The sequence below is a fragment of the Ictidomys tridecemlineatus genome, chromosome 3, assembly GCF_052094955.1.
Source record: "Ictidomys tridecemlineatus isolate mIctTri1 chromosome 3, mIctTri1.hap1, whole genome shotgun sequence".
NCBI classification, from domain to species: Eukaryota; Metazoa; Chordata; class Mammalia; order Rodentia; family Sciuridae; genus Ictidomys; species Ictidomys tridecemlineatus.
This window is the reverse complement of record NC_135479.1, coordinates 98287883-98359971: the sequence shown is the minus strand read 5'-3', so window position 1 is coordinate 98359971 and position 72089 is coordinate 98287883. Positions and strand designations below refer to the sequence as shown.

The 72089-nt window shown below is 42.6% G+C and overlaps 1 long non-coding RNA gene across 1 annotated transcript; it reads left to right on the top strand.

Annotated features, from left to right (window-relative positions):
• The first annotated feature begins 48486 nt into the window (after window positions 1–48486).
• LOC144376297 (uncharacterized) lies at window positions 48487–69495 on the top strand. Its single transcript, XR_013436596.1, has 3 exons — window positions 48487–48635; window positions 53259–53425; window positions 63176–69495. It is a non-coding gene; the product is annotated as an uncharacterized LOC144376297 (long non-coding RNA).
• The last annotated feature ends 2594 nt before the right edge of the window (window positions 69496–72089 follow it).

Sequence of the window (72089 nt, the reverse complement as noted above, 5' to 3'; positions counted from 1 at the left end):
CTCCTTACAGATGACCCAGCTTAAGATGTTTTTATAGGAGCCTAAGGGTCTGAGACAACAATTTTGAAAATTAGTAGTGTAATAAATGAGACAATGTAGATGGGGGGCGGGGGGAATCCTGCCCAAATTGGGAACTTTAAATTCTTTTTCACTTTTGCCATCAAGCCATGTTATCTTCTCTGGAGAGCAACAGAGCTGAGCCCTTTCTCACCCAGGTCTAAGGAACAAAAAACAACTCTACTTTCTTTGAGTGCCGGGCTGGTAACAGCAAAAGCTAGTGCAAGTTCTCAGGAGGAAATGCTAAGTTGACCCCTCTCCATAAAACGTTGACACTTGACAGCTCCGTGTTTTTAGAAGCTGATGCTGAGGGTGTTATCAGGGTGAAGAAGGGTTTTTTTGAGCTAAAAACTGGGCTAGGAGTTCTTTGATGAGAGCCAACATGGGCTCTGGGAACTGGAAATGTTTACTGGGCTGTGTAGGATTTGGAGCACCATGACAATACTTTTTTTTTTTTTTTTTTGCCCATAACCTTCACAGTCTTTGCTTCTGGGCCTAAAATAACAGTTCTTTCCTCTTTTGCTCCCAAAGTTGAAGTATTGGGGAAACTGTGTATTTATGGAAAATATGTCAAGAAAGATTCAGAGTAGGCTGTCGCCAAGTCTGCCACTGCAGGGTAGGGAGAGCACAGGGAGATGGTGTCCTGAACCCAAGCCACAACTCTGTCAGGACTTTCTATTTTGTGTAGACTCCTGAGATTTAAAAGCAGTAACAAAGACCAAGGTTCCCGGAGGAAGGTTCACATACTTTGGGACAGGCTGTCGTGTGGAGAGAGTCAGGGCTGAGGCTTTGCCATTTAGGACAGATGAAACCCAAGGAACAAATAGTTGAATAACAGATTGCATTCAGATTGTCCCTTTTTGGCTACCAGCTGTGAAATGCATGTAACCTGTGATTTTGTGGTTCTTCATTTGTAAAATAAAGAGATAATAGTAATTTCCAAATGGGGCTTTCCTGAGGTCAAATGGAATAATACATGTGGACACACCTTGCCCACTGTCGGGCACTGCTCAACCATGGTGGTGCCGATGGTGCTGGTGACAATACATCAGAACAGCCGAAGTCACTGTAGAGGCAAAGGTGTCTTCACACACAGGGCAAGAATTCCATCTGTGCCCAAATCAAGTTCCTCTAGAGAAGCTCTGGAATCTTCCTGGAGAATCTCTATTGCTGAGTGCGCTCCTTCCGAAGCTGGGGTTCTCTTCTCCCTTCTGCCTTTTCTTTGTATGTTTCTCACACCGTCTAGTTGAGGTCTCTAAGAGCAAGGGCAGGAAGCGAGCTGTGGGTGGGGGAATATGGAGCCACTGGCAGGGTCTCCAGGACTACGGACCAGGAAATCCGCCTCTTCCCCGAAGGAGGGGAGACAGCACCGGGACCAGCATGGCCCACAGCTTCACAGCTGTCTTCTGACTCCACTCCATGTGGCACCTTGAAGTGCCACCATGGACGTCTCTCAGGCAGGTGGCCACAGCAAGACTGCTGGGTTTAAACCCAAGGTGGGGGACAGCCAGATAACTTCCACTTATTTCCAGGTGTAGTAACAGAGTCTAGTACCCCTCTGTCTCCAGGAACCCTTCCATGACCTTGAAAGCTGCCCAGAAGTCATCCATCAGCTGTCCCAGGCTTCCACTGTACATGTAAATAGCCTCCTCCTCACATTTTTTCTCCCTTAGGATCTAAAGCCTCCTCTCTTGTTCCCCTTATAACTCTGCAAGTTCTATGAAAATTTACAAGCACTACACTGATTTTTATGGGGCCCAATAGTCTAAAAAAAAAAAAAAAAGAGCTGGAGGTGCTAAGTGGTAGGAGCATTTGCTTAGCACAGCAGAGGCCCTGGGTTCTGTTCCCAGCACAGAAAGGAAGAGGTTCACATGAATTATGAAGAACTCTTCTAATTCTTTTATTTATTCTGTTTACAATTACTACAATTCAAAAGTCTAAAAATTTAGTTAACCAGCCTGTTGGTATTTCAACAATCACAAAACAAGCATTCCAGGACACAGAGCATTAGGGGTAAATGAGGGCGCATATTAAAAACAGGAGGCCTCGCCTGCAGACATTTTGGAACTCCCTGGAGGAGCTAAAATAAAATTCCCACTGGATACAAATTTTGAAAGGGCAAATTATAAAACTTTGGGGTTATCTGTGTCAACTCTTTAAACTATTTTTTTTCACCCAAATTATAAATTGATAAGCTAAAGGCAGAAAAGTAGCAGCTAAATAGAGCCAAAGGGGACAACTGCAGTCTTATCACCAAGTTCACTGATCAAATAAACTCTTTCTCTCCTTCTGTGTGTATTATTGTTCAGAATTCAGCATCCATTACATATGCAAGTTTGTTATCTTTTTTTCCATTTGTTAAGTAATAAGCATTTCTCATCTATGAGACAATTACTGTAAAATATTTTGATAACTATCCATTAAATAAATAATAAATTATTATATATTAGTAAACAAAATAACAGACCCTCATCACAAGTATATTTGTGGAAATTCTCAAATCATATATAATTAATATATAATTTCATAGAATATTGACAGGACATTACTATATTTACATCTGGGTGAAATTTACATCTAGAGGTGACTTTTGCTCTTCTAAATAGTTCATTTAATGAATATTTCTGTGCCTACCTCGGCATTTTGGATTAGTTCCTTAGTCTCTCTTTCCCAAATGGAAATATTACACCAAATCATTATGTTTTGTTTTTCTGTTTGTTTTTGGCAGAGCAGCAAGTGCTATATCCAAAGCATAAAGTAGACCGATGTTATAATTCCTTACTATCAAGGTCTACATTCCATTTCTATGGAAAAATGAACAACAACATCTCCAAGCCACTTCCAACTGAAAGAGGGCAAAGTCATGGGAAGTAACCCAAAGTTCTTGTTCTCTATCATGTGGAACATGGTCAGTTAAGGACATTCAGCTTCAGAGCAGTCCAAAGGTTCACAGTGGCAGATGACAGGTGACTGGACAAGGCATATATAGAGCAGAAATCATGCTAAGACAACAATAAAAAATGTGGCAAAGCATTACTTTTTTGTAAAGAATTAGCACAAAAGCAAGTAGTATTTTAGCCAGTCTCTGAAAACTAGGAAGACAGTAACTCATAATCATATCACTGAAAATTGATGAAGTTTATCAATATAGGAGATTAGGAAGATCTGTAGATCTATGAGATCAAGCTCCAATTAACTCAGGACAAACTTGTGACTCTAGAGTCCTTTGTGATCATTATTATGAGGCACTCCCACACAAGAACCTTCCTTCATAACCTCTAGCTTTACTTACTTTTGGTAGGGCTGGCACAAATGTACATCTGGACTATGCTTAGGCTATACTCTCCTGCCAGGTGCTTAAGACCAAGTTGGTCAAAACTGACCTTGCTCCTATTTAAAGAGTTAGCTGAAATTCTTCAGATATCATTCTTGAGGATGTGTGCAAAACCTCTTGGCTCCTTTAGCTTTTCTCTATCAGTGGTGCCATCTGCCAGGATGGGTCAGAGTCTTACTGATCTTTATGTGGTTTCTCTTGGAAGCATAAGGAAGGTTTCCATCTCCAATGACCCTCATCTTTGCAGAATGTGCACTAGTTGGCTTCCTGTTCTCTAGAGTCCTCTGGATCTCCTTGATGATCAGCAGATAGTGTGACTCACCAGAATTGCAGGGCCCAGAGAGGGATCCTGTTGTTCTCTGGGTCCTGGCTGACCTTAGAGAACAAGGGCCAAAATGTTGGCTAGAAGTTATTTTTTTTTTGTATTATAATCATCTTGGGATCTTGATACATGGGACAAAATAGCAAAATTGAAATCCTAGTCCAGTTTCAAATCAACTTTTTTTGAGAACATCAAAAAATGAGAATTACTTCTGATGGTAGAGAATATTATGGAGACTTTCATTTGTGCTCTTCTAAACCCATTATGCAGTGTCTTCCTCCATCCTCCTCATAGCCATGACATGTAGGTACAATTATGAACCCCACTAAGCAGAAAGGAGACTGAGGCCCCAAGAGCTAAGAGAGGTGGTCTGCTGTCCAGAGAGAGACAGTGGGGTTTGAATCTCGCCACCTGATTCCCCCACTTGGTTCCTACCCCTGTTCTTCAATGACATAGAAATTCTTCAGCTTATAAGACAGGAAAGAGCCAGACTTCTCTCCACAGAATGTTGACTTTTATCATCTGCTTCCTTCCGTTACAGAGAATAATCTCCCTTGGAGGCCAACAGAGTGAAATTAAAGCAATTACCAGAGCCACTGGCCAGAAAGACCAAAGAGGACGTTGCTAGAAGGAGATGATGTTCATGAGGGGAATTTCAGGTGGACACCCGTTTCACAGGGATTCCTGTAGCAGAAACTGCACTTGAAATTTTCAAACTTAACTCCTAGCTATGTCTCTGGGCTTAACTAGGGGTAACTGAGCACAGAGATAAGGATGAGGGAGATTTGCTTTGGAGGATGTGTGAGAGGCAAGGAACGCAAAGGGTTCCACGTTAGGTTACTCACCTCTAAGTGCCCCTAGGAAAGTGGATCTGTCTCCTGTAACTATACCCTCTTCCCTGAACCAGGCGCCTAAAGTAGAGAAAGCCTGAAACAAATGATTGTGGAACCAAAATCCTCTATGCTACTTCCAGAGAGCCTCCAAGACCGACTCTCTGGTGGAGAGAGTGAAACCTTCCTATGGGGACAAGAACTATAAGAGAGTCAAGAAAGGGCTCATAGGAAGATACCTGAAGGAAGAGCAAGCAGATGCTTGATGGAGTGCCCTGACAGAAAGGAACAAGGGCCTGCCAAAGCAGGTGCTTTCCTTTTTAGAAACATAAGGAAGAATGTGCTGGAATGCGTTATGTATGTGAAAAGTAAAGGCTAACAGAATCGGCTACCTTGCACTTGAATCCAATATGTTCACAAAGAAACTATTTTGATTCTGTATGTGCATTCAGACATTTTAATTAGAACTATACCAACATTTAGAATTTTTTGGTAATATGTTGAAGTAACTTTTGTTAAAGTATAAAGGAAGAGTGACAGACAGTGAGTAGAAAGGTCAAGGCAAGAGAAAGGCAGAACTTAAGGACGCTTGGCCCAGGCAGGCCCCGGATCCTACAGCAGTTACCTGTGTTCACTTAACCTGTCAGATTGTGTGTAGGGCCTTCAGCTTTATCACTTGAAAGTCTGTATCCGCTCAAGTCGGTGCCACGGCTGCTGCGCTGTCCTTACCCACAGCTCTTCCTCCATAGGAACCATGTATTTCTACAGTTTAAATGATGCTGAAAGTGACAGTCATGATAATGAAGAACTTTTTCCAAATGCACTTATGTTTTTTCCCATCAGTTCAAGGTGAACTCAGAGACATTTCACAGTATGATTTTAGACACCTGCTCTTCTCAAAGTTTAAATAAACATGCAGGAATCTGAGGGGCACTGTTCATTGGTGGTTGAAATGTCGTCTTTAAGCTCTGGGCTCCTGCCCCAGCTCAGGCGGTGGCTGGCTGTGTGATCACGGAGCTTCAAAGTGCTTCTTAGGCAGTGGGGTCTAATGGTCTCTGCGCAACAGGGTTGTCACAAGAATCTGACGGCATGGCAGATGGAGTTGAGCACAGTGCCTGGGACTCAGCAGACAACAAGAGTGGCTCTGCTGACCCCGATTCAACCCTGCAGAGTGGACAACCGTGGCAAGAACCGGATTCCTCCTGAGACTCCATAACTTCCTGAGCACGGGTAGGCCAGAAATTCCCTGGGAATTGTTGAAATGTTTTCTTCCAGATCTGATGAATTCCAGGGCTTACGAAAAATGCAGAACTGAAACTCATTAACCAGCATCTGCAAAAATCATCATATACGAGCGGGTGAAATTTGGGGTTGGTTCTCATTCTGTCCCAGCCGTGTCGTTTCCACATTTATTTTGTACTTTTGCTTCGGGTTTTGTTTGTGTCTTCTGTTAACATCAGATTCCCCCGTGGCCTCATGGACAAACTTACTCTTCTGTGCCGAACTCGGAGTGTAAGATGGTCTCAATTAGAAAACACTTATTTGACCTTACAATTGGAAGAAAGGGTGACTGTGTCGTGAATTTCTCTTTTTCTAATTGGTCTATGGAAGACTGAAGAGAACCCTCTATATTTCCTCTCTTGATCCCACATACTATTCCTTCAGCTTCAAAATAAACAAATGAAAATAAAATTCATGTACATAAAACAGGTTCATGCCAGCCTTCCATGCGGGGTAGTTCAAGCACACACAGCCACTGAGCCGAGCTCATGAGAAAATTTCTCTACTAGTAACAAAAAGCAAGGCCTAAATTTACACATGTGATCATCTGAAGTCTAAGAATAAGTAGAACACTTTCTTTTTAAAGAAAAGCTCATAGTAAAGCTATAAGCTTAAGAATAAGTAGAATACTTTCTAACGGGAAGCTTGTAGTTTTACTATTGAATTAACTTTTTTTTTTTTTTTTTTGGCCAATTTAAACAGGCAAGAGTTGGCTGAGTTGAAGGGCCAGGAGAAAATAGGTAAAAGCCACCACCTCTCTTGTTTAACTTCATAGCACAGACTGTGATTCCTGCTCTGATGAGTTTTCTAAATAAAGTAAGCTGAAAAAAGATGTTCACACATAAAAAGGGAAATGAGAAATTGGAATACAAATACAAAATGAAGACAAAGTTTCAAAAGAAAATTAAATAGACTTCATAAATAGAAAAAAACATTGTATAAATGAATAAGAAAAGACAACATAGGTTTTGAATGATTAAACTAGAGGCTAAGACATTTAAATAAAATTGATAGCATTGTTATAACATAATCAAGAATTTAAAAGAGTAGGAATTAGGAAAATCTAAATCAATAGAAGTGTGTGTGGGTGTGTGTGTGTGTGTGTGTGTGTATGCTGTTTGCTGTTAAGATGATGATGCAGATTCAAAAACCTTGTAGTCATGTGAAACCAATCATAGTTTCCAAAACAAAAAGCATGGAGCTTGGGGTCTATTCCTTTCTTCAATCTGTGCATGGCACTGCTTTTTGGGTCTTGGGAAGTGAGGGCTGGGTGACTGGCAGCAAGCTCTGGGCCTCCCACCAGCATTTTCTGTCACTGACCCAGCCAATGACGGGCAGCTGTAGCAGAAAAAATACCCTCCTCAGAGACTCTGTGACCAGAATCCACTGCTCCAGCCCACCCAGCCCGGAGAGTCCATTACACAAGATTCAGTTCAGACAGCAACATGGAATTTCCTTATTCAGATTCCCCTTCGGATTTGAACAAGCAACATGTTCTGCCTTTTCATGGTCAAAGCTTTATTTTCTCCCAAACGACCTGGTTGCAACACCTTTGGAAATTGGTAGGCGAACACCTACTGATAAGACTTTAAATGTTGAAAGAAAGTTAGATACTACTTTAAGTAAAATTTAAAGTGGAAATCAGCATCAAAATAGCTCAAATTTTTAATTAATAAAAGGATATGAAGATTGTCACCGATAATAGCAGTTTTAAGCTATACTCTCAAATTGTGATAATTTTAGCTTTATCGTAAAGTCAGCTACATTTTCACATTTTTCATCTTGAAAATGTCTCCTTACATTATAACTCTAATCCTAGATTATTGTTTTGATTTAATCTCTTTGTTCTTTTATCATTTTGAATGTTTCTCATTTCTAACAAAATGAGCATAAGGAGATGCATTAATTTTTGAAGCTTTAATTGCATGTCACTATTTTAATGTGTTTCCTTTATCAAAGGCTGCAGCATTCCATTCCTGCCTGAAATCTCTCACCTCAAGCTGCCTGTCTAGATAGCGCTCCATCTTCTAGTCTCAGGAGGGTAATCAGGCAGTAAGGAGGAGGCCTCCCTACCCTTTTATTTTCTTCTGGAAATTGCAATCTTACTAAATCTCTCTTTCAAAATAATGAGAAAGTGGTATCATTTTTGCTATTACTGAGGAAGTTTGTCAGTAATACTTCCTCAGTATTAGCAAAAATGATACCACTTTTTTTGGTATATCTGTGATATCCCTCCTGCTTATTCCGTACCTTGGCAGTGACATGCCCTGCAAAACAGGTCATGGAATTGAACTCTCCCCAACCATTCCTTGCCAGCAGCCTATTTTGCCCTGGAAGCTACTCCCTTGAGTCTGTCCTTAGTTCAAAACCTACTTTTACTTTTACAAAGTCAGAGAATGCACAGAAAACATTTTTTTTCCATGCAAATGTCCTTAAAGGTGTTCACGGGCATAACAGAGACATTTAAGGGTCTCACTGAGACCCTAACAGGATAATGTGCCATAACAGCATGAATGTGTAGAAGTCACTGGAGCACAGTGCTCAAGACAGCGACAGCCAGTCTGCCAGCCCTGCCCTGAGCTACGTGCTGAGTGCATGCGGAGCAAGGGGAGGGAGATGCCAGCAGCCTGGGAGGCACGGCTGGGAACGTGGCTTCTCTGCATGGAGTTGGATTTCTATAACTTGAATGTTCCTTCCCAAGTTTACAGGAGAAAAAAACTGCTTAAGATATTTAAAGAGTCTCCAGCAATTCCTGAGTTTGGAATATTCTAAAATATTCTAGTTTCATGGAAGCCACACTTTCTTAACAAAACTATGTTCTTTTAACTCAGTGTTAAAAGACACATGGAATGATCATATAAGATGTAGGTTACAAGAAAGAGGAAGAGCTCTAAGTCCACTAAGAAAAATTAAATTAAATTTAAAGGACAATAACAAATATTTGATTAGATTTACTATAATCATCCTTCTTAGCACCTCACATATCTTCATGTGTTTTGTTTAATCCTCCCAAGAAACTCATAAGCTGGGTCTTCCTGTGAGTCTTGCTTTTTATATGTGGGAAGCCAAACATAGGAATCAGCTTAGTTATTAAAAACAAAGCTTCAAACCCAGGGAGCATGGCCACAGGGGTCTGCTCACAAGCAGTATATCACAGTCTCCTAATGCCTCCTACGGTGTTTCTACATGTTCACAAACACACTATTCTGGCCCAAGAGCTGCAAGTATAACTAGGATGAACCATTTCTTGAATCAACACCCATTTACTAGGTATATCGATGAGAACGTGAGCAGGCCTGGGACGACAGCAAGACAGAAAGCATTTCAGTTCAGAATACAACTCAAAAAATATTATTGAGGACCAAACAAAATGTTAAAATGTGATTCTTAGGGGCAAAATATTAGCAAAGGAAATGTGACTGTAGCTTTCTTATGAAGACCTTGGAAGTCAGAGTCATTATAATGCATGGAAAAAATTAATAAAGATGCCAACCAGTGTGTTTGTTGGAAGAAAAATGTGACCTTGGTCCACAGCACATCGACTCAGTATCAGGCAGTAATTGCAAAGATTCATCTGTCCTAGCAAAGGACTCATTTTCCAGCAGGTAAAGTACATTTTACCAGATAAGCTTTATCACGTTAAATTAGCACTGATGCCATGGTCACAATTCAGACATTTACCCAGTGCCTCCCTAAGCTAAAACCAGCACTGTGCATTTCAAGACCAGAGCTTGTAGTAATAATGCTTTGTTCACATAACATGAGGTGTTCTAGCAGGCACTGCCTTAATCTAAATGTATAAGGAATATAAAAACTGACACATGAAGAAGCTATTTCATGGTATCTATGCAGATTAACCCTCCTGTGATCAATGCAAAGGGCACTGGCTTGAACTTGCAAATCAAGCTCCTAGAAAAATGCTTGGCACACACTGTAGGTGCTCAGCAGTATTTCTCACACGGATGAACAAACACACCTGGCTGGAAAGCAAAGAGCAGGTAGCACATGGGGCACTCTACTTACTAGAGTAAAGGAAATGTACAAGCAGGGAAGGCTTGGTTTCTGGTCTGGCATGTGAGGAGCTTAGAATTCACCACTCTGTCCTAAAAAGCAAGCTTAAAAACAAATGCTAAATGAACTAAAAATGCACAATTTCTTAGATCTATCAGAGAGAGGAGGTCATGGCCAAACCACTGCTCTCAAATTAGACAGGGAAACTCAAGAATTACAATTCCTAAATCAGAAATCACAAGCAAAAGCCTCCTCAGGAACCAGCACCACACTGAGGCCACAGCAGATAAATGGCTGAGGCCTTGGTGTGGACAAGGCAAAGAAGTCAATCCACAGGGACGCCCATCACTGGGGTCCCGTGTGCTGCCGGGCACTTCACCTGCAGCAGTCCCACCAGCCAATACAGCGAACGTTGGGGAAATCTCTTCCTCTTTCTAGCAGGGAAAGAAAAGGTAACCATTTTGAAATACCCCAGAATATTCTGCATTCTGTTGGTTGAAAGGAGGCCAGCCCTCAGGAGAAGCATCTCAACAGAGCCCAGCTCGCTAGGATGTCACTGCAGCTGAATGCCACTGGGGCAAGAGAATACAGCACTCCTTCCCTGGAGGGGGAACTACTCAGCCCCAGGCCCCTCTACCCATCCTGCTCCACCTAGGTGTGGAGAGGCAGAGGCACCTGCAAAGCTCCCTGGGGTATGGCGCCCTCAAAGATGGATACCTGGTCACTAGACTATCCCACTCCTCTCCACAATGTCACCAAAGGATTACTTACCACACTTTCCTTTAACTGGTAAGTGATGTCTGCCTCACCCAAAATTACAAGGCACACTGAAAGACCAAAAGAAAAAAGAATTCATATATAGAGAAAGCTGAATTATATATGTATAATTCATATATGTGATATATATGTATATATGGAGAGAGAGAAAGAGAGAGAGGAGAGACTGAATAAGCACAGAACTAGAGTCATATATCAGCAGGAATGTTAGAATTGTAAAGCCAGGAATTCTTAAAACTAATATACTAAGGACTTTAATGAAAAAAAGTAGATAGAATGTGAAAAGAAAGGAATAATGTAAGTAGAAAGATGAAAATTCTAAGAAAGAATGAAAAGTACTGCTAGACCTCAACAACATTGGGAGAAAACGAATGCTGTTCGCGGAGTCATTAGTAGATTAGATAAGGCTGAAGAAAGACTCGTAGAGGTTGAAGATGTATCAATAGAGAAGTCGACATATGGAAAGTAAAGAAGAAAAGACAGAAAAAGAGCAGGATATCCAAGCACTGTGACACAATCTCCAAAGATGTAGCTTATGCATTAATGAATACCAGAAAAAAAAAGAGAAACATCAGAAAAATTTGAAACTAATGACTATGAACATCATTAAAACAATGTCAAACTGCAAATCATAGGTAAAGGACATTCAGACAAGATAAATGTTGAACAGCAACCACAAGAGCAAGGCATATCACATTCAAACTTCACAAAATCAAAGATAAAAAGAAATTCCTGAAACAAACCAGAGACAAAAATCACCTTCCATTGTGTGAAGAACAACATAATTTCATAGAATCTTTTCTCGGGAACCATGCAAATAAGGAGAGAAGTGAAATATTTAAAGTTTTTGAGAGAGAAAAACAACCAATACAGAAATACAGAATTCTGCACTTTGTGAAATTATCTTTTCAAGGAGAAGGAGATACAAGGACTTTTTCAGTCTAACAAAATTGAGGTGATCAGTTGCCAGAACTGCATTTCAATGAATAATGAAGAAACTCATCAGAGAAAAGGAAAATGATCTTGATCAGAAACTTGAAACTACATTAAGAACCTCAGAGAATGAGAAACTGAAGAGTCACTAAAACTTACATTTTTCTAATTTTTTTTTTTGGTACTGAGGACTGAAACCAGGGTACTTAGCCTTTTTAATATTTTACTTAGAGACAGGGTCTCACTGAGTTGCTAAATCCTTTCTAAATTGCTGAGGCTGCCTTTGAACTCACAATCCTTCAGTCTCAGCCTCCCAAACTGCTGGGATTACAGGCATGTGCCACCATGCCCAGCCATTTTTCTAATTCTTAATTGACCTAACATATAACATTTCATACAAAATAATAATAGCAACAATGTATTTTATTATGCTTACGCATCCACACTCACAAACATGTATAAGTCATGTAAATGACAGTAATGACAAAAGGCATGAGAGGAAGAAATTAGGGTTATTTTATTATAAACTAATAACACTAAATGAAGAAGTGTTAATTAAAAATGGACTTGGGTGAATTGTAAATAAGTATTACTAATTCTAGAGTAACAAGTAAAAATGTAAACAAACATAATTGATATGCTAAGGAATGATGAAAAAATGGAAACCTAAAATGCTTTAGAAGGACAAGAGGCAGAAAATGTGTGACAGACATAAGTGAATAAAATAAGAAAGTCAAATATAAAATAAGGGCAAATATGGCAAGCAATCAACCAACTATGTGGAGAATCATGTTAAAGGTCAATGGTCTAAATGCACCTATTAAAAGACAGAGATTGTCAGAGTGGATCAAAACCCAATGCCTCTACCAGGTGTACTATAGTAGCACATATCTATAATCCTGGGATGCAGGAGGCCAGAACAGGGGATTTACAAGTTCAAGACCAGCCTAAACTCTACATAGTCTATAAGACACTGACTTTAAATATAAAAACACCTACCGATTAAAAGTAAGTGGAACTCCAAGAGCAGGATGATGGTAACTACCTGACCCTTGGCACTCCTCAAGCCCCACCAAAAAGCACAAAAACAAGGGATAAAGAACTGAATTTTGACTAGTGTCTAGAGGAGAGGGCAGGAGTTTAGGGAGGAGGCAGAAACCCTGAAGAGCATAGGATGGCCACATGGAGAAGGGAATGAACCCCCTGCCCAGCTGTTTGCAACACCTTAAGACCAGAGCCACCTTAGAGTGCATTCTGCTCTGGAGCTCAGTAGTCACTGTGTTCCTCCACTCCTGAGGTTCTGCCATCAGTGTCCCAGGCTTATACGTGCCTATGCACCACTCTCCTGCTGAACTGCTGCAGCTCCTTGACCCTAGGGACAAACTACCTTGGAAATACTCCATGTTCCCCATCAAGTGGCTGGTGTGCCCCACTTTCAGCTATTTATAACTTAAGTCCAGCAAGCAGAATAGTTGTGATCTCTAGCATGTGAGCCCATAAAGCACCCTGTTTGCCAAGGAATAGCTGGTCTGGCCCAGTGGAAGGCTGAGCCTTATGCAGCAGAACAACCAAACACGTACCCCCTACCTATGTTCAAAGAAGCACCCAACACCTCACCCTCAGGGAAGCTGTACCTGAGCTAGCACAGCAGCCAACCCTCCTTGGCATACAAACCAGCCCAATATCCCAACTTCAAGGCACTGGAGCTTTGGCTCAGGGGAACATCCCTGATGCTCAACCTCCATATCAAACCCAATATCAAGAAGGACAGCCTTAGCTAAGACTCTCTACTGTGAAGAAAGATGAGAAGAATTCCTAAATCCTTTGCCATTGAGAATTCTGATGGTTTCCCTTGTCTCCTCTGCCACCCAAACTCCTGCAGTGTAGCCCATTGAAGCACTGAGAGACATTGCTGCTGTTCACTTCAGCTGAGGAAGATGCAGAGGGGCTACTTTACTGTGGTCACCCAGAACCAGAGCCACTGCACTCTGTTCAACCCACACCCAGAACTCATCTGTAGGTGAGACTCTTTCCCTACAAAAGCTACTCTATAAAACTGTGAAGGTGACTGTTCCACCAGATTCCCAGATACCAATATAGGAATGAACAGGATAAAGCAAGGAGAAATAGTATCACCAAAGAAGCAAGTAAATCCCCAGTGAGAGATACTAAGCAAATGGAAATTTATGAATTGGTAGAAAAGAAATTCAAAATAATGATCTTAAGGAAATCCAATGGGATCCAAGAGAATACAGATAATTCAATAAAACCAGGAAAAGAGTAATGATTCAAATTTAAAATTCAATAAAGAGGAAGATATCATAAAAAAAGAACCAAACAGAAATCTTGGACCTAAAAAATTAAATTAATAAAATGAAAAAAAAAAAAACAACTATTGATAACTTTAAAAGCATGCCAGATCAAGTAGAAGAAAGAATTTTTGAACTTGAAGACAGGTTTTTCAATATAACCCAGCTGCAGGGGCATTTAAAAGAGTGAAGAAACTCTAGGAGACTTATAGGACACTATTAAACAAACAAATGTTTGCATTATGGGTATGCTAGTGGGAGAAGAGACACAGAAAAGCACAGAAAGCTCATTTAGAAAAATAATCGCTGAAAAATTCTTACATTTTGGGAGATATGGACATGAGATCTATGGCATTCTAAAGTCCCCAAAGAGGTCTTCTCCTCAATATGTTTGTAATTAAATTGTCAAAAGTCAAAGACAGAAAACTCTAAATGCAGCATGAGAAAATAGTATGGATACCCCATTAGGATATCAGTAGGTTTCTTAGAAGAAACCTTGTAGGTCAGTAGAGAAAAGAAAGACATTTTCAAAATCCTGAAAGAAAGTTAAAATACCAGTCAAGAATACTATACCCAGTAAAGCTATCCTTCAGAAACAAAGGAGAAGTGAAGTCTTTCCCAATCAAAAGCAGAAGGAACTTAACCACTACTATACAAACCTTATAAAAATGTTTAAAGAAGTACTTCAACTGGAAGTGAAGGAAAAATTGCCATCAAAACATATGAAAGTGTAAAATTCACTGGTAGCGATAAATTCACAAATAAATTCAGAACAATCTATTACTGTAATTTCAAATGTCTGAAAGTCAAACTAGTCAAAAATAGCTATATCTACAACAAATTGTTAAGGAATATACAACATATAAAGATATAAATTTAGTAACAAAAATATAAATTGTGATGGAGGATCAAAGTGTAGAGTTTTTGTATGTGGTCAAAGTTAAATTATTTCCAGCTTAACATAATCTATTAAAACTATCAGATTTTTTTTTCTCGTAAGCCTCAAGGTAACCACAAGTGGAAAATTAGGACAGATAAAGAAAATGAGAATGAAAAATGAATCAAAACTTAGCAATACAGAAAACCACCAAACCACAGAGGTAAACAACAAGAAAAGAGAGGAAGAAAGAATTTACAAAATCACCAGAAAACAATTGATGGAAGGGCAATGTTGTCAATAATTTATCTCACAATATTAACCTTGACTGTCAACAGATTCTACTCTTTGACAACAGAACATGGAGTGGCTGAATGGATTTTAAAACCCAAGATCAAAATATTTGCTGCCTAATAGAGACTCCCTTTTTACCTCTAAGGACACATATTAGCTGAAAATGAAAGGATGGAAGAAAATATTCCATGAAAATAGCAGGGCTGGGGATGTGGCTCAATGGGCTAGGGATGTGGCTCAAGCGGTAGCGCGCTCGCCTGGCATGTGTGCAGCCCAGGTTCGATCCTCAGCACCACATACAAACAAAGATATTGTGTCTGCCGAAAACTAAAAAATAAACATTAAAAATTCTCTCTCTCTCTCTCTCTCTCTCTCTCTCTCTCTCTCTCTCTCTCTCTCTCTCTCAAAAGAAAAGAAAATAGCAACCAACCAAAAGAGAGCAGGGGTGGTTTCAAGTCAAAAACCCAAAGATAGTCTATGTTCTCAACATTAGAGCATCAAAATTTATAAAGCAAATATAATGCACATGCAGGGAGAAATAGGTGGCAATATAATAATAATAGGGTACTTCAGTACCTTACTCTCAATAATGGATAGATGGGAACTATGGACTTGAACTGCTGTTGAAAACAGACCTGACATACATAATTAGAACTTTCCATACAACACAGCAGTACTTAATACTTTTCTAGTGCACATGTTACACTCTCCAGGAATAGCATATGTTAGGCCACAAAACAAGTCTCAACAAATTCAAGAAGACTGAAACCATACCTAGCTCTGTTTCCAACCATGTCAGTATGCAACTAGAAATCAATAACAGGAAGAATATTGAAAGATTAAAAAATATATAGAAATTGAGCAACATGCTCCTGAAAAGCCAATAAGTCAAAGAAATAAAGAGATAAATTAATAGATATATTGAAACAATAATAATGGAAACCCAACACACCCACACCTATGGGATGCAGGAAAGGCAGTTCCAAGAGGGAAATAGATTGCAATCAATATCTCCATTGCAAAGGGAGAAAGATTTCAAAAAATAGAGCCCAAGATCATGCGTCAATCAGGTAGAAAAAGAAGACCAAACTAAACCACTGCTAGCAAAAGGAAGGAAATAATAAAGATCAGAGCAGAAACAAACCAGAGAGAACAGAAATGCCACAGGAAAACCAACAAGAGTTAATTCATAAAAAACAGAAACAAAATCAACAACTAGACTAAGAAAAAGAAAAATGCAAATAATTAAAACCAGAAATGAAAGTGGGGTATTATGGCAGATGCTTCAGAAATTAAAAAAAAAAATCCTAAAGTACTATTATGAGCAATTATATGCCAACAAACTGAATAACTCAGAGGAAATGGATACATTCTTAGAAACATGGAGTTAATTAGAATAACTAAGACAAAGATATCTGAAAAATTCCAAATATTTAGAAATTAATACACTACCAAAACAAGAGTAAAAGAGGAGTTTTAAAAATCAGAAAATATATTGAACTGAATAAAAATGTGAAATGCATTTAAAGTAGCGCCTAATGAAAAAATTATTGTAGCAATGACTATATAGAAAAGAAAAAAGGCCTTAAATTAGTAACCTCAGTGTTTACATTAAGAAATTAGGGGCAAAAGCAACTTAAATTCAAATTTAGCAAAAGTGAGTTATGAGCATCTTTATGCCAGTAAATTTCACTCACATGAAAGGGAGAATGATCATTGAGTGTTTTGGTAAACCCTCACTCAAAAAGTAGATAACAGGAATAACTCAGTATCTGTTTTAAAATTAATGCATAACAGAAAAGGCTGCCCACAAATAACTAAGTCCAAATAACTTCTTTGGGGAATTCTGCCAAACATCCAAGGAAGGAAGCTGACCAATTCTAAACAAGTCTTGGAGAACACTGAAGAAGAAGGAATACTTTGCAGACCTTCTAAGATGCAACCTGCTCTGATTAACCCAGACCTGACAAATTGCAAGAAGACTGCAGATCACAGACCCCTGCATAGACATGCAGAATTGCCATGTAGCCTCGAGTCCTCGCCTGGTGCTTGCAGAGTTGGAGAGTGGTTGTACCTTATGTTCTCCTTTTCGACACAATCTGTTTAAACACCAATTAGCCTTACTTATGTTTTCAGAACCTGTGCAGAATACCTTTTCGGGGTTTGAGGGTATTTTCTGTTAGCCTTTTAGTGAAGTTTAATAAACAGAGAACAATGCCCATCCCCAAAACACAGCAGGGTGAACTTGCATGCACCAAACACACCCACACAATCAGACTCCAGGCAAGAAAGCACAATAGCATCAAAAGCTCTGGCAGCTCTCAATCCCCACCTACCCCTGTTAATAAAACTGCCATTCTCACTTCTAACACCAAAGAGTAGTTGGTTTTAGACAGTCAATTTTCTTAAAGAGTATACTATGCTTGACAGTCATTTAAAATTAGCACCCAGGGCTGGGGATGTGGTTCAAGTAGCAGTGCCCTCACGGGGTGCTGGGTTCGATCCTCAACAATTTTATTTATAAAAATAATATACAAAGATATTGTGTCCACCTAAAACTAAAAAAAAAATAATAGATATTAAAAATAAAATAAAATTAGCATCCAAACATTTTTTTAATATAACATATCATTTATTTACACAAATAGCAGCTAAAACATCACCAACTATTATTTTCTAGTAAAATGCATACCTATGGCATGGTTCATCATTAATGTCAATCTATTTTCAAATATATTTCCTGCTAATTAAATAATGAATTTCTTATCTAGTTGAATTTTTCCTTGCAATGTAGTTACAAAACATCTTGATGTTTGGGCTTAATATTAACATAATCTCAATTTTAATATTCTGTTATGAGAATCATTTTGGACCACCGTCCATGTTGTAAGATTGATTTTACTTAAAACCGATTAATATATTCTGCAAGCTTATTAGCTAAACTCACCCAAATTGGAATTCATCCCATTTTCCTGAGAGGCAGCCAGTGAATGACAGGCCTGCTCTCGAGTCCACCATGGGTATGTATCAGTCAGGGTCTCCAGGGAAATTGAACCAACAACACAGGGGAGGGCAGAGAGAAAAGGGGACACAGGTATTTTACGGGATGAGCTCACACAAGTGCAGAAACCAGATAAATCTGAACTTGCAAGGTGGGTCAGCAGGCAGGAGCTGGGTGAGAGCCTATGCTTGAGTCCAAGGCAGTCTGCTGGGGCAACATGTCTTGCTCTGAAGGAGGCCATTTGTTTTTCTCTCCAGACCTTCAACTGGTTGGGTGAGGCCCACCTGCTTTGTGAAAGGTACTCTGCTTTACTCCAAGTCTATTGATTTAAATTCATCCAAAACTCACCTTCACAGAAACACTGGGATCAAGTGTCTGGCACCTTCGCCCACTGAATATGAAATTAACTATCACAGGGTCTAGAGTCTCCTGGCAGGAATGCACCTGTCTCAGGCATATAGAGGAAATGAGGTCTCCAGGGCCAATCCAGATTTCAAAAAGTAACAAAGAATAATTTGTTTTATTTTTTTTTTAGATTTAAACATGACCTATATTAGTAAATGAACACGATAATGAAAATATTTTAAAATGCAAAGAAAAGTCGAAACACGGTCTTCCAACCACGATGAATTTTCTTTTCATGTCCAAAGGAATTTTTTCCCATCCAACGCTGCAATATTTAAAAAGCAGTATTGATATAAGTGAGTACAATGTATTTTAAGCAATTTGGTAAAAACAAAACCTGTGATACTGGTGCGTATTCTCATTCCAAATATTGCTTTTCTATTCAATTATTTTATTCATCTTTGCTTGGCTTTTCCCTACAGTTCACTTTGAAATTTCTTGGAACCCAGCCGTTTAATCAAACAATGATCTGGAAGGACATTCAGCTCATGGGAAATTAAAATACAGCCTTTTATGACACACGAGGCACCCTGTGCTGAGCATTCTGTGCACTGTATTTCCTGAACTAAGTTGTCTGGAGGAGACCAAGACTCATTTCTGTTTGGTCGATGGACATCTTCGGGCTCTGTCTTTCAGGGAGCCCAAGCCTCCTGTTTAAACCCTCCAAGAGGAAGTGCGTCTTTGGAGACAAGCCAGTTTTGACTCACCCAGCTTCATTTTCAGTCAAATTTCATTCTCAAAAGTCACTGATGTCATACCCGCCATGGCGATTCAATTTCATCTTCGTGCCTACAGCAGTGGAGAGATGCTGTCCCCTGGACCACTGCTCGGCTGACATTTGATCTAGAGTTTCATTGTAATCATTTTGCTTGGCATCGAAAATCCATGTGAGTCCCAGTGTATATCCCCTGGACTGAGTAATTACTAGTCACGTGTCCCTGGACCCTGCAGCAAGCTTTCCTCTGGGGGCGCTGGGAAGCGTTTCTCTCCTGGTCCTGCTGTTTGCCAAGGGCATCTATTTCAAAGGCTTGTGGGGCTCGGACTGGGCTCCATACTCTCTAGCTGGCTCTGCTCTCACCGAAGACTGTGGCCAGCCCAGTTGGCTTTTTGACGTAATTCAGAGTTGGTGGTTTCCTCCATAGTGTGTTTTCACGATCTGGAAAGCTTTAGGGGTTACTTTTTTCCTAATCAACTATGAGAGCTTCTAAAACCCAGAAGTGTAGCCAAAATAACTTATTTGTTGAGAAGAACGGCATTTGTTCAAAGCTCTGCCTTTGGAGTCGTGGCCAAACATGTGGGTTTGAGACCTGGCCCCACCACTTTCTAACCCTTCCTTGTTCCCTTGTCATATAAGAGGGGAAACTAAGGGGGCTCAGGTTGTGGCTCAGAGGTAGAGTGCTTACTTAGCATGGGTGAGGCACTGGGTTCAATACTCAGCACCACATAAAAATAATATAAAGATATTGTGTCTACCTACAATGAAAAAAATGAATATTTTTTAAAAAAGGTGGGGGGAACTAATAGGAACCCGACTGAAAAGCTGCTGGTCATACTGACTGTGCTCATAGTAGGGAATGCTTGCTATGGAGTCCCAGGTACGCTCTGCCTTTGGAACAGTTGAACAAGTGAAGGAAGTTGCATAACTGAACTCTGTGGTGGGTTAGTTGACTTAGTCAATGGGATATATAACAAACCCATGTAGACAGATACTCCCTTCAAATTCAATGGATTTAAATTTAGGTGAATTAAGTAAGCGTAGTGCTTCTCCTAGGCATAAATATTGATCAAGAAACTAGGTGTTTCTCAATTACTCAGGAAAAAGGGGGATGTGACTGTCCTTGAAAGTCACTAATTCCAAATTACTATACTTCAAGGCACTTTTTCTTCACATGCTCACGTCTCTGATATTAGGGTACATTTTACAATCTGCAACTACGATCACGGTGAGTCAAGCCTTCCCAGAGCAATGTCAAGCTGGGTCATAGTTGGCTATTCTCACCACTTCTATTGAATTAAATGTCTGTTTGAAAGATGACAGCATGACCAAGCATAACTGAGCATAAAACAATAAGCTGCTTTCTGCAGGAAAGTAGAGGACAAAGAGTTGGTACTCCCTGATAACCAGAGGAGCCGGTGATTGAGAACAGAGCCTCAACTTCACGCTGTCTTGCAAAGCCACAGTCAGTTGCTCTGTGGGACTCAAGAAAGGGTGATACTAACAGGCCCAGCTTCACCATGTGGTCTGTTTCTGAGATGCAGGTAACTTTCTATTAAGGTCAGTAACTTACAACAAGCCCCCTACAGATCATGTTGCAGATGTCCACATCCTTAACTTTTTCATGATACAGAGGATAATACTGTGTAGAAAACACACATCACAATTATAAGTTGAAGAGTGGAACAGAAACATGAGATACCGATATAAATAAGTTTAAGAAGTACCCTCACCAATTTATTGCATTAGTATTTTTCATTTTATAATTTATTTGTGAAATTACTCTGTTATTCACATTTACTCTTACTTATATAACATTTTCTTTATATGAGTGATATATGATTTAATAAAATCATGTTCAATGTCTAAAAGTGTTTTTCAAAAATATATATTTTTTTAAATTAAGTGGTGTATAATTGCTACAATTTTTTTCTTCTTTCATAACATAAAATAATAGTCATATTTACTTGCTGGAGCCAGAGTCGATGAAGCATAAGCATATTTGGTTTTGGTTTTAGGTGCTCAAGACTGAACCCAGGGGTACTTTATTGCTGAGACACATCCCCAGCATTTGTTATTTTAATTTTTATTTTGTGACAGGTTCTTACTAAGTTGCTGAGGCTGGCCTTGAACTTGCAATGCTCCTGCCTCAGCCTCCCGAGTTGCTGGGATTACAGGAGTGGGCCACTGCTCCTGGGGCACAAGCACATTTGAATAAGCATAAGTAACAATATAAATCTATCTGTGTTAAAGAGCCCTGTTGTTTTAATTTTTAATCTATCACAGAGATTTAGCAAAACACAGGAGATATGAAACTTAAAGAACATAAAGACGTAAGCTAAGTTTTAAAATGTTAGATACAGCAAATGTAAAACTACTCTGAGAAATTGCTCTAAGTTTCTCACACTCTCTCTCTCAATTTCTGTACTTGATACCCTAGACCTGCAACAGGTGGTGGACTGGCAGGGCTGTGACCCACACTTGGTTGGCTGCTGTTGAAGTGACCTAATCCTTGAACTGTCTGGTGAAGTTCAGAAAACTCTTAGGTTTTCTTTTCTTATATATCGACATGCTCTCTCATAATTGTATAGGACTTTACAGTTTGTAGATACATGTCCTCATAGAACTTTCCAGTCCAGTGGACTGCAGAGCTCAGACTGCCATGCATATTCTCTGCCCCAAACACTTCTAAAGGTTGGCTTTGGTCATGGCTTTAGAGAGCCCAGAAAGGCAAGTTCAGCATTTTAACTGGACAGAAAAACAAAGAGCTGAAACAAAGCTAAAAGTCGACTCCAGCAGCCAGACTTGGAGCCCTTGGTGGGCAGAGACCAGATAATGCTCTGCGCTTGGAACTGACAGGAATACCAAAGCCAGAGGCTGGGGTGAGGCTCTTGCCCTCACGACAGGAAGTGGAGAAAGATAGCTTCTGACTCATCTCTGAGAGCCATGCGTGTGCTGAGGCAAGTGTGCACAGAGGCCTGTGTGGACCCAGCCACTCCTGCCGGCAGTTACTGCCTGGCACACCAGCAACCTCAGCTGTCAGAGTGCGGCTCAGTGGTCCTCTCAACTGCCCTAAAGAGAAACTCCTGTTTTGCAACTGGGAAAGCTCATATTTTACAAGGAGCTAACCTAGGATCATGCAACATTCAATCAAATACAGAACATGGACCAAGCCTCCTAGCCGGGCACCACCGCCCAGGGAAATGGACTCACAGAAGCCTAATCTCAGCTGTGTCCTGCAGCTGCAGTAGCGCATGTAATCCCAGGGGCTCAGGAGACTGAGGCAGGAGGATCTTGAGTTCAAAGCCAGCCTCAGCAAATTAGTGAGACCCTGTCTCTAAATAAAATACAAAATAGGGCTGGGGTTGTGTCTCAGTGGTTAAGTGCCCCTGAGTTCAATCTCTGGTACCAAAACAACAACAACAACAACAACAAAAAAAAAAAAAAAAACACAGAACCGCTAGTAGAAAGCATATTCTTTCCTTGCAAGTTTAGATTAATTTTTAATTAAATTATCTAGAATTAAAATTTGTGACTCCTACAATAATTTATATTCTTATGCCAAAGAATGTCAATTTTTTATGATGAAGATTCAATAATGAGGAAGTGGATAAATTTTTGCTCTTATAATTCAGTATACTAGTTTCCATCTGGTATAATCAAACCCTGATGTACCAACAGTTCTTCCATGAGGAAGAAAGAGAGGGTTTTCATGTTTTATTAGGTGGGGAAAAGCCACTGACAACCTAATATAAAGCTTGCACAGGAATTTTCAAAAGGTGGAGAAAATAATTGAAAAAATATGCACTGGTTTGCATTCTGGAATTTTCAAAACAGTCCCAATTTCATATAACTTTATTTTTCTTTTCTAACTGTATTTTCTTATCAGATTATGAATAAATGCGATTTAATTCCAAGGCTTTTGTAAGATGTGCTATGTAAACCAAGGGACAAAGCAGAAAAAGAAAAGCAATGCAATTTTGCCAGATTATTCAATCTAATTTTTTTAAAAGCCAAAAGGTCTAGGCTGAATCTTAAGAAGAGCCCCTGAAACCCAAATACTATTGGCTGGTATAGATCAGTCTTGGAGAAATAGAGAACCAGGTGCAGGAACCACATTGCAATAATGAGCATAGCAATCTTGTAAACTAAAGCCACCCTTACCTTGCCCCAGTTCTTCAAAAAAAAAAAAAATTCCCTCTGAACTGACCTTGATTCTGCATCTGTCCACTTGTCTGTTGACAACTGATAAAATGTTGGTCCTCTGCTCTCCACTCTGTACCCCAACAATGGCCTTTTCCATCTAAGGAAGACCATTCAGTGAAGGGTGTGTTAGAATACTCCATATTCTTTGAGGTTAAGTGTGGGAATTTGATGAAACTTATAGAAAATATAGCTATGTTTTTTAATTTAAAAAGCAAACATAAATATTTTTCTTTATTATTTTCCAGTGTTAGTTGGTTCTCATTCTGACGGGACCATAAGAGCAATATAGAACCATTACACACTAGGTATGCTTATATGCACACATTTCTTGCATATATGCACTGCTTTGCATGGCTTACCAATCACAAGACATATAATTCGCATTTCACACTTTGAGGATAAGGAAAGCTATGGAATTATTTCATTAGGAAATAAACTCAGCTTGAAATAAACTCATTTCATCATCTTCAAAAGCAGTCTGGAGCTTGCCCATTAACTCTGAAGCCCACCAGGGAAAGGATTCCACAGGTACTAATTCCCTTACAAGAGTTCCAACTTTGGGACAATCTGTGTCTTTCAAGCTTATAAGGCTAGATAAACAACAAGGAGACTTTTGAAATGCTGAGTTCATATCTTAGCAATTAAGAGTATTCAAAAACAAATCATGAAATGCTCATGAGTTCCATGTTCAACCAACCACTTCTAAATTGAGTTTTCTATGGTATTTAATTTCTACTTAATATCCAAAATGGGAAATTCCCATCACATTTCAAAGGTGAAAAATGCTTCCCCTTTTCTCTTACTGTGTAGCTTTGTAGTGTCTTGGTGTGTCCAATTGTATTTGACAATTGCCCTTATAGACAACTGATTCTTTTTAAAAAGATTGAGTCATGTCACAAATTTACAGCTAAAATAGTAGCTGAAAAAAATGTATTTCTAACTATTGAAGCACAGAGTGGTGCTTAAAATCCCTCTCACAAGAGAAACTTGCCAGCGCATGCTCAAGTTGGTCCTTTCCTGATTGACAAGGTTGCCTCCATGTTCGCAGAGCTGATCCAACCCAAATAAGCTGTTAATTGAAGTGTGCAGAAACTTGTTTATGGTTTGCTATTCCACACAGGTGTCTGGATGCAGGACTCCTACAGCTTTGGAAAATACTAAGCAGTGTCTGTCAACAGACATTTATAAATATGTCATTATCTATTACTTCATAGAGAAACTCAAAGCCTTATGTCATACGTCTTACCTGATTTATGTTTTTGTTCAAAAGCACTTGGCTCCATTTGAGAGACAGCTCCTGAATCAGGAATAGGAGTTAATGAACTGAGGCATTTGTTTGATAAGTGCTTACTGAATACCTTGTGTTCTGTGCACTGTTTTGGGTGCTTGTGATAAGACTAATAAGGCCAAAACTGAAACCCTCAAAGAGGATATGCTGTTGAAAGGAAGAGAAGGCCACATGCACAAACAAGTAGAAGCTTCATAGATATGGACACTATAGCAGAAAGAAGTGCAGACTGTGATGGGTGCATAAGGAAGGGGTGGTGGGTGTGGCCACATGGAGTCAGGATGCTGGTCAGTGGAGAAGGGCAGTCTTGAATTTAGCCTGCAGAACATGCTGGGGTTCGCCAGAAAGTACAGCAGGCCTGGGTCCATGACAGAAAGGTGCAGAATCAAGGCCCCTGGGCAGTGGGGGGAGGGAGTGGGCTGTGTGGCACCCTTTGAGTCCTCTGGGGATTCCTTGTAATGTGAGCATACAACCCAAGAGCAGGATTTGATGAACTAGGAAACTGACGCCCAAGCCAGAGCCAGTAGCTCTGTGTTCCAGCTCAGAAATTCAAGCAAACTCCTGTCAATAAAGGGCGCCTTTTGATAAGTTCCAAAAGGGTAGGGATGCTTTCAGATTTGCATCTCAGAGCTGAAAGTCTGGAGGAAGCTTGAGAACAAAGTGGAGGGGTGTAGATAAAGGAAGGGACCACATAGCAAGAGTCTAAGTGAAAGATGGTTGGAGTCCAAATCCGGGCAGTGATGGTTGGAGTGGAAGACACAAAAGAGATATAAAGAAGGGTGACTCCAGATAGCCTGGTCACCCATTGGATGGTTGGATGGATGGATGGATGGATGGATGGATGGATGGATGGATGGATGATTGGATGGATGGATGGATGGATGGATGACTGGGTGGATGGATGGATGAGTAGTGGATAGATAAGTTATAGATGGATGGGTGTAAGGATGAGTGATGGATAGATGGATGAGTGATGAATGGATGGTAGAGTGAATGGATGGATGGGTGGATAGATGAGTGTTGGATGGAGTATGGGTGGATGGATAGATGGGTGGATCAGTTTTTCTGATCCATTATCTAAGACCTATTATTATCAGTGAAATCAATTTGCAAACTATCTGAGTTTGAAAATGAATTGCTTTTAGAGAAGAGTAACATTTCTAACACTTAATCACCTATTTAACAGCCCAGGCACTCATTGCTTTTATCATTGAGCCTGGGGCAGGAGTACCCTGTAGATGTCAGATCATTGGGCTGTCCAAAGGGTTGAGGGGTGGGGTGGGGAGTTGTGGTGAAGTGAATGGGGATTCAGGGCAGTGGATGCTTAGAGCGAGCAGGAGGCACTGGGCATATTAGAGGATGGTGTAGCTGAATATTAGCTCTGGCTGTGGAGGAGAAAAGAAATAGCCCTAAGACAAACAGACTCCATTTCTAAGCAACCCAATAGCCTGTAAGTTCACAGAGCTTCTCTTCTGTGCCTCACCAAACACCACCTGCTAGCTCAAGTCTAGGTATGGTGAAAGGAAAAGGTTGCAGCTGAGTGATCCACTGCATTCTGGCTCTGCCCTTTGATATTGTATGACCTCAGGCAAATATTTAACATTTCTGAACTTGGTTATTTTCCTTTGCAAAACAGAACTAATAGCATTTACCCTACCGCTTTGCAGGGATGAAGTGTGACTCAGTAATATAATACACACAGAGGAGCTTTGTAATTTGTGACGCTGTCAAAGTTGGTTATTGCTATAATGTTAATGCTGTCACCCAGGTTCCCTGTGCCTCCTCAGGCTGTGAGAGGTTTAATGACAAAGGGATGACACTCATTTAAGTTGCAACCTGCTTGCTGGGCATCTCAGACCACAGTGTTTTCCTGAGGACTCCAGCATCTACCCTCACCTTGCAGGCTCTGCTGGGCCACCCACCCCAGAGGGCAGGGCCATGGCTTCTGATTCCAGGGGCGCTTTCTGTGGCTCAGGGGTCATCTCCAACTGGACAGGCCGGTGCTTCCACTCTGCTCTCCCAGCCGGTGTGTCGTCCTCCCAGCACAGCCGTCCTCCCCTACTTCCTGCCCAGATCTTCCACGGGAGCCCACATGGGCCTGAACAGGGATTCCCAACCACAATTGCGCAGTAGCCCCCAAGAGGGTTCTGAAGTGTCAGCGCCAAGCCCTTCTTCCACCTGAGAAGCTAAACCCCAGTCTCCAGGTGAGAGCCCCGCATTAGGGGTTTTAAAGAGGCACAGGTGAATTTGATGTGAGCTGAGAGCAGAGGCCATCCAGAGGGTTGGGAAGGTGTCCATCTCTCCCCCATCCATTTGGCCTACTCAAGAGGCTACAGAAACCACACTGCCATGGCTCTGGGCTTAGAAATGCTCCAGAACCTTGAAAAGTACACAATATAAAAGAAATGACAACATGAAACTTTTTTTCATTTTTTTTTCACTTGTGGTGATTTTATATTCTCCTTTATGGGAAAGTTCTATTTCATTCTTTTACTTTTTAATGTTATTTTATGTGGCACATGAATTCATGGGTATGCATGTATTGTGAACACTCAAAATGTTTACTTATTAGAGGGTCAGATCACAGTGTTATGGAACATGATTGTTTCCCTTATGGCATTGGTGATATCCTATGATTTCTTACTAGAAAAGGTCTTTTTTTTTAAAGAGAGAGAGAGAATATTTTTAATATTTATTTTTTAGTTCTTGGCGGACACAACATCTTTGTTTTTTTTTTGTTTGTTTGTTTGTTTGGGTTTTTTTTTGTGTGTGTGTGTGTGTGTGGTGCTAAGGATCAAACCCAGCAAGTGGGCTACCACTTGAGCCACATCCCCAGTCCATCAATCTTTTGATTAAAAAAAAAAAAAAGGCCACAACTCATTCACTAAATAGTCTCATATATAGGCTGTTAAAAACAACAAAGTTTTGAAATTTCTAATACTAAAAATACTACTAACACACACAAGCTTTAAAGGACTTTTTTTTTTAAATCAAACTGGTCTTCTGATTTCAAGAATATCTTAAAATCAAACACTTAAATATAAATAAATATCAGTGCACATCCATAAAAATAAAGAAAATTTTGCATGTGCATTAAAGATAATAACTTTCAAATCATGAAAGAGATGTTCTCATATGATTCCAATCTGATAGTGAAATACCAATCTGTATTTTAGCCAAGGAGAAGCCCTCAACCATAATACTCCTTTCCTTTTAGGATAATTTTGTAAACAGCATGCTCCTTAATTAAGCAACATCAAAATACACATCTAAGTGACTCATTACTCCTGCATTTCTCAGGAATTGAAAAGGGTTGTAATTACCAACAGGAGCTCCCTGCAAACAGTTCTACACACACACACACACAAAAAAAAAAAAAAAAAAACCACATACATACACACACCTTTTTTGTTCGCACTGTGACCGGTTTACTCCATTCTGCAAGATATATTATTAAAGCAAAGCAGTTATAAAATGCCTGAATGGTCATATTATAAAAACTTCAAATTTCATTGGAAGGTGGAAAAAACATTTCCTGTGATTCTCCACTCAAAACTCCCCAGGGCCCCATTCCAGGGCCTTTCAAAATCAGGCCCGGGCATCCAGAAAGGAATCTGCCCATAGCTCTGCTCTGTGTAGGAAGTGAAGGCTTCAGTTTAATTCGCTGGATCCCCTGCCCGGAAAGGCTGCGCCCGCTGGGGTCCAGTTTGAGTTTCCTTAATAAACTTGGTGTGTTTTAGTTCAAAGATGTGGAGACTTGTTGGCAACTTTCTGGAAACATTTAGCATACTACATTAAAGCTTGCTCCAAGACACTTCATTTATAACCTGTAAAAATTCCAGCTGTTTCCCCTTGAGTCTATTTTTTTTTCTAGAGAATACTTTTTTTCCATTATATTCTATATTACAGGGAAAATAATTTTCTACATAAAGCACTAATTAACTTCCTTTTATCTCATTATCCACTCAAAAAAGTAGTTGTCTAAACTCTTCAAGGAGCCACTTCTATTAGAATGTCAGGTTCCTTTCTAGACTTAGCTAATGGGCCAGAAATGCAGCCTTGATTTGGGCTGCCATAAATTATTCATTGTAATATATTTTTCAATCACATTATTTAATTCTAAGCTGCTTTTTTTCTTCTCAGTCTATTTTCCCTGGTCATCTTAGGAGCTGGATCAGCTCACTAAATAGATCACTGGACATATTTCCCCAAATTTTAAACATGTATGCAATAACATGAAGCCATGTGACCCTCCTGGAAAACAGGCTGCAGAAATGGGGTCAAACAAATGTTGAAAAGAACTAATAGATATCCCAACATTAAATAAGCTGCAGTGGTTATTAACTATGACAAAAGTGCCCACCACCAGGACAAGATGAGAAACAGGAGAGGAAGAAAAGCAGCTGGCAACATTTTAGCCTGAGGTGTGGAGGAAAAAACCAAATGACAAGATTCACATCTTATTATTAGGATCTTATTATTCCCTGGATTCGTTGTGTGCTCAGAAAAGTACCTGAAGCGGTGGTTTCTTATTTTCACCTCCCTTTCTTTCATATCAAGAACAAATGTATTCATGGCACACTAATGTCCTAACGTGGACATTTGTGGAAGCCAGGAACTTCTAAAAAGATCATTCACAAAGACAAAAGTCACCAACACACAGATAAAGCCATTTTGGAAGATACACTGAATCCCAGTAACTAAGGGAATTAGGTAGCTCACTGACACCCAATAGTGTGTTCATCAAACTGTGGCTTAGGTATTTGAAACGGTTATTTCACTTATGAAAATGAAAGGAGAATTTAGCAAGTATAAAATAAAGGAGAAAATAAATCACGTATTGTTTCACTACATGAATGAATGCAGAGAAAAGACACAATTAGTACTGATTAGGGCCTCAAAGAAAAAAAAATCCAAAGCAAGCTAATGGATTTGAAGAATGATGGAAATAAAGTACTTTTAATCTGTGTTGTAAACATTCGGTCTGTTCTGTTGGATTTGGCTTTAAAGAAAAATAGAAAGCAGAGGGAATCTTTGTTGAGCAACTACTACGCTTTGCTCTCTCAATTCCATGCCAATTTCCTAAGCCCGGCTTGTTATCCACACTTAACACTCTAGAAACCAGGCTTAGCTGGGCTGAGGACTTCTGCAAGCCTACTAACCGTGAAGGAAATATTTAAAGCTGGGTCTATCTGACTCCAGCTGTGCTTGGTGAAGCTCTGCATAAGGTCAAAGTTGCAAAGGGCAGGCTCAGAAAAGTACCTGATACAGCTGAGGTTTTGGCTCACTGTACCTCTTTAATCAAAATGGTTGCACCTGTTACTTCTTTTGTCTAGCGATCTGCTGGAGATTTCAGTAAAAACAAACACACAAATCTCTGCTAATCAGCCTTAGGAAACAGTGTGCTATGGACGTGTCTCCCAGGAGAACAGCAGAGCTTTCCAGCGTCTGAGCCAGAGATTGCAGGCAACATGGGAGCTTCCAGTTGAGACCCTTTCCCTGGAGAGAGAAGCCAGCGGAGGACAGCTGTGTTCTGAGAATGGAGGACATCCCCTTTTCTTCCTCAAAGTGCAAGGACACACTGATCTTTTCTACAGTCAGATGACAAATACAGAGCAGCCAAGACCTCAGTGGCCAGGGCTGTCACCACTGGGCCATGCTGCACTTTAGACCTTTCAGCAGAGACCCTCATCCCTTACTCCACATCCCCAGCAACCCACCAGAGACACACCAGCGCTCATTGTATTTACACCCCATCCTTTTCCAGAAAAACAGAAACACAGAAATCATAAAGGAAAGAATAACACATCCCAAAGAAATGTACTTTTCCTCAGAAGTATTTTGTGAAAACGGTTTCAATTTTCAATTTTCCATATGGAAAATACCTCCGTGAACCCCTAGGCCAGCTCCTGAACTGCAGACCCTTCCTTGACCTGCTCCTCCGTGCATATCCACAACCCAAGACCTGACCGATGCCCCTTTCACTGGTCTCTGATGGGCTCTGCTAAATGGGAAGAATAGAAGAAATAGCCTTTTCTGAGGCTTACGCCAATTCGAAGACACACAAGCCCTCCAGAATCACAAAACCTACAGGCCATCACACTCCAGATTCTAAGTGCAATCAGAGCTGAGTTCACTAATTCTAGGAACTTTTTTTTTTTTTTTAACATAAGGACATGATTAATGCTAGAAGTGAGTGTTTCAGGGAAAGCAGCCTCTGGCCCTCCCCACGCCTGTCTGCATTTCACTTACACCTTCTCCAGAATGAGGACAGGTCGAACGGACAGCAAGATGGAACTAACAGCAATTCCTGTTAAGAGCCAACTTAGAAATGTAAAGAAGGAGAAGAAGTGTGCGTTCAACCTGGGCATCAGCAAAGGTGACAACTATTTTCTCCCCTTCTGCTGCAGGAAGATATAAAACAGGCTGGGATGTCGGGAACTTGATAGGTGAAGGGAAAAGACTTCAAAAGCTAAGCAGAAATCTGGAGGGTGGTGAGGCAGATGTTTTCCATTCTACATTTTAGGTCTGGAGCTTGGGTGATGGGGAATTTGTCTAAGATGTTCTCTTGCTTTCAAGAGAATGTCTAAGCCTAGGGAGATAGGTGAGAAGGAGGCAGGATGGTTGTGTATGTGCCAAAAAAAAAAAAAAAAAAAAAAACCAGACTGCAAGAAGGGACACTATGGGCAGAGTCAGTGGGGACCTTGAGATTTTCTACTTACTTGTCCAACATGGTACGCCCTTAGGAGAAAAGGTAAGGACCAGGAGGATGACTCTGCAGGAAGAGGGAGTTATCAGACTGGAGGAGCCATGCTGTACTGCACTACCACATCTGACTGGCTTAAGCCAACAACTCGTTGTTCCGCATTCACTTGGGGGTCATAATAGTCTTTCAAGAAACAAGCAGCATCTCAAATGTTAATTTGAGAGAATTCTAAGTCTCCCATCAACTATTAAATGACACAAAAGGTGCTATTTCTGCTCAAAATGTGCTATCCAGCACCAATCACATCGCCCCACTTGGCCACAGTGAGGGGGAGTATGAACTGTATGCCTGGAATGGGAGATGGGGGACTCTGGGAGCCCAACACAAAGGACTTCAGAAAGAGGGCATCCTCATGCCGACCAGGAGCCCTAGCAGGTCTGGTGAAGTCTCCTAGTCTAAGGAAGAAAATTCATAGCATTGATTCTGCTTGTATGTGTGAGTACAAAACAGAATCAGCATATAACATCATGCCTCACTTCAGGCATATACTGAGGAAGTTTATAAGGACTAGGCTCCTAGAAAGCTTTATATATATATTTATAAATATATATTATGTATTACATATTATATTATTACATATTTGTATAAAATTATAATACATATTGTTATATATTATATTACATATTCTATATGTTATATTATATATACGTATGTATACATATACACATATACATACAAATACACACACACAGAATGTAGAAACCCAGAATAAAGGTAAAGAGAAAATCATTTTTTATTCCTCTACAGATAGACATAGCAAAAAAAAATAATAAAATATCATTTATATAGACAGACTAGGGGAAAATCCACAGTGATTTAATCAAAAGTATATACGTATGTATGCATACAGATACATATATTATAAAATATTACACATTAATTCAACTTTATTATTTTAGGATAAGCATAAGAACTAGCTAGTTGAAGTACATGTCATTGGAAAATGATTTCCAAGAAGTTTCCACCAGAAGGAAAAAGAAAGAATGAGGGCTAGGTTCTTGTATTCAAAAGATGAGGGAGTTAGTGTTTGTTCTCTGAAGGGTCTCAGAGAAATTGTCAAACAGAATCATAACAGGTGGGCAAAAGAAAAGCTAGAACCAGATCTTTATTGTGCTGAGAATTTTTAAATTTTTTTCCTAAAACTTTCTACTTCTATCATTCATCACGTCCTTTATCTTTTTGAGCCCTTGAGAAAATGATATTGCCAATATTCCAAAATATGCAAAGGAGAATATTATATACAAGCCAGGTAGATGGCACACAGTCACTGTAATCCAGCAACTTGGGAAGCTGAGACAAGAGGATCACAAGTTGAAGGTCAGGTTAGACAACTTAAAGAGATCTTGTCTCAAAATGAAAAATAAAAAAGAATGGGGATGTAACTCAGTGGTAAAGTACTCTGGGTTTGATCCCATTATCAAAAAGAAAAAAGAAAGAGAAAAATTATGAGATACAGAATACCAAATAACCAGGTTTATTTCATATAAATTGAGTCAGATGATAAAAGGAATGCAATACACTCCAAGCAGCTGCACACAGTAGCCAGCATTTCTAGACCATCAATGCCTCTATGACCAAATTACTGGCTTTGTGATCACCCAACTTTTCTTTAGACCAAAAAGGAATCAGTTAACTTACCATAAAATTTTATAATGAATTCATGTTTGGAATACACTTCAGAGAGAGAGAGAAACTAATTTTAGTATGAGAAATAATGTTTTATCAGTACACCTGAGATCATGAAGGACACATTGGTTATTATTCATTCTTGCTCTACTTGCGTTTTAATTCTTTTCTATTGTGAGAATAATCAGTTAGGTAGGCTGAGATGATAATTAGCGTTGTTTGATGGCAAGTAACAAAAAGATTGCAAATAGCATGAGCAGAAGATAAATATATTGAGAGAATCACAGAAATACAGGTAGAAAAACCTACATCAGGCTTTAAAAAAAACTGCAGAAACTAGAGCATCAGAAAGCAAACGAGGTGCAGGAGCTAATTGGCAACCATAAAGAGGAAGCCCACCCATTTTCCAAAGTCATTTTCCAGAGCTTTGCATCATTCTGCTCAAGAATCAGCATCCTGGACTGGCACAGTGGTGCAAACCTGTAATCTCAGCAACTTGAGAGGCTGAGGTAGGAAGATCCCAAGTTTAAGTTCAGCCTCAGCAACTTAGCCAGGTCCTAAGCAATCTATTAAAACCCTGTCTCCAAATATAAAATAAAAAGGGCTGTAGAGGTGGCTCAATGGTAAAGCGTCCCAGGTTTCAATCTCCAGAACCAAAACAAACAAACAAACAAACAAACAAAAACAGATGCAGATCAGCTACTTGATGCTTCATTTCCACCCCTTAGCTAAGGAGCACAAGATGTCTTGATTGATTGACAATTAATCTTATACACTGTGAAGAGGAAATTCCCCCCAAAGCATGCGGGCCATTTTCACAAAATCAGGGCAAAATTATATAACAAAAGCCCAATAAAGTAACAGATACCTATTGCACTAGGATCTGTTCCTAAGAATTTTAAAATTCAACAAAATGCTCCCTAGAGGTGCTTGCGACTCCCTGGTGAGGCTTGTGGTGGAGCTGAATAATGAGAGACCCTGTGCTCCAGCAGCTGGATTTGGTGGGGAGGTGGCAGGACACCATGGAAGGGTGCTCACATGTGGCATGATAAGGTCGGTTTGTGTTGGTTCAGCCACTGATGGAAACGCACAGGGCAGGGGAGGGAGGAGTTGAAGGAACAGCCAGGGGGAGCCGGAAGCCTAGTGAAGCTCTTGGCAACAACTTAGTCAATGCACAGTTACAGGGACTTGGTCTAGAGGAGGGCAGAGGGGCTAGAAAGAAGGGATTGTGTTCATTAGCCTTTTTCTATGAAAGGGACCACCCAGTGCTTAGAGGTTTAAAGCAACTACCATTTATTCAGACCATCCGTCTTCAGACAGGGGAGGGGAGGGTGCCTTTTGGCAATGTCTCGAGGTATTTTTGGTGATCACAACACTGGAATCAAGGTGCTTCAGACGTGTATGGGTAGAGGCCAGAGGCTCACCATCCTGCAGAGCACAGGACAGCCTTGCAAGAGCCATCAGATCCACAGTGGCCCAAGCACCAAGTAAAGAAACCCTAACTTAGCTTGTGGTTCTGCAGGTCATCAGTGTGGTTTGGACTCAGCTGAGCTGCTGCTGATCTGGGCGAGGCTCAGCTGATTTCAAATATCTGCCCCCCCATAGCTGTGTTGGGCTAGCTGGCAGAGTCATGGATCTGGGCCAGCTCCTCTCTGACCCCTGTGGTTTCCTGTCCCCGGCCAGACAGACCCAGGATTATTTACAAGGTAGAGGCAGGGCTCTGAAGACCTCCAAGAAACATGCAATGCCTCTTAGGCTCAGCTGCATAATGAATATGCTTCCCATCAGCCTGACTCTAAGGGTCACAACATAGACTACTGTTAACACAAGGTCTACAAAGAACTGTGATTGACTGTGTAATCTTGAAGTTGCAAGGATGTAAAATCAAAGTAGTCAGTGGCTTCTGGTGAAAGGGAAGGGGTTAGAATCACACTGACCAAGGTGACTGATGGAATCAACTAAATGCCCCTCCACGGATGAGAGGATAAAGAAAATGTGGCCCTGGATGTACAGTGGAATATTATTCTGCCACAAAAAGAACAGAATTCTGTCACTGTGTCATTTCTAGCAACATGGAAGGAACTGTTAAATAAAATAAGTCAGGCACAGATACCTCATGTTCTTAATGTATGGAAGCAAAAAACGTTGGTCCCGTTGAAGTAAAGAGTAGAGAGGGGATTACAGGAGGCTGAGGAGGGTGGTGGAGAGCGGATGGTTAACAAGCACCGGGGCAGTTCCAAAGGGGGAATGGCTTCTGATGGGCTGTGGCACTGTAGGGTAACTATGGCTGACAACAGTTAATTGCACCTTTCAAAATAGCTGGTACAGGATTCTCAGTGTTTCCAACAAAAAGAAATGATAAACGTATGAGATGATGGATGCCAATTACCCTGCCCCAATCCTTACGTGTATTGAAGTATGACACTGCACCCTATAAATAAGTGAAAATATGTTTCGATTAAAAATACATTTAAAAGATGATATGGAGCAGAGATCCATGGCTAATTAGAATCCCAGTTTTGGCTACCGACTTTTTCAGAGGAAAACGTACAGAAAGAGAACACAGGAAAGTAAAAATGAATCGTTTTATTCATCTCTGCGGATTTTGACTCAAAAACGAATAGAAAGGTCTGGCAAGTCATCTATTTTCAAGAGAAGTTCCTTTTACGAAGCAAATGCAATCTTGAAAATCTACAAGAAAAGCAAAATAGGATATTTTCTCTGCCTAGTCCACCCCAAAATGGAATGCCATTTCCAAAGTGCAGAAGTGCCACCCTGTGGGGAGGGCCTGGGAGAGGATGGGGAGGAGGGAGAGGACGGCGGGGGGGTAGGGAGCAGGGGAGCAGGCAGGAGAGAGGCACAGGCACGGGTCAACTGGGAGCCTCCAGTGCCCTTGGAGAAAAGGGCGCGTCCTCCAAGACCCCTCCCAGGGGCGTTTCAGCCCTCCCACCCTCAGGAGACAGCCTGGGTACAGTGCTCCTGAGCCTGCTCCGTCTGGCTGTGCCCCCTGGAGGAAGTGCACAGAGGGCTGCTCCTGGAGCTCCCTTCCTCTGGGAGTGGGAGGAAGCGGTTCACCTTCAGCTTCTAGCCCCGCCCTGCGCTGTGCGCCCCCACGTGGGTGAGGAGGGACAGGGCGGCGGGGGACTCCAGCTGCCCCCCAGGAGTGCAGGGTTTAATCCCGGGACTTGGGAAACCATCCGCATTGTTGCATTGTTAGTAGTTGGTGTCATTTTGTATGAAGAAAATGAACCAAGAGTGTAAAGTGAGAAGAGAAGGAAACCAAGAACAGAATCTTGGAAAATTGAACATTCAAACAACAAGTGGAAAAAAGGGCTCAGAAGAGGAGGCTCAGTAGATGAGCAGAAAGTCAGGAAGCCTGTGAGAGTAAAATATCCAGGAGGGAGAAAGTTTCCAAAAACAGGCTCTGGCCCAAAGGAGTCCAGGCCACAGGAGGTGAAAGGAAGATTGAAGACTGAGGCGAAGCTGCGTTTAGCAGTGATCGCAGGGGACCCCATAGTCAGGGAACTGTGGAAAGAGAGGTTGGGATCCCAAGTGAGACCACGGAAACAATTCTTATTTTATTGCATAGAGATGAGGAAGAATGGAAATAGAGGAACACGTTGCAGAAGGTGTTTAAAGAGGTTGGGGCGTATCCACATGCTGAGGGAGAGGGTCGCTGGACACAGAAAGGGGAGAAACTTGGTGGAACAACTGCTCAAACACGTAGGAGCATGTTCTGAGCCAGACAGGGAAGGGACCTGAGGTGGTGTGGGTCAGGGCTGTAGGACAGTGAAGAACAGAATATTAGTCTCTGCACATAGAATTTTAACTTTATTGAGAACATGAAGAACAAAGAGCAAAAATAGTGATGGCTAGAAAATAAATAAAAAGTACAGGCATTTAAATAGAAAGTGATCCAGTAATGGTGGGTGGCCTTCCCCTGCAGGAGACCAACAAGCCGGGAGGCTACAAAACAGCTCCCTATGCTCAGGTTCTACATGCATGGACCAAAAGCCAGATGTTCTACAGAAGAGTGAAGGGCCCTTAGTCTTCGCCTTTGAAGGGCTCACACTTGGGCAAGAGAGAAAACCAAACAGATCATGGCAGGGGGAGCTAACCACAGTAGAGACAGATGCCCTAGCATCCTGGAAGATAGTGAGACACCCTTAACTAATCAGGAGGGGAGGGAGAGGCTCAATTGAGGAGCGTTGAGCTGGGACCTGAGGGTAGAAAGATTTTCATTAAGAAGCCAAGACATGAGTCAGAAAGGGCTTTCTGAGAAATGGAACAATTTTACAAAGGTGCAGAGAGAGTACCAGGAAGAATAATCAGCTGGGCAGATGGTAGACCATCTCCTTGCAGTTACTTAAATAAGAGTCCCAGGCTCTGCCCATTGAGCTAACCAGACACCAGAATAATCCTTATTTTAAGTTAAAGCTCCCAGCCCTCCACACACACTCTGCATAAGAAAATTAGGGCAAGAAATCAAGGCATTTCCTCCCACACTGTCTTTATAAACACTTGGCAATATTGTCTCTAGTCCTCAAGTTCTTGCTAAGTCATCAGATTCCGTGCACTTCCCCAGAAGAGTCATAGATGAGCCATTGATTTGCCTTTGACTTCTTCCACCAGTATTTGCATTCTTTTCTCATGCTTCTAGACACAAAGCCACTCTAATGGAGAGATTTTTAGGCCCTGAGGAGGAAGAAAAGGAAAGGTAAATGGAAAAGACTGTCTATCAGCACTTCTCCAACCGCCTGTCACATCATTTACTCCACTTACACTTTAATGTTGGTCCCATCACGGAAAAGGTTGCATTATGTCTTGAATTTTAAAAAGTGATATAATACACAAACCACTCACTGCATACATTCGGGGGCAGCCTTGAACAAATTGCTTTGAACAATTGCAGCCACTGAGCAGGTTAATGGGAAAATGCTCCATTCTGCACAAGGGGAAACTGGGAAAAAATGGTGCACTTGGAATCTTCAAGGTAATTCACATGAGTACATAAAAGACGGAACAAGAAGCATGTTTTCTAAAATATTGGTTAAAAATGCTATCCAAGTTCAATTTAGTGTGCTATTATTCTAATCTTTCTATTAAAAGATAAAACGTGAGAGGAAATATTACCTGCTTCTCTACCCTGGGCTCATGCATAGGGATGCAATGATTTTTTTTAAAGAATATAAATACCACTATAATTCTTGGAAATGCCAAGCTCTGAAATCCTCTTAGTTTAAAAGAAAGTTTCGGGGGAACTGCTGAGAGATGCAAAGAAGCGTGTACAAATGTATTTTAATTATAAAATCCTTTTTCACAATGCAGTCACCTGTTGGTCAAAACTAGCAGCAGACAACACTAGATTTCTCATGATCTCACTTAGAAAGGTGAAGGTCAACCCAAGCAGGGTTTTAAAATCTGGAATCATGTTTTCTTAGAATGTGAGAGTTTGAATATTGTAGACAGTTTACTAAATAAGTCCACTCTTTCTTTTTACTCCATAAATTTCGGACACACTGAGGATCTAAAACCAAGAATAGAAAGATCCATGGGGTCACCACAGAGGAATGCACTTCCACAATTTACTTCTGGTTTTTAAGCCCATTGTGTATTAATCCCTTTTTTACTTTAAAATGTTATCAAATTATTTCCAGCCACAAAGTAGATAACATTTCTAGAGCATCCCCAGTTCTTATCAGGAAGGAGCAGCTGAGATGACTAAGCTCACAACCATGCCTTATCCCTAAATAAAGCCATTAAAAAGGAATAAAAGAGCCAGGAGCCATGGCGTTCACCTGTAATCCCGGCAGCTCCGGAGGCTGAGACAGGATGATGGTGAGTTCAAAGCCAACCTCAGCAACCGTGAGGAGCTAAGCAACTCAGTGAGACCCTGTCTCTAAATAAAACACAAAATAGGGCTGGGGATGTGGTTCAGTGGTTGAATGCCCCTGGGTTCAATCTCTGGTACTCCCCCACCACACACACAAAAAAGTACAGATCACATACATCAGTATTTCTTAAGAACAATATAGAAAAGATAGGCATGATAAGGAAAAGCTTTGGAGTGTAAATCTCAATTTCCTTTATGTACAAGCATGACTATATGATAATCTCATTAGTGCAGACTTTACCACATTGGAGTTTGTGATCACTCTGAGAAGCGTTGCCAAAGTATACCTTATTGTGTACAATTATTAGGAAGTTACAAATTCTTCTAGGTATTCTAAGTCTTTTTGGACATTTTCATCTATGGCATAAGTTACCAGGGGTCTTCTGCTCCCCCTCTCGATCCCAGTTCCATTCATTCACTAGGGTCTCCTTAGGCAAGAGTCTCAGCAGCTCCTTGTGTGAGAGATGCCAGCCTCCTACTCCCAAAACCTGCACAAGCCTTCCCAGGTCCCCAGGCGGCTGCACCCCTCCCTTCCCCCCTCTGCAGGTGTCACACCTGCCTGTATCCCCAGGATTGATGCCTCATCTCCTGTTGCTCACTGACCACCTGAACACCTCTGGAATGTGCTGTATTTCTTCTGGACTTAGCGACTTCTTATCTCTGACTCTTTCCACCTGGAATGTTCTTCCACCAGGACTGTTTTAAGTTGAAAGAGGGAAAGTGACTTGTCCATGGTGTTTAAAAGTAATAAAATTGTATCTCTTTAAAATAAAGCTTATTTCATTATTTGCAAAATTACAAGCTAACCTTTCTTCCAAGGCCACAGAAATCGTGGCTCATATATGCTGTGGGGTCTAGAAAGGTTACTGAGACTCTAAAAAGCCTGAGGTACTAACAGAGAGTGAGGCTGTGAGCACCGAGGCCAGAGCCAGGAGAGCGTGCAGGCAGATGCACTGTGGTCCTGCCTTGTGTCCAGGGGACAGAGACCCTCCAGGAATAGAGAGGCTGCCCCTGGGGAGACGAGCTCTCTAGTTACGTTCACATTTTCCAAAACAAAATCATGACATGCAGTTTGAGAAGGAGACCTGGGTAGAATACTTGGAATGCTTGAGTCGAAGCCAACTCAGAAAATCCAGACTAACAGTTATAACATAGGGGAACAAACTAGCTTGCAGGTTCTTCCATAGTTGGGTGAAATGTCCCACAAAATTCTCATCTTCTCCAGTTCTAACTGATTCCCAATTTCTCATTCAGCTTTAAGGTGTCTTCATCCACGTGAGAAGGTCCTCATATCTTGAATGTAAGTGTCATGATATCTAGCATATGTTCTCTTAGAGATGGGTTACAGACCCAATTTGATTAGGGCCATGTCACAGTTCCAGAGGGAAATATTCTTGGACAGTCCAGGAGATTCTGTGGTCCCTTTATTCAGTTCCTAGGACCCCAGTGACCCCCGTCTGAACCGAGGCAAGCTGGTACATGAAGTGGTAAAACAGAGGAATGGCTGCTAGGACCCTACCAAGGCCAGCAGTCCCGGGACCTGCCTCAGGACCCTGCTGCATCTGACAGGAGAGGTGGGGTGTGAGGGCAGCACCCCAGCCAGCACCTCCCGCCTCCAACAGTCCACACCTCTTTCTAGAGCATGGCCACCAACACCAGGTCCTCCAGGTAGCTCTCTCCCTCACAGTCTCAGTGTCCCCCACCACCATGTTCTTGCCTCAACAGTGGGAGGACAGGCAGCAGACTGGCCCTAAGCTTCACATCTTACTTAAATTACTAGATCAACCTTAAACCCTGGGATCGGTGTATACATGATTTCAAGGACCAAAAATGCTCCATAATGGGGCATCAAACAAGGCTTCGGCAAAATCAGGAGGTAGCAAGTCTAGTTTAAGTTGATTTTCTTGTCTGGGAGAGCCACAAACCAATTTATATTAAAATCTCTGGTCATCAGACATCATTCAACATTTGACAGAAACTGGGACGGAGTAGAGAAGCCCTGTGCATTTCTTTGGTTATCTTTATTTCTTTTTATTTTATTTTTATTTATTTATTCAGCAATGCCAGGGATTGATCCCAGGACCTCCCTACCTTGATCTTTCAGTCAGTCAACCCCTGCACTGTCCACCAGCTACAATGTGCTTCATGTTGACACACACTTGATGCTCCAGGTGTGGCCCACAAATCAGCATCACTCAAAAGTGACAGCTTGAGCCAGGTGTGGTGGCACACACCTGGAATCCCAGAGGCTCAGGAGGCTGAGGCAGGAGGATTGCAAGGTCATAGCCAGCCTCAGCAACTTAGCAAGAACTTGTGTCAAAATAAAAAATAAATAGAGGATGAGGCTCAGTGGTAAATTACCCCTGGGTTCCATCCAAGTATAAATAATAATAATAATAATAATAATAATAATAATAATAATAATATCACTTGTCAAAATGCAAAGTCTGGACTCCACCAGGAATCCATGGATCTCAGTCAGCATTGTTAAAATCTCCCAACATGATTGATATGTGCTTCAAATTTTATAAAAAGCTTGTCAAAAGTGACAGTCCTCACAGTGTGCTCTCAAACAGGAACACCCATCAGTGCCACCTGAATGCTCCTCAGGTGGGACCCACGAGCCTGCTCCAGGCTGACCTAAGATTTGGGGGGGGGGCAGTCAGTCGCTGTGGGTCAGCACACCTCCAGGTGATTCTGATTCTCCTCAGGTTGGAGAAGTTTTGCCTCTGGCCTTTTAAAATTTATATTTAAGAAGAGCTAAGCTTTGACAAAAGCTATTTTATTTCTAAAATTTTAAGCAACCGAGAGAGCCGTATATCTGTCTGGATCATTTTAAAGATCTTCAGCATTTTCCAAAGAAATATCCTTATGATTTGATTTGAGTACTAGAATGGACGGATGTGCCCAGGGCACACTCTGTGTTACTTTCTCTGCATCTGGTAAAAGTCACATCACCCTGGGGATGATCCTGCCTCTTTGAATGAGAAAACTTCCCCCTAGAGGCACCCTAGTGACTCCTGAAGGAATGAGCACAGTGGAACTGTCATCATGGGTAGTTCCTATGGGCAAAGATGCCCAAAAGAAAAGGTACCGTTTGAAGACGCTGAACTTGGCAATGCTTCTCTGTCAACTGTTGGCACCCGGGGCCACCCTCAGAGCAGCTTGGATGGGTGCTCCTCCCTTTGAGTCTTTTGGTTCCACTTAGCAGATGATGGAAATTTCACACCCTTTCTCCGGGATGCATTTGAAATAATTCCTACTTTGAGAATTGTTTTGCAGCTGTTATGGTCAAGAAGGCATCAAATGAACTCAGTAAATGTAGTGGTGCCATCCATAAATATAGCACTGCCCAGGTGAATTTTGTAAAAGATATTTTATGAAGAATGTCAAAATACTTGTAGTTATTTTCTAAATCATTCCACCCAATAATTGTTTCTAGAAATGAATCCGATTTGGATATATAGACTAAAAAAACCATTGTACATAGATTATCAGAAACAAAAAATAAAAATGTTCGATTACATGGAAAAACCAACCTGAGCAAGTTCTCCTAGGGGAGGGGCTCAGAGGTGAGCCAGGCGCTCACTCTTGAGTATCCAGATTAGTCTCCTCAGGCTGCCATAACTAAATGCATCAGACCTCATGGCTCCAACAGTTTCTTGCAGTTCTGGAGGCTAGAAGTTGAAGACCCAGGTGCTGACAGGCGCACTTCGGAGACCTCTCTTCCTGGCCGGGCAGCTGCCTTCTCCCTGTCTCCTCATCTGGCCGTTCCTTTGTGGGTGTGAGTCCTTGGTGTCTCTTCTTATGAGAAAACCAGTTTTATTGGACTAGGGCACCACCCCAGTGGCCTCTTTTTAATTTACTCACCTCTTCAAAGACCTCATCTCTAGATATGGTCATATCGGGAAGCCCAGAAGGTTGGACCTTCAACCATATGGGTATTGAGGACACAAATCAGCCCAGGTCAATCAGCATTTCTTAGGAAGTGATTGGATCTCACAGGGGTATTTTCCAGATGGCTCAGAAGTATTTTAATATTTTCAAAATGTGTATAGTTATATCAATGAGTAGAAACTGATTATTAACCCTTGCATGGTTTCCATGCAGATTTTAAAAACACATCGTGCAAAACTCTGAAGGTTTGGAGGAACCCTTCAGGAACCTCCCAGGTTGAAGATTGAGGCTAAGTAGATGGGCTCTGAGGCCACTGATGGAGTGAGTGACTTTGCACCTGGTGGACAGATGGTGTCATGTGGTTTGGGAATCCGTTTGTGATTCTGTTACCCATCTATAAAATCAGCTTGATAATAGCACCTACCTGAAAATTGTTGCAAGCAATAGAATATTGAATAAAATGTTCATGATATTCTTGGTTTGAAGTACATGTTCAGTAAGTAATACATTATTATACCTCTTGATAAGATAAACTCACTTAAACATGCATGCGCGCGCACACACACACACACACACACACACACACACAGTTTCTTGCATTAAGTGATTTCTAAAGTCATTTTTAGTTCTAAAACTCTGTGAGTCTAAGTGACACTTGGCCATAAATGATTCACAGTAAACAGAATGAAACTTTTAAATACATTTATTTTTTTCAATACAGAAACAAATCATACCCTTTTTCTCTATGGCTATCCTATTTTTGTCAGTCACATGGTTTGATTTAGCCTATGTATGTTAAAATCATAATGAATCCTGTGCTCACTGGGTGACACATGTAATCCTGTTGGACTACTATTCTATGGTTAACATACTATTAAACCTGAAACTTATGTATTACAAATAAAATGACGTGATATGTGATTATTCAAGTAATACAACATATATCCATGTGCATGAACATGGAATAATCTTAAAGACATTATTCGATGACAAAAGCTAAGTGCACAGAGATACCCACATTATGCTGCCATATGCTAAAAAATGAAATGTCTTTGTGTTATTTACATTTTTACAATGTGCATGCATTACCTTTTGAGAACATAGATTTCCTTTTTCACAGTAAAATGTAACAGGGCAGAACAGATGCCCAAGATTTCATTTTCAAACAGAAATCCCAATCAACAGCACTAGTAGCAGCTGCTGTTTATTTGATAAGAGCAAAACAGCAGATAGAAATGAAAAATAAACTAAATGAAAAGGCATCTAAAAGATCAAATCCCGGGTGACTCTTATCCCAGTTGGTTTGCTTTAAGTTCCACAACAATTTCTCAGACCTAAAAAGTGCCATGATTTCAGACAGAAGGAAAGATTTGACATCAGACAAAGCTGGTCTCCAGTCCTGGTCCTCCCACTTTCTAGCTCTGCAAAGAAACAAGTGACTTCATACCCTGAGCCTCATTTGCATCAGAACAGGTTTCAAAATGCCTGTCCTTCCACTGCGAGCATGGTCATTTCACTTGTACCAGCACAAGACAGCCCATATAACAAGTAGGACCTTTCACATCTCCTTCAGATAATCTTCTTCAGCAAGTCCTATAGGATGCAAACGCACATTCTTGCATTTGGTCATCACATGGATGGACTCAAAACACTGTAGCTAAAACAGAATAGAGCTTTCCCTTCTCTCAGGGTGGTAGAGGGCAGATGAAACACCCGACATGGTGAATCCTGGTGAGTGCTATAATAAAGACAGTGCTCAGCACCACAGAACACATGTCGGGGGCTTCTAGTCCCAGAACTTGCCAAGGACGTCTACTAGGGGGTGTCACACCACAGTCAGCCTGGAGCAGGGGTAGGAGATCACTCAATGAGTCCTGAGGCCATGTCCTATGCCACCCACTGGCTTGGCTGACCCCTGGAAGATGAAATCTGACAGGTGCGTGGTGTGTGTCCAGAGTGCACAACACAGTTCCCCCTATCACCAAGCCTCCAGGGGAAACCCATGTTATCAAACCCAGCTGAAGAATGCAAAAACTACAGCTCAGAGAAAAGTCTGCCATGGTCACACAGCCACTGAGTGGGCAAATCCAGGGCTCTGATTGCCTCTGGCATTTTTTAAAAGATCAGTGGATTTTTTAAATTATTTTTATCTTTTACATGTATGTGTTTTTATGTGAGTGTTTGTGTGTGTGCAATTTATCACATGCTACTGAAATTCTAACTCGTTACTGGGTATGTCTAGGATCTCAGCCACTTTACTATACCCAGTGCTTGGTACATAGGAAATGTTCAGTAACCATCTCTTGAATGAATTAATAAATCCTAATTTTAAAGGATCAATCTTTTAAAAGTGTCACTTTACTGTCTAAGGGGTTTTTAGAAGGTCCCTCAGAGAAAAGAATGGGACCTCCAACTTGGCCCAGCAGGATTCCTGATTCTTACCACTGAAAAGAATTCCAGGGTGTGTCTAAAGCACAGCTAGTGTTCGTTTAAGGACAGGGAAGGTATGCACACCCCAAAGCAGAGTTTGACTGCCTTCTTTCTCAGAGAAAATAGGTGACATGAACAAGGTTGAGCTCTGAGTCTATATGAGATTAAGTTGGGAAGAAGCCTGTAGGTTCTTCAGGTCATCTTGAAAACTCAGATCCATGCCAGTCATTTGACACAGGGGGTTAGCGTGTTTATGGACACGCAGTCTAACCGTGAGTCATCTGTGGATGCCTTCTGTCAGTCTTCAAATCTGGCAGCATTCGAATCATTGTGGTTTTGTTCCAGTTGATCTGGGACAAGCACACCCTGGAGGTTTCCTTTATCTAACCAAAGGGACAAGCCCAGCTGGTCATGCTCAGAGAGCCCAGTCTCTATCCACTGAGGTCTCTCTCTTTCTCACTTGAAAGCTCAGAGCTAACCCATCTTTTCCATGATTTCAATCCATTCAGTCATGTCCCACTCTTTGAACTGAAATTTAAACATCTTAGCAGCCTTAAAGAACATAAGAATCCTCCCCAAACCAGAGTTTTGAAACTGGACCAGGTCCCCTTTCTTTCTGCCAAGGGTTAAGGAGGCATGTGGCATCCAGAGGCCACCAGGGCTCTGGAATTGTGAAAAGGACATTGCACAACAGACCAACTGGAAAACTGGGGAATAGACCAAAGGCTCAAAGAAAGCCCCTGTGAGGATTCAGAATTCAGCTCAGGATGTGGCCCCCGAGTGTGAAGTCAATAGAACTCATTTGTTTTGAACAAGCAGAAGAAACTTCAGATGTATTTTTGAAAAAAGCATCTAGTTTTCCTCTTACGACATGGATTTGATCCTGGTACCCACCAAACCAAAGGCTCTGCTACACTGAAGAATATGCCTCAGATTGAAAGGCAGGACCCTCATGCCTTTTCCTTTTCCTCTTACCTGGTATTGAGGTGTGAGGTTCTTGGGAAATCAAAAGTTTTAGTGCATTGAATAAACTCTCCTACTTGCTGGAAAACTGTGGTCTTGTGGAATTACTTTCTGGCTTTTAAACATGGCATCTACATCCTAATTGCCCTATTTTAATTCCGAGTAATCTAATCTTGGGAGGTAAACTAGGCCCTTGCAGTGGCCTATTAAATTTCTCTTACCCTAAGGGGAAATTTGTTCAATTCTCTTTATGCGTCCAAGAAAGCAAACTTTAGAACTGGCTCTAAACTTGCAAGGCCCTAATGATGACCATGGAGTAAGTTTCCACCAGCTTTTAGTGTTACTTTAATTCATTCCAAATGTTCAAATTCAGACTTGTGCCATTAGCGGATCTCTCTCTCTCTCTCTCTCTCTCTCTCTCTCTCTCTCTCTCTCTCTCTCTCTCTCTCTCCCCCTTCCTTCACATGTACACACATGCACATACTCTACTTTTCTGTCCCCTCCCATGTAGATGTTGACTCTGAAGTTTACAGATCTACCTTACTCTCAGTACTCTTTTTCCAACCCCCAGTCTAGGATCAGCTTCTTCCTCCAGTGCTCTGACTACAATTGCCTACCCCCTTGTGTCTGCAGACAATAGGACAGCAGGGACCATGTCTCTTATTGGCCTCTATTCCCTGGTTCCCAGCAAAATGCTTGGAATGTGGAAGACTCTTAATAGTTTTTGTTAAATAAGTAAATGAGCCAGGCACAATGGTGCATGCCTGTAATACCAGAGGGCTCAGGAGGCTGAGGCAGGAGGATCGCAAGTTCAGAGCCAGCCTCAGCAACTTAGCAAGGCCCTAAGTAACCCAGCAACACCCTGTCTCAAAAAAAATATAAAAAAAGGGTTGTGCATGTGACTCAGTAATCCCCAGTACCAAAAAGTAAATAAATATACACCAAGAGAACAGGATATGATCAGAGATAAAAGGAACATATGAATGTCATCAATGCCTTGGCTATCCTCTGTCAAGAAAGAAGTCATTAATTTTACTAGGTTAAAAATATTATCTCTTGAAACATGAAAACTTTGTCCTTCCATATATATATAGTCAAGCTAACTCTATTTAATAACATGTTTTCCATAAGTATCAAAAGACCATTTATGAGCTCTGTGATTAGCTCTGTGTGCAAGAGTTAGGTAGTAGACTACATTAGTCTTATTTTCTAGCGGTTATATATTTGCAACATAACACTCATTTCACAGAACAAAAAAGGAAATGGAGATTTTTGATTCCTAGTTTAGTATCTCCTCGGTGGGATGTGTGCTAACAAAAGGATATTAGAAAGAATCAAAAGAAAACCCAAAGCTTAGAATTGGCCCCAAAAGACTATCTTCATTGTAAGTAAGCAAATAACAGAAACTGGCTTCTCTAGGAAAGCACTCAAACCTGTAGGGAAAATGCCACATGAGGACTGAGCCTCTAGCACCAGTTTTGAGAACCACGCCTTCCTTCAATACCTCCACGTTACACAAGATCACACCCCAAGGAATACATGAGGTCATCCCCTGTTGGGAACCCAGTCTGCCTGTGGTTTACCTCCCAGGGACTCTCCCCAGTTTTTGTTATCGCTGGCAGCAGAACCAGTGTTGGAAGGCCACTGTGAAGCCAAGAATTCACACACTCCGAAACTGCTTATGTCAGGCCTTTCCTCAGGGTGAAAATAATATTCAACAACTTTCAGCATGTGCTTACCACATCTGCACCCATTTTGGGTCAATCAAAAAAAAAAAAACTGCTGGAAAGAAATAAGCTACCCATTCAAAAGTAAAAAAACAGGGAAAGCCAGCTGCATATACACCCTGCAGATTGTGCTGATGAGATCCATGGAGGGGCAGAAAGAGCTGCTGCTTCAGGAAAAGAACATTGAACTTCTGAGCAGAAAAGGCTGAGCACATAGACGGGACAGAAAGTACTCGCCCTCTACTAAAAGCAATTCCTCAGAATGTGGTGAGGGTGTTTTCATTCCATCCCTAAAGACCTCACACAAAACAGTATGTCTTTCCCATGTGTCTGTCTGTCTCTCTGGATGCATGGACTGATTGATTGATTTGACTACTGCTGCCATGTTTTATTTTTTACTGAAGAAAATACAGAGAAGCACGAAGATGAAAAATCGCCCCAGGTCCCATCACTGTGTAATATCTCTGTTGTATTTCCACTGCTGGTTAAAATTTCACCCATAACTCCTCATGACTGTCAATAAATTACAGGGAAGGATTTTCTATTAAGCTTTCTTCCAAAGGATTTATGTCAGTTCTCTCTATAATCAAACCTCCCCTCAGTGTGAGTTTTTAATCAGCAGGACAAGACCCAAGACACCATCCAGACCATTCATGGTTGCTCCAGGTACTTTGTGGCTTACATTTGTCCCAGGTGAGTGGAGAGAGGCTCGACCATGCCAGAATGGGGGTAGATTGGAAAGTTTGGAGGAGTCCCAGCACCCCCAGCTTCTCAGAGACATGAGCAGGTAGATGAGTCCAAACATTCACCTCCAGGGTCCAAATGACAAACCTGGTCAAGTCTGCAGTTGACCATCAGTTTTGCTGCCTGCTCAGGGTGTCCAAGCTCCTGGTTTGATTTTGGCAGGGACTGGTTACTTTTCTCTTTTCCAAAGCCAAGGAGAGCATCACCAACTGATTAATTCTTAAAGATATCCTTCGTTAATGAGGAGACTGGGTAAGATCATCTAGATGCATTAGTATAAAGTAACCCTGAGAGAAAATTGACCCTGAGGGATATTCCACTCCAGGGGCTTCCTGTATTCCAGAAGCAACACCACAGAGTCATTGTAGAATAAGATTCAAGGAGGTTAATAAATAACCCGTGCTTATATTAATATGAAGCAAGTCAAGGTTCAAAACCTCAAATCCATGCTTTTCCTACACTAATCTACTTCACTGGGGAGAACAAATCTTAAATGTGCCATTTTAGTGGCAGATGTGTAAAAGCTTCTCCTATAAATACACATGGTTAGATAGAAGTGTAAATACACACACACATGTGCATGTGACCTCAAAATTCTTAGAATCTTTGATACAAATAGTCAAAATTCCTGAAGAACTTTTAGTAAAATACACATACTCCTCATATCTGCATGGTTTTATATGAGTTGTAACTTTGGTAACAATTTTATAAGTGGGAATGTAATTATAAGCTATCGAGCATGGAAAAGATATAGAATATTATTTTCTGCATATCTCTCAAGCACACAGCTGATAGAAAAACCTCTGCAAGCGATAAATATTGGGAATGACATTCAAACACATTAATATTTCTTCTAAACTATCTAGGGAACATGCCTCTTAAATCCCCACTCATGTTGCTCACCCTGCAACTATGCATTGAATTCCTTGGCGTTGTGACCAAGAGCCTATAGAGACACATATCTCTGCTTTGCTTTTGTGAGATTGCTGTAAGTCATTTGTCTCCAAATGGAGGTGGAAGCAGAGGCTCCCCACAGCTGCCACTCATGGGTCCCATGACCCCACGGGATGTGGGACAGAGCCTCTGCCAATCTCTCCTCCGACGGGGAAGGAGCTGTCTTCCACATCCTCCTCACCGACCTCCAATACGTAAAGGCAGAACAGATGTTCTGGGCCTGGTCAACGGGACTGTTTACTTAGCTAGCAGCCAGGTGTCGACACACAAGCTCAAAATGGGCCGTGACAACTGAATTCCATCAGTGACACTAGTAAGGTTCCTGGGTCAAAATCTCCACTCCAAGAGACTGAGCTTGTGAGGGATCACTGACAGTTTCTTGAAAGTGACTTCACATGACATGTACGACCCTGGGAAACTACTAAAGAAATCAAACTTTGGGGTAATCGGCCTTGTGGTATGGAAAAATGGTCTGCTATTTTAAAAAATAGGAAAGAAGAGGTGAAGAAGGAGGCATGGAAAGAGAAGGTAGGGGAATGGAAAAGGGAAAGGGAGGCGCAGAGAGGGGATCCCACACCACTGTAATTCAACCACGATGGATCAATCACCTACCTCACCAAGCCCCTGCGAAGGCACTGGGAGGCCACGGGCATGAAGGGAACACCCTGTTCACAATTGTCTGTGAAGATAGGAGGAAAACAGCTTAACATGCATGCCCTCTGGAATCCACCCAAACACCCTAAGTGAGAAGCGAATCAGGAGTGGACTTCACACCCAAGCTGCCTCTTGAACAGCCGTTAGAGCGTCTTGAAGAAGCAAGTTTGTTCTTCTGCTGGGACAGAACTGGTGACGGCTATTTCCTGTGACTACTCAGGTTGGCCCACATCTACAGGTACAGGGTGCAGCCTATCACCTGGAGGCAGGAGCAGCATCACACGGTCACCTGAGTGCAGCTCTGTGGTCTGAATGGGGAGCATCCTCACCGAGACTCAGGTGGAGGCTGACTTCCCCCACGTGATGGGATTGCAGTGGTAAGAAGGTCAACGAGGTCATTAGGTCCTGGGGGAGCCACTCTCAGAAAAAGTGGCTGCCATGCTCATGGGAATGGGTTAGGTCTCATGGGACAAGTTTAGTTCCCTGAATGGCTAGGGGGGTGTTATAAATAGAGGCCACCCACGGATTGTCCTCAGCACACCCCCATCCCCACTCTTGCACACATTCCTGCTATGCCAGGCTGACTGTCACGTTGTGGCACATCCAGGGGCCTGGGCCAGTCACTAGCACTGTGCTGCTTCAACTTTTCAGCTACCAGAATCCTAAGCCAGATAAATCTCTTCTCTATACATTTCCCAGTGTCAAGCATTTTGTTATAGTAGCAACTAGACTACAGATTAAGACTTTGGGATAGCAATTTCCAAAAGGTTTTCTGACTTTAGCATGATGTAGCACAGGGACAAGTGGGCTGTAGTTTGTGACATTTAAGTTCTAAACTCGATTTTGTCCGCAATTACCCTTGAGATAACTAGAACAGATTGGTTCAGTGTTTTAGTTTTCTATCTTAACAAGATTTTGACTTAAAATATATACTTCAAAAATGTACATATTAATTGGAAAATTTGTTCCAAAATAAAGTTGCATTTGAAAGTAATATGAACATTAATTCTTAGACCTTTCTACCTTGAGCATATCAAGTATGAGTGTATTTCAATTAAAATCCTTAACTGCTGTAGGAATCGAGAATCAATACAGATGACACTCCATATAAATATTTTTTTCAAAATAGCATTTACACAAAACTCTTACACATTTTTTTCTTATCAATACTCCTTAAGTGATGAAGAATAACACCTGTTTACATGACATTTAAATTGCATTTGATGTTGTAAATCCATCTAGAGATGATTCAGAGTCTATGGAAGGATGTGTCTTAAGTTCTAGGCAGACCTTGTGACATTTTGTAGAAGCAACTTGAGTACCCTCAAATTTTGTTACCCAAGAAGGTCCCAGAAGAAATGTTGGGATACCAAAGGTTGACCATACTGTGAATGTGGAAGAACACGTGGCTGCTAAACTTCATTAACTTGTTCCTTTATCTTCTGGACCATAGCCAGAACTTTGCTGGCTACGCCTGGAAACTTGAGTAGATCAGTGTTGTAAATAACCAATCCTCTAACACCAGGTGAGGGAGGTGACGACGCTGCTCCCCTGCTCTGGTCTCCAGAGGAAGCACACGGCTGTGTTTTGACTGAGAAGTTCAAGTATTTATGCCTCTATCCCTGCCAAGATTTATTCAGAAAGTGTTTCCAGGGCCACTGGGAATGAAATTGTATCTGGAGAAATACGATAGTTGGCATTATAAATAAGAACAACTGAGGACAATCTGCCAGGAAACACCTCAAATAATTCTCTGTGAATCAAGGGGTAAGTGATTGAGTCCGAGGCGTGCGCACCTTCTAAAAAATGCTTTTTATGTCTTGATGGAAGCTTTAGCTAAATGTTCCTTTGGGTCTAACTCCCATTACACGGTATCTGCTTATGTACTTCTATGTATCAGAGGGACAGAATGACATGTCAAGGGTTCAAGTAAAGGTCAGCCAGCCTGCTGAAGGATGGCCTCTTCACACCCAGTGGGAGAGGGCAGGTGACCCTCGAGGGCGCTACTTCTGCCCATTAAAAAGCATTATTCCTGAAAACAATCAGAAGGACTCAGAAGACAATCAATCCTTGGATTGGTCACTTCCATACAGAGCTACCTGGCAGCTCCTAAATACTCCAGAGCAAGGAGCAGAAGGACTGGCCGGTTGCCTCTCTGGGACGCTCGCATGCTGTTGGCCTTGGCCACAGACAGGCCCGACTCTCAGGCTCGTCCCCGCCTCCACCCAACCAGCACTGTAGCTGTGGGGCAGCTCAAGGACTTCCTGTCATTGGCTTCTTTTCTGGAAATGTGATCACCAATCCTGGTCTCCCAGAGAGTTTTCTCCAAAGGAAAACAGATAAAATATCAAACGCCAGCGTTGTCCCACATGGGTGCAGGAACCCATTTTTGATCAGTTTTTTATCATTTTAAATAACAAGAAAAGGGCTCTGGAGGTAGCTCAGTGGCAAAGCACCACGGATGAGGGCGGAAGCAGCCTCCGCGCTTCTTACCATCACTTTTGAATGGGTCTTCTATGATTTTATTTTAGTTCAGTTCACTCAAAACATGTTTACGAAGCATCTCCTCGGCTCCAAGACCCAGGAAAAGTCATGGACGTAGAAATGAACATTCAACGAGGCAAAGCAGTGAGCCCCAGCCATGATGTTGCGTGGAGACCATATTACATGGGACCACAGGGAGGGGGCACAGGGCCCGGTGGACAGTAGATGGATCAGGGAAGGAAGCTGCACCCTGAGGCTTCACCCCCGAGGAGGAGAGGGGGCCCCGACCCAGGGGGCACAAAGGTGCCCCAGTGCTCAGAATTAGCTTAGAACAGAGACGCAGCCTGGACTTTGAAAACCCTTGAGTGCCGGTCTCATTTAGACTCCATCCTCCCTGTGGTCAGAGGCTGGGGTGGTGGAGAGAGACACTCGTGCCCACCATGTTTCATTTCCTAAGAGGTACATTTTTCATTTTGACAGTTTCGACATCCCAGTGCGCCCGTCAGGGCATGGAGTTTGACAGTGTGCCTCCAGTCGCAGCGGTCACCTCGGACACCCACAGCCCTTCTGTTTCCTCCTTACGCATGTGCAGGAGAGGTGCATAACCCAATGGGACAAGTTAAGTATGAGAATACCTGAGACTGCAGGTATGAAAAAAAACTCCTAAGTGATAAGATAGACTATTTAGTTGCGTAACTAGTAGCATTTTTTTTGTTTGGTGAGACACAAAATAACTGTGTGGTAGATTGCCTTAACTAGGTGCTACTCACAGCGTGAAATGCTTAAACAGGGAAGAGACGTGATCAAACTCTCCTTAAAGAATGTTCCCTGTGACCTGCTGGTGGGAACATTAGGGAGGGAGAAATGAAGCCCCAAGACAAAGCTGTAGGCCATTCTAATCACCCAGGCAGAAGCTGAGTGTGCGCCCAGCCTGTGCACCAGCCTAGAGTGGAGATTCATCCCGGCTGCACATTTGACCGGACTCAGTGTTCACCTGGAGGTGGTCCAAGGAAAGGATTTTTTGACGGGGGCAGTGCTAGGGATTCAAGCCATGGATCTGTGTGCACAAGGAACATGCTGTACCACTGAGCTACACCTCAGCCCCAGAGGAGGCCCTAGAGGCCACCGATTTTTGGTTTGTGTGGTATTGATGTGTGTGTGCTTTTAACTATTGTCTGCATTTCTTGTTCTGGAAGTCAAATTCACCATCTTATAAATAGCCATGTTGTCAACAAAGGAAATGAAATGTCTTTCTTCCTCTGGCTTTGGGAGCAGGTCTGTAGACCTCTGTTCTATGAGAGGTGCTGTTTTTGGTACATCCACATAGTCTTCATGACTTTGAGGCTGACCTTTGTCTATTCTTACATGCAAAACCACTCTCCTAGACAATCAGCTGAGCCATTGACTCAGATTTCCTAGATAACCCTGCAGCAGCTCTGCAAGGGAGAACTCCAGAGCTTCCATGTTATCTCCAGGGCTACTTGGTATTTATGTGAGGACCTGCAGGTGCGGCTTTAACGAGACCAAAAGCAATAAGTCTGAAAAGGAAAGTATCAATGATAACAAGGCCAGTGTCCTCAAAACCAAGATTCCTTGAGAGAGCAGGGGTTGATGAGTGGTCATAGCACTCACAAAGCTCGGACCTCTGACTGATCACCAGCTTCACCTTCTTCTCCATAGATTAAAAAATATAGTTCGTATGGAAACATTCCTTCACTGATTTAATAATTATTGAACAGAGCAAAATGATTTGGAAAATTAAATTCTGACAATTGCATCCCAGTAGGTCACTTTTTGATGAAAAGCTACTCAAATTGGAAAGGAAAATATTTGGTTAAATTAATTGAGTATTATAATCTAATAATCTTAAAAGGAGTGTGAAAAGCAAGGTGCAGGTAGTATCTCCCTAGGCATTCTCTGGAGAATGTTGGTTGCAGGATTCTGTGTCCCAAGCAGATCAAAATCTCCGGCTCTCCTCTCCTCAGACCTCTCTGGAACCTCTGTCTGCAGAGGTCCAGTACAGGGAATATCCACCGTGTTCCCCAACCTAGAGAGCCTGCAGGAGAGAACGGCTTCTTCTGACCCACAGAATACTTTTTGGGAAATGGTGGTCAAGTAGAAAATAAAACTTAGCCTCCATCTAAGAGGCCAAGGTGTGTGCATGTGCTTACTGATGCTTCGACATTTCTTGATGAGTCTGAAGTAGGAGTTTAGGCTGAGTGGAAGGTAGTCTCCTTTAACAATGGACTATTGTCTGCCACAGTCCGGCTGCAGCAAAATAACCGGGGGGTGACGAACAACTAGTGTACATTGATACAGCAGGAGTGGGAGCCGTTTATTGTAGGACAGGAGGGGTATATATACATTCCACACAGCTTATCTTAATTAGCATAAACTAGATACATCAGTCAACCAATAAGAAATCTCCACACTTAATGGCTCGCTGGCCTTACTTTACAAACCACTCCCTCTGGCATTTTGCCAGGCGCCATCCTGACTTATTTATAGACTCTAACAATTGTCCCTTGAGATTGCTATGATTGGGTTTAAGCAAACACGTAATGCTGCAGTGATTCTTAGATATAGACCCCACAGTTATCGTAGTCACTCACACACACACACACACACACACACACACACACACACACACACAGCAGGCTCCAGTTCTGCAGAGGCCTTCCGAGGGCTGAAGAATTTATAGCAACCCCCTCCAACCATCTCCCATACTCAGCTTCCTCTTTCCCCTTAACAGCATATTGCAGACTGACTGTACCCACCTGAATGTTTCTTTTCTGGGTAATCAGGACATAGACCAAGCTTTCTCTTAGCCTCATAAGACTATCAGGATTTGAAAAAGAAATCTTGGCAGTTATGGAGATAAAAATCTCAAATGAAACTTCAACTAACGGCACATATGCACTTAGTAACTATATCATTTTGAGGGGAAAAAGTTTTTTTAAAGGATCCATCCAACAACAGGGAACAATCATTCATGGCAATTTTTTAAAAGTGGAAATTTAGAAACATTGTCTTTCAGAGGATGATTTCAATACAAAAGACAATTTAAACCTGAATTTCTTTCAATAAGTGGGTAAATTATTTCACTCAGCCTTGGAGTTTCAGAATAATGTTTCCTAAATCATCTGATAAAGGAACTAAACCTGAAAGGACCCCAAGACATGATAAATTTTTAACAAAAATCAATTGCAGGTTTAGTTTATTTGCCTTTTGCTTTAGTCCCCAAAATGTACCAAAAATTTTTTGCTAAATAGTTAAATTTTCTTTTACTATAATTACTTTAGAGCATACTTTTTTCTTTCTTTTTTTTTTTTTTTTTTTGCACCAGGGATTGAACCCAGGGGCAATTAACCACTGAGCCACATCCGCAGCCCTTTTTTATATTTTATTAGAGACAGGGTCTCACTGAGTTGCTTAGGGACTTGCTAAGTTGCTGAGGCTGGCTTTGAACTCGTGATCCTCCTGCCTCAGCCTTCTGAGTTGCTTGGATTACAGGTATGCACCACCGTGTCCAGCTTAGAGTGTACTTTCTAAAAAAAAGAAAAGAAAGAAAGAAAGGAAGAAAGGAAAGGAGGAGGAAGGAGGGAAGGAGAGAGAAAGGAACACTCACCACTGAATACACAATCATCCAAATGACATATCAAAAATACTCACCTTTACGTCATGGACCCGAGAGTAAGTGAGTGAGATACCAAGTTCCATAGTGCTTTGTTTCTGGGACAATGATCTTGCAGTGGCTAAGACCACATGCAGACTTTCAGTCAGACAGATCTGGACACAAGCCCCAGCTCTATCACTGAACAGGGCAGCTTTTGATATTCATCTACACATCTCTAGGCCTCTTCTATAAAATTAAATGGGAATGGTGACTCACTTATGAACCGCTTGTAAAAACTTAATGAACAGAAATATATAAAGTCTTTGGCTCAAGTTCTGGCATTTGGAAAACACTCAACTAACCTCACCACCAAATTGGAATTCAGCACATGCCAACACTTTCCACGGAGGGCAGTTTGAGCGGGATGGGAACTCACTGGGACCCCGGGTCTCCCCTCACTCCACCAACGTTCAGCAGGTCTGCTCTGTGCCACTGGGCCACGCGGCTCATGAAAGTCACAATCTGCCAGGCGCCTGCTAGCTCTCCGTATTGCTCTCTTCTCTTCCATTCGCTAGTTTGTCTTTTCTTTTTTTCTTCTCCTTCCTGAAATAGCAGTTCTGAAAATTCAACACCTGTTGTGATGGAAAGAAAATCTATAGAGAAAATAAGCCTGAATACAGTGGGTGTCTGATGATGCCCATCATTCCAGAAAGGTCAGCTCATCAATATCTGCAAGCTGCTTCTGCAGTTGGTAGTAAAGCCTGGTTCCATAGCCCCTCATGTTAATCTGCTGGAGGGACCCTAACAAATCGTTAGGTTGGAATAGATTACACAGCAGAATGTGCTTTCTCTTAGTTCTGGAGGCTAGATGTCCAAGATCAAGGTACCATCAGGTCAGGGTTGGATTCTGTTGGGGGGTCTCTTCCTAATTCATAGACTTTCTTGGCCTCTTCTGTGAGTACATGGAGGGGGGAACGGGGGATCTGGTGCCATTTCCACCTAGAAAGAGGACATCTGTCCTATTAGATTGAAGTCCCACCCTTCTGACATCATTTAACTTAAATTGCCTCCTTACAGGCCCCCCATCTTCAAATAGAGTCACATTAAAAGGAGTCACTTTGCTGGCTATGGTGGTGCACGCCTGTAATCCTAGTAACTCAGGAGGCTTCGGCAGGAATGTTTCAAGTTCAAGGCCAGCCTGGGTAATAGAGAGACCCTGTCATAAAATAAAATGAGAATGGCTAGGGAGTAGCTTGTGGCAGAGCACCCCTGGGTTCAGTCCCCAATGCCACACACACATACACAGCAAGAATGATTCAACAGATGAATTTGGGGGACAAAATTTAGTCTGTAACAGCCTCGCTTTTTCTTACTATCGTGAGAACTATAACTAAGCCCCTCTCCTCCAATATCTAAATATATTTTGGTAGGGGAACAGGGAGGAAAAGGCTCAGCCAGGGGAATGAGGGATTGGTCAATGTCTGAAATTCTTTAAATAAGTCAGGATATTTCTGAAAGTTCAAAGCCTGCCCCGGAGAGCTGCTTTCTTTCCATCTCTCTTAGTCACTTCTGGTTACTCTAACAAATAAACAGAAGACTGAGTCACTTAAACCACAAACATTTATTTTTCACCATTTTACAGGTTGAAATCCCAAGGTTGGGGCCAGCAGGGCGGGTTCTGCCCAGGGCGGTCTTGGGGTTGCAATCTGCCACCTCCTTGTCACGTCCTCATATGACAGGAAAAGAAAGAGAATTAGCTTTCTGGACTCTTCTTTTAAGGGCACCAATCCCTTTCCTGAGGGCTCCACCCTCAGGGCCTAATTAAAGATAGACTTCCATATTCATGGGTTCCACGGACTGAAAATACAGTATATGAAAAGAAAGTGCACCTGCACTGAATATGTCATCCTTCCATAAGCAATGCAGGATAGTGAATATTCACATGGAGGTTGCATTGTATTAGGTATTACAAGTCATCAGTGATGACTTAAAGTACGCAGGAGAATTGCACAAGTTATATGCAAATATATTTTATATGAGACTTGAACACCCTCATTGGTATTGATGGAGGGTTCTGTAATCAATGTCCCAAGGATACTGAGGGACAACAATAGCTCCCAAAGGCTTCACTGCCAAATGATGTCACTTTGGGACTGGGGTCACTTTGAGAGGACACAGACAGTGGGTCCATACCACCCTCTGAAGAACTCTGAGTGCCGTCCTTTCCCTTATCATCTGTAACCACCACTTTGCAATATTTTGTTGTTAACATTTCATTTTTCTTTCTAAAAAGCGAGTATCTTGAGAGCCAGATCAGTGCCTGGTTATCTTAACAGGAGTTAGTAGCTAACCATGGTGTTTTCCAGAGAGCAATCTTCCATCCAGTTTGGTTCGGTGCCTACTGCATACAAGGCCACCACTGTTTAATTAGAGCTTCCTAAGACATGCATGGATGAACCTAAAATAAATTGTGAAACAATTAAAAGCTGTTGGAAACGGGATGTACTACTACTCTGATCCTGTCAAGTATTTGTAAAATGTACTTAAAATTTATCATCCCGCCTGCCACGCATCAGCAAATGTGTGGCTTGGAAATATGTTCTTTGTCTCTACATCTCACAGAATTTCTGCAAGTGAAAATCCTCAATACTGTTTTTCATGATGAGGGAAGAATACCCTCAAATTGCTCAGCATTTGGGCTTTTTAATATTCGACTGCAGGAAAGCGTTGAATCTCAGGAGTGGCGGGCACCACGTTTTCATTGTGCAGCGCTGCGGTGTGTCGGGCACAGAGGCAGGTGAGGCCATCTGCCCAGAGCCCTCCTATCCTGGCACAGTACAATCACATGACCTGCTGGCCCTTTAGCCTTTATTTCTACAGGCGTCCTCAGCTTCTTAAAAGCTAGAGCACAGAAAAAGAAAAGGGAAAGGCCACAGTGGTTCACACAATTCTCAGCTCCTATTTCAAGAAGCTGTGGAATTTGGAAATCCACAGTGTGACATAGAATAGTCCAAATATCATCATGTGGCTTCTTGACAATGAGCTCCTTAAACAGGACCCTGTTGAGGGTCAGCGAAAAATAGAAATTGTTGTGGTTAAGTGGCCCTTATACATCACACATAAATTAGAAACTAGATATTTCATAATAATCATCTATAAGGAAAATAAAATTTGAGCTCTGACGGCAGCAGTATTATTGAGGAATTAAAAGATAAAATTTTAAATAAGGAACTTTTATTTAAGGAGCCTTTACATCTTGTTTTCATACAGTGTCAGCCATAACAATGGATTTCAAGGTTAGAGTAAGTAATCAGATAAGGATAAAATTAGAATCTCATATCTTTGTTACTGGGAGCCGGTGACCTTCAAAACTCCTCCCTATTTACCAAATCTATTTCTATGTATATGGCGGCTCTCTTTCTGACTCCTGATCACAACACTCTGATACCAGTTAACCTCAGTCATTAGATAGACCCTCCACATGATGCAGTTCTCAGTGGGCTTCCGTGCTCAACTGGGGATTCATTCTCTATCCCCCATCAGTGCTCATAGCCCCCTCCCCCCTTACATGCAACAATCCAGGCATTTCTAGGTGAGGAAAGACCTGCTGGGATCTTTCTTTTTATGCCATTTGAAAAGACTTAGATGCACTGAAAAGATATTCTGTGATGGTTAAAAACGCAAGTTAAATCTGGGGACTGCAAGAGTGGCAATCCCAAGGACACAGAGGGCGCATTCGAGAACAGTTCAAGTAGAGCAACCCCTGCAGGCGCACAGGAAAAGGAGACGCACTGTCCCTCTTGAATGTGACCAGCAAGTGGCATTTTCAGAGATGTGATCTTTCACCTCGGACAGCTGTGAGCCATTTGTCAACTGCTCTGAAGTGTGGCAGAAGTCAACCTCGGGTCTCAGCCACATGGGTGGGGCAGTTTCCATGAGCCGGAAGCACAGAAGGACGCTTCTGGCTCAAGGACGTCCTCCCAGCGATCAAAACAGCAGAAAAGCAATTCTTCCAAATTAAAAGAGCTGGGCTAATAGGCACCCTGGGTGCACAAAAAAAAAAAAAATCATCATCATCATCTGAGTAAAAACCAACAAACAAAGGGATCTCTGGAGCATGATAGGAGATTCCTGGCCCTTCGTCACAGCTCCATGACTTACCTCAACAGCTTAGGTGATTCATTTCACCTCTGAGCACCTCCATTTTCTCTACAAAACAAATGGGACATCCCTACAATTTGGAGAACCCACACCTGTTGAAGCTTCCGGAGCATAATCGCCCTTAATATATATCAGTACTTCTTCACAAAAAAAAACTAAAGCAATAAATACGTTCTTTAAACTTAGATGAGATGGTTTCGTGCTCACTCTTCAAACCTTGGGTTTCATACAGGAGAAATAGACCCAGACGTTTCTGGGCTCCTGCTTTACACCGCGTGTCCCTTCAATGTCAATCAGACAAGCCCCTAGGGCTGACAGAGCTAACCTGGACCCTCCCCTGGCCTCTGGGGTACAGTCTTGCTGGGCCTCTCTGGACTGGTCTTTGGGTTCCTACATGAACTTTTCACATCTAGAGTCCTGGTTTTAGCACCTATTGTCACATGAAGTGGCAAATGAGTCACTGCTCCTCTTTTCCTTGTCCTCCCTTTTCTGAGGATCTGATCACTCTGAGCACCCAGGGAAGGATGATGGCTGAGATGACCTGGCAGGCAGCAGTGTGGAGTCGCCCCTGGACCCCAGCCACCTGGTGGAAGCTCCCACTAACGTGATTCTGTCACTGCCTCACTGGCCCTGTCCTCAGAATGCCAAGGTCACCTCCATCTGTGCTTGGGGTCAGTTCTGCTGTCCCAGGGCCCAACGAAGCCCCCCAACCACCCTGCCATCGAGGACAGCCCACTTTACAGATGACGCTCCGGGATGCACAAGGCTACGTGTGTTTCAGTCTTCCACAGGGTCCTCAGCTCCAAGTTGACTGAATCTTATAGAGCGGGGTGAGAACAGAGAAGCTGAACGGGCTTTGCATAGGAAGTGTTGGGGAGGCAAAGCTGAGACCGAACCTGGGACATGGGGGAAGACCATGTGGAAAGCTCAGTTTGAATGAGTGCGTGAGTGTGTGCTTCTTTCACGTTTTGTTCTTGCTCCTCAGTTCTGACCTGTGCTCAAACCTCCCTTTGGGTCAGGTTGTGGTGCTCACTTTTATTTATTTATATGACTTAATTCCAAAACAGCGGAGGGGTATGTCATCCCCTTAGACGTAGAAATGAAAAATAAAGTACTTTCCTTTTAAAGTCCGGGTTACAAATCTAATAAATCTGCAGCAGTGAGGAAGTAACGAGCGTTCACATCCCAGGGCCTCCAGCAACATGGTGTAGAAGCACAGTCCTGGCTAATTCCCGTGTGGCCAGTCCTTCCCCTGTCCAGCTAGGAGAAACAGTCTCACCAGAACTGGGTGTCCCCTACCCAACCTGCGTCTCCTGATCTCCTCTGAAAAGGACACCATAATGCTCTGAGCAATGCTGCATGAAGTTGGGTGCAAATGGGATCTGTGGACCCACCTAAGCATTAGCAGGCGTTTCCTACATGTACATGTGACAAAACGAGGACAAAATCACCATGAAATACCTTGCACTTTCTCTGATTTCCACCAGCACTGCACCCCCCCCCCTCAAAGCTCCCTAATTGGTACTAAAGGTCTCTCACATCATCAGGCAAGTATCAGGGGACAGGGAGCTCTAGCAGAATCGAAGACCCTCTCTCTCTTGCAGCCCTCCGCCAGCTGCTGAGAACACCTCCTCCTTCAACCCCAGAATCTCCAGTTCAGGTCACACTCCCTGTGTGGCTCCCAGCTCCCCTCTCCCTTCCCTCACAGGTGGAGCCTGCATCCACTCCCTCACCTGGCAGGGGTGCTGTCCTTCTCCCCACCCTGCCCCCAAGCCTCCCTGCCATAGCTTCCCATCAGCTTAGGAGCATGTCCCAGCACCTCCCACTGAAGGAACAAAAACTCAGGCACTGCCTTGTCACTGTCTTCAAACCTTCTCCCTCCCTGTCCCTCTCTGGGCTGCTGATGAGAGTCAGAAGGTGTAACAGGTCGAGCCCCACCCACCATCTACTGTCCTTCTGTCCTTCTGCTTCCAGGCCCTGCTCCCTGCACCTGGTCAGCTAGTACAGGTGTCCTCACTCAAAACGTATGACGGACCCAACATCCTTACCCCTGACCCAGGTCACTCCAATGCTAAGGTCTCCCTGTCAGGCAGGAGTTCAGGAACACCACAATGACAGAGGCAGGGGTAGGGGCAAGAAGGGAGATGAATCCTGTTCCCATTTACGGTAAGTCCCCTTGCCATGACAACTCCCACCACTGAGGACTTGTGACCCATGATAACTCCCACCATAGACTGGCTATTCTGAAATGACCAACAGGGGCAGAGTGGAGAGTACTCTAATTAGGTTTTCCAAGGTAACCAATGGGGTTAAGGGCATATTTGACACTGGCCCTCCCCGTCTTGTCCACCCCTCCACTTGCCCGTGGTGTGACTTCTCCGTGGTGGGCTTGCTCTTCCACAGTTCTGGCAGTGCCAGGGGAGACTTCTCACACTGCAGTTGAATCTCCCAAGTTGCCCAAATGGAAGCCGCCAGCTTTTGGGGAACAAATTAGTCTCCAAGCCTCAGAATGTCACTGAGTTCTGTCCACTTGGCCAAGAAGGTCCCTGAGGTCAAGGGAAGGAGCTAGAGCTCACCTCTGCATGGCAAGAGTCCTAACTACTTCTCCTTCTCTCTGCAGAGCTGCTCTGCCCCCAGGATCTGCAGACCCTCACACCAGCCAGAAGGACTCCTGGACCTCGTGATCCTCATCCCATCATGCTCCGAGTTGCTCCAGGCTGCTTAGCAACTCCTCCTGGCTCACTGCCCATCTCCCTTTCCATCCATGGTCAAGGGATTTTGCTCACATCTACACCTAGCACCTAACAGTGTGCTTGCCTCGTGGGAGATACACAGTGGACATTTTCGGAACAAGGGGTGCCAGGCACACTTCCTTAAGGCTTTGTGTTTGGTCCATCATGAGATCCTTGCAGAAGGCCCACTGAGACAAAGACAATTGCCCACATTTTAAATGGGGACTCCAAGGTACATGGAGGCCAATTTCCTGTGTGCTAAGGTCAAAGCCAGGATCCCAGCCCAAGCAATTGGACTCCAGGACAGGAGCTCGTCCCCACTCTGCAGTGCTTCTTGGTGTGAGGATCTCTCTGTCTTCATCTCACTCCTCTCTGCAGCCCACATCCTCCCCAAACGACATCCTACAACCTGCTTTTTGCTTCTCCATCCATTTTCCTTGTTGAGGCCACCAGTCCCCAGGAACATGTGGGTGAATCCTACTTTGCACCTCCCACTGTGCCATTTCCTGGGCACTTCTGGATCACATCCCCAAGTGGATGCTCATCACCTGTGACAGAGCTCTCAACCCTAGCATGTGCAAGGAAATCCAAAGGCTCCTGTGCTCTAGCCAGATGCCCAGGGACCGTCCTGAGGTCTTCCTGTCTCTCAGCGTCTCCCATCTCATCCAGCCATCGAGCTCTGATCCGTGTCCCACACAATCTGTGTACTTCTCTCCATGCTCTGAGCACCATGGAGTCTGGACTGTGTGCTCAGATTACCGCACAGATCTCTGACAAGTCTTACCTCTACTCTTCTGCTTCTGAATTTCCACAACACTGTAGAGAGCCAACAAGAAAGTATCTTAGTATCTACATTGCACCTTGCTACTCTCCAGCAGAAAAAAGCTTTTCAAGAGCAAAAAATTCAAACTCTGCACCATTTGTCTTTGCTGCACCGAGCTCATTGAAAATCGAAATTGTTTTATTTATTCTGAATTTCTTCTTGTTTGTTTTCGTAGTGCCCCACTCAAATACAATTGCATAAGAAAAAGAAAAGTGCTCTATTCTGCACTGAGTACCCTAAGCCCTGGCAGATCTGTTCATTTTAAGGGCTCAGTGATTGTTTCCTAAAGGGGTAATTTGTGTCTGCAGCCTCGGGGATGAGACAGCACTGCCTCGCATTGGTTTTGACAGGTCCAGTTGCACTTGTGGAGTTTCTAGCTGTAGAGTTCATGTGGTCTAGTAAGAACGTGTGCAAGCCAGGACAGCCAGAGGGGCATGGACCTATGTATGATGCTTTGTTCTGCAGGCCTGGAAGTGTTACCATTTATGACATAATGACATGTGCATTTCAATTTTTGACTACAGCTCCTGGCTTGTCACTTCCTCTTCAAGAGAGGCCATAGGAGCTAGGATTTCTTCTCCAAATTGGGGCATAGACACTTCAATCTTCCCTGCCTTTCCATCTCAGAGCTGGCCACAGGACATTCTCTCACCTATTGTCTGAAGGTAGATCATAAGACCATCCTCATTTCAGAGGATCCTGTCCCATGCTCTGGAGGAAGGGATGGAGGAAGGAATGCTACACAAAGAGTCCAGAAGAATCTGAAGAGTCAGGTCTCACTAGATTTTCCATAAACAATCCAAAAGGACAGAGTTCAGAGAGTTTCCCAGTAGCTGAACACAGGGAGATTGCAGGAGAGTGACGTGGCCAGAGAGAGCAGGGTAGGAAGCGTCTCACCCCCTCCCATAGCTCACCCTATAGACTCTTCATCCATGTCCTGCATAATGTCCCTTATAAGAACCAGTAAGTGTTCGTAAGTGCTTCCCTGAGCTCGGTGGGCACTGGAGCAAATTAAATGAATGCCAACTTGAGGTGGCTTGATTCACAGCCTGTCAGAGACTGGATCTAAGTAAGGAGGGGTGGTAGTTTTGGGGACTGAGGCTACCTCTGGGTGGTGTATCAGGATGTCACAGGCTGAGGGGACACCTTGCTGCTGTCCCCTGCAGAATGAACTAGCTACTCCAGGTCACAGAAGCCATCTGTGTTATTAATACATAGTAGGAACACACCAAAGGGTATTTTTGCCTACGTACCAGAATTTTTAAACAGAAAAATATTGATTAGCAGAGTTTTAGGAAATAGCAATTATCAGAATACTCTGTTTCCCTGCCAAGATTTTATGTATTTCATATTAACGAAAAGTCCAAAAGGATCAGAAAGAACTAAATTAAATACAAATGTCCACCTAGACAGCAAAATACTAAGAAGGTTAATGTGCGGAGGTAAAAAGTGTGCATAGATGTTCACATGAAATTGAGGAAATTGTTTTATTTCAAGTCAATTTAAAGTGTTGAGGAACAGAGTGGACTCCAGATAAGATCCCGGGGGTTCCAAGCCAGGAAGCATGATTGCAGAATCACTTCCTTTACAAGGTAGGGATTCACCAGTGCCCCGCAGGGTCCAGTGGGAAAGGTGAGCTGCCTGTGGGTTCCTCGTGTACACCCATCCACACAGACAGGTAGGGGTAGAGATGTTATTAACCTTGACCAGAAAGACAATGTCGATTGCTTTTTATCTGTAGGTCAGTGCGGCTGGGGCCTCACAAAATGCTAAACTCCTTGTGAGATTATACTCCAACTTCTTTGAGGGTGGCTGAGTTTATGTTGTTTTACATTTTTTGGAAAACTCATTATGAAGTAAAATGGCCTTTCCTTGGCCTCCACAGTGGTGATTTCTATCAAACATTCTGTGTCACTGGGCCAGTCGGGGGTGTGCATAGCCGAGACACCCCTGAGAACAGACATGGTTTCCACGCAAGCTGGCAGTGCACTCCAGTTTCCCTAGTTGGTAGAGTTTATTTGCTTACAAGTGACTCTGACAAAGCCTATATTTAGCAGAACTATGTGATTTGACTTGCAAATCCTTCGCCTCCACACTCACATACTTAAGTAATTGTTGCAAACAAAGGCTCACACTCATCCTCTGCAAGGTCTGAAGCCGGTATGCCTGCCCGGAGCTTGCCTCTGCAGCAAGTACCGAGGCACCAAGTCAGAAGAGTTATGCAAACTCCTATAGGTGAAAGCCCTTCCTATCATCTGGCCTACGTGCCAGATCCCTGGGCAGTGCAAATAGACAAAGCCCTTCCGAAAACCACCCACGAGGATCAAGATTGCTCTGATAGGGGTTTGCTGCTTCTTTTGTTGTTGTTTCAGGGAAAATGATTCCACATGATGGGCATAAACTAAACGGGAGTTGCCATGAAGGGCTCCCATGCTCATTGCAATTAGAGTGCCACTCAGCTTAGCAGAGCAGAGAAGCTGCTCATGGGTGTCCTACTGAACATGTTACTGGGTTGGGGGGGGTGGGGTGTCTGGCCATAGGTCTTGCCAAATGAAGCTCTCTCGGGTTGCTTAACTTCTCTGAGTCTCCTTTGTGAAACTTCAGGATTTTGTCTAATGATCTTGTTCCATGGAGCTGCTCTTTTTAAAATTCAGGAATCAGGATTTTTTAATTACATTCTCTTTTTACATATTGGTGTGTTCCTGAGCACTAGGTTTCAAGATGTATATGCTTTTTAGTGAACAAAATAAGCTTACATAACTAGGCTTCTTCCCTTTAATCTATTCTATTTGTTACCCTCCATGTCCCTAAGGTATCCTGGTTGCTTTGCTGTAATATATTCTAATTGGTTTCACAGGGTTGCCATAACAGAATACCACAAGCTGGGTGGCTTAAACAGCAGAAATTTATTTTCTCAGTCTAGAGGCTGAAGTCCAAGACAAAGTTGCCCAAGGATCTGGCTTCTCCTGGGGGCCTCTCCTTGGCTTATAGACATCTGCCTTCTTGCTGTGCCCTCAAACAGTCTTTCCTCTTCAATATGCTTCCCTGGGTCTCTTCTTCTGAGAAGGACACCAGCCATGTTGGAATGCAGACCACTCACACAACCTCAGTTTACCCAAACCCCCTCTTCTATGGTCTTTCTCCAAATACATCACATTCTGAGGTGATGGGCATTGGGACGTCAATGTCTGAATGTTGAGGAGACACAATCAGCACATAATGTATATATTCTAAGCTTTCTTTATACGAAATAGTCTTTACCCAATAAAATGTTAGTATTATTTTAAAATACACTTTCAATCTAATCAACATACACTTTCTCTAAGCTGGCCTTTTGAATATGCACATAATTTTAATTACATGTATTGGTCCTTATAGAATTTTATGAGCCTTCCTTAGCAGATTCATTCATTTTTTTCATAAAATACTCTGCTGAGATATTTTTACAGCTGCTTCTTCTCTCCTTATCATGCGGGACACAGACGTGCATCAGCAGCTGATTCCTGGTGAGCCAGCATCACAGAATCCCTGTGTCACCTCCACCATGGCTCCTGTGGGTGACCTATAAACTCATTATAGGTTCTTTTGACTCAGAGGAAGCTCAAGGCCATTGAAAACAGAGATCAGAGTCTAGGAATCAAACTGCCAACAGTTCTCCAAGGTCAGTGGCCATGGAGGTGAGCACTGTGCTTTCTGGGACAGACGTTCCTCCCCATCCACCCATGGCTGCAGACCTCACCTCTCCTGCTCACGTAGACCGTGCTCCCATGAGGGCAGATCAGGGTACTGAACATAGAACGTGAAGGAGTTTTTCACGATCTCCAAGGGCTCTGTTAGCAGACTTAGTGTCTCTCTCTGGGGTTTTCCTGGACTCGCAGGGACATGGAGAGCTTGGTCAGAATGCTCTGGCCTCCTCCTGCAGGACCCATTCAGTCTCATCACTAGCAAGGAGCAAAAAACCTGAGAAAGTCCCCTTACTAGTGTCAGAATCAAATTTGGCAAACCCCATGGGGTCCTCCAAAAAAGAATATGTTTAAGAAAACTGCAGCTGGGCACAGACTACTTAGAAATTAGGAGATTCCAGAAACCACGGCATTCATAATGGTGTCTGTGTTTGGCAAAGAATGACAGTGGGCTTGCCCTGGGCCTTTTACAGAGCACAGGACAGCATGGCTGCCCTCACACCCTCCTTCAGGACACTGGTGCCTGTGAAAGGAGGGAAAGAGCCCTTTCCATGTCCATTTGACAGGGAATGATACCAAGATGCAGAGAAGCTAAGGACTGTGCATGGTGAACCAAAGTCAGAACTTGGAAATTGCAATGAGGACATTGGCTAGGCTCCCGCCCGAGGCTGACCACAGACATTGAAAGGTTTCCCCTTGCAGCATCTCCTTTTCTAGCATCCAGGTAAGAACTTGGTAGGTTTTGCTACTTAGCCAGCCACCACCCTGAAAGCATCTGTCAGCCAGCTGGATGTCTTCTTTTCCCGAGGATGACATTATCTAGACTATTAGGGCAGATAACATTGGGCAACATCATCAAGCCATGATGGTCAGATTTCAGGAAGCTAGATTGCCCAAGAGATGTGGGCAGATTTTTCTCTCAAGCAGTTGAGTATATTCAAAGATCTCTATTTAAAAAAGAATAGGAAAATGTAAATGTGCATTCTTCCCTAGAAGTGGGAACAACAGGATGCAAGAGTCCTGGAGCTGCTGAAGGAATGGTGCCATCCACATGCTTCGATATAATCTGGAAAGCTAGCAGATGGTATTGGTGTGGACAGAAACTAATAAACAAATCATGGTCTTGTTAACCATTTTCTCCCCAGCACCCATCCCGGTGCCTGGGAACCAAGAAGTCAAGTACACTGGTGGCAGTAGGAGTCACGGACATCTCTAAAGCAATAGCCTCTTAATTGCCCTCCCTGTTTCCACCCCGGCTCCTCTGTAGTTTCTGCACATCCGGCAGCCACATAATTACTGAGCACTATGAACCAGAGCTGGGAGTCATCAGATCTCCTCGGTGACTTTAATTCACACTCAGCAAAAGCCCAGGTGCTTGCAAATATTGATAAGGCCCTGCAAGATGGGTCTGTTTGTCTCTTTGAATCTTTCTCCTCTTCTCAGCAGTGTTGAATCCCCTCCATCTGCTCTGTTTCTTGGGGTCCCTCCAGATGCCAGATGCATAGCCACCTGGGTTCATTCATCCCTGAGCTGGTCCCCTCCCTGGGAGGTCCTCCCCACGATATTGCCCCCTGCTCACTTTCTTTAAGGTGCACAATTTACAGCTGACCCCACCCTGCCCAGTCTGGACTCACCCTCTGTAATCTACCTTTCTGTGTAATACTTGTAACATTCTAATAAATAATTTATTTTGCTTACTCTCTATCTTGTCTCACTTAAGTTGGGGTTCCATGCGAACAAGAATGTTTGGTTGGTTGGTTGTTTTTCCAGTACATGGAACACAATATTTAGTAAGCACTCAAAGCAGCCCAGAGAGAGGTTCTAGATTCAGTAACTTTGGTAGAAAGTCCCAGGGAAAGGCAAAAGATGGATAATGAAGAGGAGACAGACAAGAAAGCCTATTTTCAGAAGAAGCCATAGAAGTTCAGGACTTTAAAGTAGAATTGGGTATATATGGAGAAAGAGGGGAGATGGAGATGGGGAAGTGGGAGAGACGTCAGCTGAACAGGGAGCTTGCTAGGGCACCCTTCTTCACAGTGCACTTTCCCAGGTGTCTCAGCCACTTGCAATGTCATAGACCGGGTGGCTTAAACAGGTAGCATTTGCTTCTCACAGTTCTGAGGCTAGAAAGTCCAAGATCAAGGTAGCTGCACCTGCAGGGCCTAAGGCAGGCCTGCATCCTGTCTGCAGGTGCCCTCTTGTCCTGTGCTCACCTGGTGGAGAGCAGAAAGTGGGGCAGACCTCCCTCTGTGTCTCTTCTTCTGAGGGCACCTCGTCAGCCTGTTTGGGCTGCTGTAAAGAGCATAGTTCTCCCTCCATACTCACACGAGTTACCTCTAGGCCCCACTTCCTCTGTGTTTACCAAAATGTGCACATACTCAAGTCCTTTATAGGAAATGGCAGGTACTTTCGTAAGACCCTTGCACGTCACCTCCATAATGATCTCGAGATGACTTGTCCTGCCTGATACAACACAAAAGCTACGTACATAGTAGTTGTGTTGCATGGTTTAGGAAATAACGATAAGGAGATGAGGCTGTACATGTTCAGTACAGAGAGAATTTTTTTTTTCAGTCCACTGTTGGCTGAATCCAGGGACACAGAACTCAAAAGATAGGGAAGGCCAACTGTACCATAAACTGGGTAGCATATAAACCACAGGAAAAAAAAAAATGCCCTACACTTTTACAGGCTGGACAACCCAAGATCAAGGTGCTGGAGAATTGCTGATGGTGAAGGCCATTTCCTAGTTCATGACTGCTGCCCTCTCTCTGTGTCCTCCCATGGTGGAAGGGGAAGGCATCCCTGGGGCTCCTTTGTGAAGGTACTATTGCAATAGCAAACTCTTGTGACCCAATCACCTGCCAAAGGCCCTCTCTAACACTGTCCCCGTGGAGGTCAGGACTTCAACCTGTGACTCTCAAACCTTCAGACCACCGCAGACACTAATCTCAAGCAGAAGAGTTCCACTGACCTCTCAAAGGCCCCATCTCCTAGGATCCTCACTATGGGAGCAGGACTTCGGCCTTCAGGGACAAACATTCAGTCCCGAGCACAAGGGCTCTTCCGTGGAGTGTTATTGATCAGGGGAGAAGCCAATTGGAGACTTTGGCCTCCAATGTCCAAATCTTCCTTTTGATTTTACATCTTTAATATTTGGGTTTTCTGAGTTAAATTTTGTTTTTTATAAAAGCCTTAGGTTAAAAATGGTTTTTAAAAAAATGAAACTGCTGTCAGAAAGTGCATTACATCGGGCAAGTGTCAAGGGCTATATAGGCTGAAAGGCAGGACTCTGAAGCCAGCTCGCTGCCCTCTCAGCAGCCAAAGAGAGGAGCTAAGGCAAAGACAAGAGCCCTGGGCCTCCAGGCCCTCCAGAGAGCTGAACTTGGCCTTGAGGTGGTCCCGTCGATGGGCCATGGGCAGGGACAGAGGTGCGACAAAGTAACTCTCCTCCAAAGACATCCCAGTCTTTGACCTGTGGGTATGAGTGTGCTGGACAGTGAATTTACAACTTCAGAGGACACTAAGATAAGAACACAAAGATGCTTCTGGAAACCACTCAGCAAACCAGGGCTTAGGGCACTGGAATGTACCCGAAATCAAAATCTCTGAGGGTGTCAGAGCTAGACCTGGCCTGCTGGTGGTCACCACTGCAGCCCAGGAGTGGGATTCCTGCTCTGCAGGAGCCTGCCTGCTAGGCTGAAGGGACACCGTGAGGGATCTGTGACTTGCTCCTCTGACAGTCAATACAAGGGCCTAGAATGGATGGATTTGGGAGAATTTATACTACATGGGCCCATGACTGGGCAGTTTCATCTTTTAAAAATGATTACTCACTGCTTAAATTCACTCGAAGCCCGAGGACCTTCTCCACTTATCCACACTGGACAATGCATGTGACCAGCATTTCACTCAATGTTTTTCTTAATCTATTCCCCACCCTGCCTCACACTGGATTTGATATACACAATGATTTATGTTTGCACGAGAATAATAATAAGGCTAGCAAATGAGTTCGGGACGACACACTTGTAAAGAAAGGAAGATATTGGTCCTCCTGGAGTCTAACATATTAATATTATTTTACTTGTTTTCTGTCATAGATAACTGATGTAATTAACATGTAGCTATTTTGTTGATACTTTTCACACTGATTTTTTTCCTGACAGGGAGTTTGATTAAGGAATTTAAGAATTTGAACATGACATAGAAAAAGGAAACATCTTCTTTCAAGTTTCACATTGATGTGTATGTCTAGTATACATGCAGAAAATGTTATTTGATAAAAAAAAAAAA